Source organism: Polypterus senegalus, chromosome 10, assembly GCF_016835505.1.
Source record: "Polypterus senegalus isolate Bchr_013 chromosome 10, ASM1683550v1, whole genome shotgun sequence".
In the NCBI taxonomy this organism is placed as follows: domain Eukaryota; kingdom Metazoa; phylum Chordata; class Cladistia; order Polypteriformes; family Polypteridae; genus Polypterus; species Polypterus senegalus.
In genome coordinates this window covers 132,889,253-132,958,449 of record NC_053163.1, presented here as the reverse complement: position 1 = coordinate 132,958,449, position 69,197 = coordinate 132,889,253, and the positions used below count along the sequence as shown (strand labels likewise).

The following is a 69,197-nucleotide window of genomic DNA, read 5'->3' as shown; positions in this document are numbered from 1 at the left end:
GAGAAGTTGGACTTCCTGTGCACCCTCTGTAGGGTTCAGGTATCGCCTCATTATACCAGTAGTGACACTGAACATAGCCAAATGTGAAACTAGTGAAAAACAGTCAGAAAAGATGAGGAGGGAAAAATGTTAGCCTTCACCTGTTAAACCATTCCTGTTTTGGGGGTCATCTCATTGTTGCCCCTGTGTTGTTAATTTCATCAACACCAAAGCAGCTGAAACTGATTAACAACCCCCTCTGATACTTAACTGACCAGATCAATAGCCCAGAAGTTTAATTGATTTGATGCTATACTCTCATTAAAAAGTGTTCTTTAATATATTTGAGCAGTATATTTTCTTAATACACAAAATGTGATGTGTCTCTTTGTCTAAACCAATAAAAGTAAAAAGAAAGCTTCAACATTGAAAACAGTTAACGCAGACCCTGAACATACCTGAATGGCAAACCTGAATGGCAAACCTACGCCTTCTAACTTGTTTAAGCTTACATTCATTGAGGTCAGTCCACAGGTGGTCCAGCTATACGCACAGCATTAGTGGGACTCAGGTGCAAAGTGTTTATGGCATCTTATTTGAGGTCCACTCAAGTCCTGAAGTACTAAAAGAATCTAAGTTTCACAATCAAGGTGAAAATGAAGCATCCCATGAGGGTTGGGACCACCTAATTATCACCATCATGATAGTGAACCTGGAGTTGAATGCAAGCTGGGCAAAGGTTCAACTAAAAGAAACCCCATGTGAAAAGCTACTATGGGGTACAAATGTACAAGACACCCTACTGCATAAAAAGAGCTGGAGAATCTTAGTCTTTTCTTACTTTATTATCCTTTTGTGTAGTGTATATTTTAAAATGTTCTGCCATTGATTAAGTCCTTTTCCTGTAATGAATTCCATTTAATTTGAATGCTTTGGCTTTCTTGGTTCATCATTGTGGGTTCAGGGTTTGCTTAAGATTGTTGATAGATATAATATCTATCTATCTATCTATCTATCTATCTATCTATCTATCTATCTATCTATCTATCTATCATATAGTGCCTTTCATATCTATCTATCTATCTATCTATCTATCTATCTATCTATCTATATATCTATCTATCTATCCACAGATAGAGTTGCAGAAAAGGACAGAAATAAAATATGAGACAAATAGAGGAACAACAAAATTGAGAGAGAAATCTTAAAGTACAGGAAACTATGTTGAGGTTGTAAGGACATATAATCAGGAGAGATAAGAAAGAGTGATGTGAATGGAAGGACAGGAGAAGAGAAAGCAAAGGAGGCCAAAGCAGAGGTGAATGGATGAAGTATAAGAAGATGTGAAGGAAAAGGGGTGGACTGGTGAGGCGGTGTTGGACTGAGTTGTATGGAGAAAGGCACATCGACCACACATAGAACTGGGTAAACATGAAGAAGAAGAAGAAGAATTATTTGGAGAATAACGTAGAGGATATTTTTGCATATTTTGGTTCATTAGGACTAACCTCTAGTATATTTAACTTATTTTGAGTAAGTTAAACTCTTCACTGTTTTATGGAATCAGAACTTCCCTGGGGCCACCTACATTTGTTTCTAAGAATTGCACTTCTAAAAATAGGGGCAGGTAATACAATGTGTATTTAATCTGTGGAGAATTAAAGTTCAAAGTTTATGCCAACGTGTTAAGCAGTCATGTCATTACTGACTGAACTCTGGACATTTTAGTGACTCATCTCCCTACTATTGTGTTGCACATTGCAACCTTATTGCTTCCGCCTCCAAGGTCCATTATGCTGCAAGACTTTGCTTACATCATTAACAAGATAGTAGTAGGTGTATACCATTCATTTAGAGATATTTGCTATCTCTGAAGTGTTCCTATATAAGTGAGTGAAGGACCCTGTGTCTGCTTTGTGTCTGAGGGTACATCACATATGGCCACAACCTTATATCAGAGATTCCAAAACGCTTTTAAGCTAAGTACTCCTAAAATATTGTACTATCTAGTCAGGACCCCATGCAATTTAAACCCAGTGCTGCAAAGTGGAGCATGATCTTAGATCTCGGTTACTGCTAGCAGTAGTCGCACAGCATGATTCTGGAAAATAGTACAGCTGTTAATGTTCTAGCAGACTGCTGGTGCAAGTGAGGTCAAATGGCACAGGCCAGAGGCTCTCGATCTTGTGAATTATTGTACCACCCACAGCTGGTTTGTAGTTCTGCCATTTTAGTACAGTCACCCCTTGATATCTGGGGGGAATTGGCTCCAGGACCACTTACAGATATGAAAATCTGCACACGCTCAAGCCTCTTATCTAATATGCAGTAGTGTTTGCACATCCTCCCTTATGCTTTAAATCATCCCTGGATTACTTATAATAGCACCAGCAGCACTGACACCTCCACAAATTTAAGCTTCTTTCTGCTTTATTGTACAAATGTTTGATTCGTTCTCATTGAGTTTATGGCCCACTTCTGAAAGTGACATGCCACTTACCGAAAAATGTTTATTTTCTCATTGAGAGAACGCTCTTTACACTCCCTCTTAGCTTTTGAGGGGTTGCTCTGCCCACTTGATTACCTTTTAAGAGCCACTTTTTCCCTGAAACAAAGGTTGCACACAACACAAATAGCAAATGAACGCGATGTGAGGTGTACAATGCTCAAAGATACGAGTGTCGGAGAGAGACTGAGGGTCTGTGAGGCCACAGCAGGGCATGCCTACACGTCACTTCATTTGTGTGGATTCAGCATAGTGCTCTGTGCTTGGCAAATTCAAGTTTTGCTGTTTGGAACTTTCTAGAATTTTTTTAATATTTTAAATTTTAGTTTTCACAGATCCATGGTGGCTGAAATCACGGATATGGAGGATTGACTATACTGCACTTTCCCAAGGCACAACTAAAGATGATATATATCTTCGACCCCAACCAAATGTTGCCAAATTTACCCCTGGGGACAAAAACATATCTATCTATCTATCTATCTGTCTATCTATTGTGGCGGGTGGCCAGGCCCCATACCCGGTCCGAAACGTTCCTTTGACACTGGATCCGGGGGAACATTCATGGGCTACATCCTATGTTCCCTGGAGCACTTAGTGGCAGCCCCCCTGGGTTGCATCGGGGCCACAACGGTGGAACACTGGAGCTCGTCCTTGTTGGGCTCCATGGCCACTGCCAGGAGGAGTTGCATGGCTTAATGAGCCCATGTAGGCTGGACTGCAGCCACACCCGGAAGTGCAGGCTGAAGCAGGTCAACGAGCACCTGGCGCACTTTCGGGTGCTATAAAAGGAGCCTGCAGCAACTACTCTAGGTGCCAGAGTCGGGAAGAGGACGAGGACGAGGACGACGAGAATGACAATGAAGCTGCCTGGGAGGAGTAGAAAAATAAAAACGCTTTTTCATTTGTTTCTACACGTGCCACCATTGTCAGTCTGTGTCGGGTCGACACCTATACAGCGCCTTTGCCATACTATCTATTGGTATATAGTGCCTTTCATATCTATCTATCTATCTATCTATCTATCTATCTATCTATCTATCTATCTATCTATCTATCTATCTATCTATCTATCTATCTATCTATCTATTATAGCAGTAGGGGGCGCTGTTGCTCCCTTGAACCCTCAGGTACCACGCCAAACACAAGGTAAAAGTACAATACTTATTATTTTTATTATAATAATGTGCACTAAGCACCCTCCACTCCACACTACTCATACAATACACAATAACAATACTCTCCTCCTCTCCCAGACACTTAGCCACCCTTCCTCCCAGCTCAGCTCAGTGTCTGAGATTTCCCATGGTCCTTTTATATCTAATGACCCGGAAGTGAATCCACATACAGTCCATGAGATACCTTATCACTTCCGGGTCAGATACAAAGTCCTTTTCTTCACCCCGGAAGCACATCGTTCCTACTGTTCATGTGACCAGGACGTACTTCCTGGTTATAGGGCACGTAGCACTCCCCAAACCTCCCTACAGCAGCTCCTGGTGGTCCCCATGGTATCCAGCAGGGCGGTTTATAAAACCTACAAGGTCCATGAGGTCCTGCTGGAATTCGGGGAACCTCCATGCTGCTGGGAGGGCTCCATCTGGCGGCTTGGAGGTGTGGGCTGGAATATATGGCCGGCCATCCTTCACACTATCTATCTATCTATCTATCTATCTATCTATCTATCTATCTATCTATCTATCTATCTATCTATCTATCTAACAAGGGATCACAGATAGTTTTTGCGTCTTTCCATTTTTCTTATCTTCAAATGCTTTTGTATGTTTTTTTATGAAAGAACAGCAGTGTGGTTTGACATGAAATGGATTTTAGAAAGCCTTGGATTTCTGCATTTCTAATTTACAAAAAGTCTGCAGTAACCTTTGGCTTCGTATCAAAAATAGAAGAAACCATCTTGCAGTTACATTTGACTTCAGGTGAAAGAAAGAGGAAGAGAACTCACAAATATTTTTTGGGGCAAAGTTAAGGATAAGTCAGCTTCATGACTTCTAGGTTTGTCTATTTTTTAGAATAAAAATATTAGCGAGTCTTTATGAAGCAAAAGCTTTCAGTTCTTAACATGAGTGAACACTAAAATAAACAGATCAATTTGTTTGTTTCATTCATTTTGCATTCATATTTGTTCCTCACTATATGCTCTTATTTATTAGTCTGATAATTTCTTAAACTGTTCTTAAAATGATGGTAGACCAAACACAATTTCTAAAGCTAAAACTATTGGTAACATTGGGGGGCTTTGTGTGGGGGGAAGACATTTGCCTGTTAAGATGCTCTCTCTCACACAAAGCCATTGACCTTGGTGTGTTGCTCTTGGGGGCTCTCAATCCTGACATGGATCAATTAAAGGAGATGGTTTCCTCAAACTGCATCTTTGAAATGTCCTGGACTGGGGACACAGAAAAGGAGGACGAGGCTAGATGGGAGAGTATGAGGAGCCAAACAAGCCATAAATCCTATACACCGATCAGCCCCAACATTCAAACTATTGACAGGTCAAGTGAATATCATGGATTACCTTATTACAATGACACCTATCAAGGGGTGGAATATGTTAGGTAGCAAGTAGCCAGTCAATTCTTCAATGTGGTGTTGGAAGCAGAAAAGTGTTCCAAGGAAGGACAACTGGTGAACCTGGAAGAAGGTTGTGGGCCTCACTCATTAATGTGTGCAGGGAGTAAAGGCAGGCTCCCCTGGTCTGATCCCACAGGGGAGCTACTTTAATACAAATTGCTGAAAAACTTAACGCTGAGTGTGAAAGAAAGGTGTCAGAACATACAGTGCATCGAAACTTGCTGCATGTGGGGCTGTGTAGTCATCGACCAGCCAGAGTGTCCATGCTGACCCTTGTCCACCGTCGAAAGCATCTATATTGAGCATGTGAGCACAAGAACATTTACATTTATTTTCTTGGCAGATGCTTTTATCCAAAGCAACTACAAGAGAGATAAACCTAATCGAGTAACATTAGGATAGGGCCTGTTTGTTCAGCAAGTGTAGTCAGACAGGTAACAAATGTTGATTGCTAAAAGAGAACAGATGTAATAACTAATACATTTACAATCATGGGTTATAATCAATTAAAGCAATTAAACTTAATGTAACAACAAATTAACCAACAAGTTAAAATATCACAGAGGAAAGACAGATATTCCCAGATGGGTTTTCAATTGCTTCTTGAATACATGTCAGCAGTACAGATGGAGGTGGGCAGCTCATTCCACCAACTAGGAACTACACAGGAAGAGTCTGGAGTGAGACTTCATACTACACAGAGGTGGCATCAGCAGATGCTGTTCCCTGTCAGATGTTAGTGGACGAGAAGGAGTTTAGGACCTCACTAGTGTCTCCATATACTCAGATGCTGACCCAATGACTACTCTGTAGAAAAGCATCAGGGATTTGAACTTATTGCATGTTGCTACAGGGAGCCAATGTAGTGACCTGAAGAGAGGAGTGACGTGTGCCCATCTTGTCTTGTTAAATACAAGATAGGCCGTTGCATTCTGGACCATCTGCAGCAGCTTGATAGCACTCCTACCAGGAGTGAGTTGCAGTAGAACTGGACCATGGAGCAAATGGAAGAAGTTGGCTTGGTCTGGTGTATCACATTTTTCTGTTAGATCATGTGGATGTCTGGTTGCATTTGCACCATTTACCTGGGGAAGAGATGGCAGCAGGGCTGAGCTATGGGAAGAAGGCAACCTGGTGAAGGCAGAAATGAGGTCCTGGGAAATGCCCTGCTGAGAAATGTTGGGTCCTGGCATTCATGTGGATGTTACTTTGAAACCTACCACCTACCTAAAGATTGTTGTAGATCATGTACATCTCTTCATGGCAATGGAATTCCCGGATGGCAGCGGCCTCTTTCAGCAGGATAAGGCACCCTGCCACACTACAAAAATTGTTCAGGAATGACTCGAGGAACATAGCAGAAAGTTCAAGGTATTAACTTGGCCTCCAAATTCCCCAGATCAAAATCCAATTGAATTTCTATAGCTGTGGTCTCCAACTCTGGTTCTGGGGCTGTGGTGGCTGCAGGTTTTTATTCTAAGCCTTTTAAAATTGATGACCAGTTTTTACTGCTGATTAACTCCTTTTCCATTCATTTTAACTGACTTGTTTTTTAAGATTTGTTCCTCTGAATGTCTTCATGATTCCTCTGAATTGCTTCATTGCTTTCCTTAAATGGCATCCAAATACAAATGAAATGTGCAGCAAGTGAGCCAACAGAAGACCAATTAAGTCAGGGCTTCAAACTCCAACCAGTTTCACTCCAATCAGTTGCTTAATTAGTCACCGAGTCTTGTCATTAATTAAACTCACTCTTTAATTCCATGGCTTGTTGCTGCTCTCATTGTGCAATAGCAGACACTTCTGAAATTGTTGATTTTTCTCTTTTCTAAGAGCACACTGTTAAAATGTTTTGGGCACCTGAGCAGATCAACATTCCTAAATTGTTCATATTTCTTTGTTTTCAGATACTGTATGATGGACACAGTTTGCTGGCAGTGTTCATTTTGTAACTCATTATTGTTTGGCTACTAAGTAAGGAAAAAGAAACAATTAAGGGATCTGAGTCTTCAAAAAGCACGTCAATTAAAATTAATTAAAAAATAGTTAATTAGCAGAAAAAACAGGTCCCTAATTAAGAAAAGGGTTAGAATGAAAACCTACAGCCACTGTGGTCCTCCAGGACCGGAATTGAGGACCCCTGTTCAATGGGATATGCTTGAAAAACAAGTCTAAATTCATGGAGGTTACACCTCGCAGTTTACAGGATTTAAAGGATCTGCTGTAAAGGTCTTGGTGCCACATGTCTCTGGACACCTTCTAAGGTCTGGTGGAATCCTTACTTGGATGGGCCAGAGAGGCTTTGAAGGCAATAAGTGAACCTGCATAATTTTAGGCAGATACATTTAATGTTATGACTCTATATGCAGTATTCAAACTGCTGAAAGCACAATTTAGATGCATACAGATGAGCAAACACAACAAGTGTCATGGAAAACAACTCTTTTGTACCCATTATGTTGGAATGTATTTTGAATATGGAATATTTCATGATGCCCTGAAATGGAGCCACAAAATAGAATACATTTTGTCATTTCTGCACTGTCCCTGCAATGGACTTACTCCCTGTCCAGGATTTGTTCCTGCCTTGTGCCCTGTGCTAGGTGGGATAGGCTCCAGGACAACCCTATTCATGTCAAAGCAGGTTAGAAAATGATTGAAATGGGAAATTTACACATGGTGCGTCCGAAACATCTGCAAATACCCTTAACAGAAAGTCTGTAATGTGTACTTTAATCTCGTCTGAATTGTTTGATTTGTAATTTTAAACTGTGGAGCAGAGAGACATATCAAGGAGCAATGTGCCTTCGGCCCAACCATTATGGAGGACACTGTAGTTCTGTGCATGAGTTTGCTGCCCCATCTTAGGTTGGTTGATGCCTTCTTCTCTGGGTTGCCAGATTGCACCTCTCTGCAGCGGAGAATTGGGGGCGTAAAGTTTACAAGTGAATGGTACTTCCTGCCCCTGGTTTGGCTGTACCCAGTCCGTGCACATACAGTATGTGGTTGTCTTTTCAAACCTAGAAAATGACATTTTTACTGGCTGAATATTCATCTGTTCTAACTTGCCTATCTGTTCCATGGTTGTTTAAATTTAAAAACCACAAATACCTAAAGGTTTATGCTTTCATCGTCTCAAACAGGGGCACCTTGGTAAGAATTGCAAAGAAAGAATAAAATGTCAGATATGCTTTTTACAGCACCCAGATATCCTGTATGTCAAAAAAGAGGATGGAGCAACATCCAGTAAAGCCACGTCCACTGAGGAGGAAACGGAGAAGGGAATCTGTACTCTTACTGGGGCCGGAGGAGAATATGCACTTTATGTGGTCTCTGTTAAGGTAAAATATAAGAAGAGTGAAAAGTACATAGAGACATACGCCATAAACTTGTAATGAAAAACTACAAAGACAGTTAAACCTTCATGGAAGAAGAACACAAGCAGTCCACAAAACTATGAGTAATTATGACGCTGATTCAAAAGTGCTAACCAAATGTTCTGTCTTATCAGATTTACAGGTCGTTGGTTGTATCAATGATAATGCAAACATTGATTTACCAAAAGTCTAAGGTCTCTATTCTAGTGGACAGAGGAAATATTCCACAACAGGAAGACATCAAGAAGTGGGCATATCTTGAGGAGGTCTACCATTTGTAGACTTTAAAGCTGATCTTTTAATAGGTTTCAAAACCCCAAAGGTCTTCGAGCTGTGGCTAATCATACCTAGCAGGGAAAGTGGACCTCATGCTGTGCAGACTGCACTTGGATGGATGGTTGGTGGGCCAGACAAGGAAACAGACGACTTTGCAAAGCACAGTGGTAGCTGCCTGAACATTCAATCAATCGTGTGTCAATAATAGAAACTGAAGAAATGCTGCACTAACAGTACAATTCAGACTTTCCAGAATGCAGTTGTGAGGAGAAAGAAGAAATGTCGCCGGAGGACATCAAGTTCATGTGCATAGCCACAGAATCTGCAAGACTTGGTAGGTGGTCACTATTGCTTAAATCTGCCTTTAAAAGATGAAACTCTTAAAATGGGAAACAATCGCTGCATTGCTGAACAGCTTGTCATTGGGCTCAAAAGAAAACTAAAGCAAAAATTCAGGTTTCCACGCAGACTATAAGCATTATTGAGAAATCCTGAATTACAATGAAGGCAGAGTGTGGGACTTTCCACATCATGGTGTGTATCATCTAAAGAAAAATAAGATTTGAGTGGTCTTTGTATAGCCACCTACCAGGGAACTTCACTTAGAACTTTTACTTAAACTTTTAGATACACATAAAACAACTACTGTATTTATTTTGATTTTTCAGGTTCGGCCAGCAGTCTGTTTGGCAGATCTGAAAGCAAACCCCCACTCTGAGATGCAATGCCATAGTAAATAAGTCTTTTATAAATCAACGTATGAACTGAAAATCAGGTAAGCTGCAACAGTCAGATATGGCAGATAAGATGCTTTATTTCAGGTTGTTTATGCACAGGAACCTAACAAAGACTTTCAACAACACAATGATTTATTTCTGTATTTTAGTTTTTGAAATGTATAATATAAGGAGCTCGTGGTATAGCACTGTGATATGATTTCTCTTCAATGCTGCACGGGGGTGCAGTCATCTATGGCAAAGAGAGAGAAGGACTCTGTATACTTCGGATGAGAACTGTGTAGATCGGAGGACTGCGTGCGATGTGTCACACATGACATTTCATAAATGCAGGAGCAAGTTGCGTCGGCATCGATCTGCATCGCCAGCAGAAGGAGAAGGGCTTGGGGGAACCGAGCAGACAGCGAGATCAGCAGAGAGCGCAGCTCTCGGGACAGTCAGCAAAACCTGCACTGAGGTGGAGGAGAACGAGGAGGAGGAGGAGGAGGGAGAAAGGGGGAGGAGAGTGAAGGGGAAAGTCAAGTAAACTGGGGGAGGGGACCCGACTTTTTCCGGCTTTGCAGGGTCCCATGAAGAGAAGAGCGCTACCTGTCCTCTCCCTCCGTCCACTCTCATCTTCTTGTAGCTCTCAGGACTGCGCCACACGAAACCCCGACACGACCTTGAGGACGGATGCTGCAGTAGACAGGTAAGGGGCTTCGGCTGTTATCTCCCGTGCGCGTGCCAGGTGCGATCTGGGAGTTGAATTCTGCTTGCGTTTGATGTGTTTCTTAGCGTGGCGTTTTCATGTTCACAACTATGTGAGTCTGTACCACGCAGCTCTGTAATATAAGTGTACGTTAAAAAAAAAAACACCCTCCTTTTTGCAGGAGTGTGCATGTGAAGTGCACCGCTTTGTGGGTGACTGAAATCACTGGTGTGTGTGTGTGTTTGCCATGTATAGTGCAGCTCCGGCATCTGGCGTCTCTGAGGGATGTTTGCGTGTCAGTTTATGTGCGGTGCAGATCCGGCGCACGTAAGTGCGTGTGTCATTTATACGTTCACACGTGCGTCTCACTTTATCAGAAGCGCACCTGACACACAGAGAGCTTCGGCGTGACTAGAAATGTAGAGCTACACTCGAAATGGACACTGGCCACAGTCTTGTGCCAGAAGATGCCCGTGACAGACAGACTTCCACGGGTATTCATTACTTGCTTGGGTACAGGGCAGCACCTGGCAAACGCATGATAAGTGAAAAGCTCCAGTTCGGTAGTACAAGTGGCTGCATGTTAGTAATCTCATTGCTCCAAAGGGCACCAGATTCGAGGCACTTGAGACTTTTGGATTGTGTGGGTTCAGACCAGCCAGGCGTAAGTGAGAGGGCATTTCTAATGGACAGGCGCCCCCTTCCAATGTTGGCTCCTGCCCTAAGATCGATGACGCCCGGCTAGGCTCCAATTCGCCGCAACCCTGAAAATGCAATGTATGTACCAGTAAGACTTTTGGTGTGTGCGTGCATGTCAGGTGCGATCGTGTCGACGTGTGTAAGTCTGTGTGCAGGTGCCGCTTTGCGCGAATTTCCTTGCGTGCCAAATGTTTCATCTGCTTGTGCGCTTGTGCACATTGAAATCTGCGGCGGCTCTGCGGGGCAGCCTTCAAAAAGCGTCGTGCTGGAATGCAGGTGGAGAGCTCCGCTCATGCTGCGCGTTTCTGGTGGATCCTCATGCACCAGTCTGTCAGAGCCAGAGCCGCAGACGCAGCCGCAGCCTTATCTTGTGCGTTCCTGTTTGTGATCTTTCCTCAGATGCTGCACCACAAGTTCTGAAATACATTTAAACCTTCTGCTGGCCTCTTGCTGCAGTGCAGAACTGTTTGCATCTTCACTGACGCCTTTGCACGGGATTGGCAGGAATTTTAAGGTTTGAGGTATTTTATTTCTTAATGACTTGTTCCCACCAACTTATTTCTTTGTTAACCACTTTTCCCATATAGTCCTATGGGAAGTCTAATTCACAGTGGAAGACATCACTGACAGCACAGCCTCTTTAGAGGTGAACTGAAGTAAAGCTGTCTTATGTTGCCTTACAAATATAAGCATGACACCAGTGATGGGGTGCTGGGTGGGCAGCATCTGGGATTGAGCCACTGTGTGGGAAAAACTAGTAAGCAATGCCAAAGCTTAAGAGTCTCCTAACACTGATTAGGCCTTACACAAGAACAGCAAGTAGCATGGATGTCTGCAATAGGATTGTGAATGGATAGACACAAAAAAACGTACAAAGAGGAACAGCATATAAGCTGTGGTTGCTTTCCCAGCAGAAAAATGACATTAGGCCAGTGTAGGCAAGCACATTGGCTCTGTGTGGGCAGCCTACATTGGCCCAAATAAGAATTGCTCATCAGGGCAGCATTGCCACCAAAACACTGGCCCAATGTGGGCAAACAGACAGGGAGACCACATTTAGTCTTGAACCTGAAAAACATCCATACCTTACTACTCCATCCATCCATTTTCTAGAAGGACTTAATCAGGGCACCTTGTGCCTGTCCCAGAAAGCAATGGGCACAGGCAAGAGCAAACCTTGGGGAGGGCATCAGGCCACCAGAGTGAACACACTCTCTTTCTCTCACACACACACAGCATAGGGCCAGTTTAGCACCACCAGTCCACCTAACATACATGATTTGGGCAGTGGGAGGAAGCAAACACAGACACAGGGAAAACATGTAGACTCCACACACAAGTTTCATTGAGGCAGCAATGCTATCACTACACCACCCCTTACTGGTCCTTTCCTTTATTGAAGTGTTAAATTGACGTGGCTTTAAATTATTTATTCTTACAAAGCACAAAATGCCTTTGAATTAATTGGTACTGGTCCAGCTTTATTTATATGTTTGTTTGTTTATTTATTTATGTAGTGTTACAACTATAAACATGAAAGCATTATCAATAATACATAAAAAAATATATTTTTTTAGAAGTTCTTCAAATTGTTATTTATACTTCTACCATCAAAAGCTGAAACGTACTGAAAATACTAATTCAGTGTGTTATGTACTCTGTGACAACATTAAAAAAATGAAAACTATGGGGTACAAGCCATTACTGGGTCAATGAGGGGTTTACTGAGCTTGGGCTGCCAGAGTTTAACCCACGTTGGGCCACTAGGGAACTTTGCTCAGGGGCTCCTTTTCAGCAGCCCCTACATTGGCCCAGGACAGTATTGGGTGTTCCCAAGCCCACACTGCCCATAGGCTACCCACAGGGGGGCACTGTGTACGTATTTGCTGGATCATTCCAAAAGATGGCTTATCAAAAACCTGTTTAGTAATAAAATATATTTAATTTTTCATTCCAAAAGATATATACAGGTAAATTAAATCAAAGAAAAATCAAATCAAATATATATAATGTAATAAGAGTGCTATATAGCGCCCGACCTGACACAGATTCACACAGGAGGCACGGGTAAAATAAAATAAACTATTTATTTTTCTTCAGCTGGAGGGCACGTCTTTCTCGTAATCCCTCCAGCCACAACACAGTCCCAAGCACAGTAAAGTAACACCAAGCACTCTTCTTCTGTCTTTCACCACCACTCCTCCTCAGCAAGCTTTGTCCTCCTCCCACCTGAGTGGTTGTTGCTGGCACCTTTTATAGCCCACCCAGAAGTGCTCCAGGTGCTTGATCACCTGTTTCTGATTGCACTTCCAGGCGGGTCTGCAAAGTTGTCCATTCCGGCTCAGGGACCCATGCAGCACCCCCTGGCGGCAACCCCAGATCCCAAAAGGGCTGTGGAGAACTCCATCTCCAATGGAGCCCTGCGGGAAACTGAGGGACCATAGTCAGCCAGGGAGGCTGCCACTTAGCATCCCGGGGGCGGTAATGAGAAGCCCATGGTTGCTCCACCAGAACATTTGCAGAAGGGGTGTTCCGGCCAGGCGTGGGACCCGTTACTATATATATATACACTCACCTAAAGGATTATTAGGAACACCTGTTCAGTTTCTCATTAATGCAATTATCTAATCAACCAATCACATGGCAGTTGCTTCAGTGCATTTAGGGGTGTGGTCCTGGTCAAGACAATCTCCTGAACTCCAAACTGAATGTCAGAATGGGAAAGAAAGGTGATTTAAGCAATTTTGAGCGTGGCATAGTTGTTGGTGCCAGACGGGCCGGTCTGAGTATTTCACAATCTGCTCAGTTACTGGGATTTTCACGCACAACCATTTCTAGGGTTTACAAAGAATGGTGTGAAAAGGGAAAAACATCCAGTATGCGGCAGTCCTGTGGGCGAAAATGCCTTGTTGACACTAGAGGTCAGAGGAGAATGGGCCGACTGATTCAAGCTGATAGAAGAGCAACTTTGACTGAAATAACCACTCGTTACAACCGAGGTATGCAGCAAAGCATTTGTGAAGCCACAACACGCACAACCTTGAAGTGGATGGGCTACAACAGCAGAAGACCCCACCGGGTACCACTCATCTCCACTACAAATAGGAAAAAGAGGCTACAATTTGCACGAGCTCACCAAAATTGGACAGTTGAAGACTGGAAAAATGTTGCCTGGTCTGATGAGTCTCGATTTCTGTTGAGACATTCAAATGGTAGAGTCAGAATTTGGCGTAAACAGAATGAGAACATGGATCCATCATGCCTTGTTACCACTGTGCAGGCTGGTGGTGGTGGTGTAATGGTGTGGGGGATGTTTTCTTGGCACACTTTAGGCCCCTTAGTGCCAATTGGGCATCGTTTAAATGCCACGGGCTACCTGAGCATTGTTTCTGACCATGTCCATCCCTTCATGACCACCATGTACCCATCCTCTGATGGCTACTTCCAGCAGGATAATGCACCATGTCACAAAGCTCGAATGATTTCAAATTGGTTTCTTGAACATGACAATGAGTTCACTGTACTAAAATGTCCCCCACAGTCACCAGATCTCAACCCAATAGATCATCTTTGGGATGTGGTGGAACGGGAGCTTCGTGCCCTGGATGTGCATCCCACAAATCTCCATCAACTGCAAGATGCTATCCTATCAATATGGGCCAACATTTCTAAAGAATGCTTTCAGCACCTTGTTGAATCAATGCCAGAATTAAGGCAGTTCTGAAGGCAAAAGGGAGTCAAACACCGTATTAGTATGGCGTTCCTAATAATCCTTTAGGTGAGTGTGTATATATATATATATATATATATATATATATATATATATATATATATATATATACTGCAGTGGGCTGGCACACTGCCCAGGGTTTGTTTCCTGCCTTGGATAATGGATGGATGTATATATATATATATATATATATATATATATATATAAATTGAATTGAATATTTAATATATAAATATTTATTCAATCCCCATAATGGGAAGCAAAGGCGCATACACCCAATGAGCCCCAATTACGGCAAAGCACATGTCACGTACTATTTGTGTTATTTATTTGAACATTAGAACATTTATTAGTACTTTAACATGTACTATATAACATGTCTGTGATCTGCTTGTGACTGAGAGGATGTGGCAGATGTTTGCCAACTGGCCAGTCAACCACACATGTTACCTGGTAGGTAACCACCTAAACACTCAGATTGTGATCAGCTTTATTCATGTAATACCCAGATCTACATTCTGTCAAGGCATCGCTTAAGCTGCCAAGGTTCAATCCCCATAAAGGGAAGCAAAGGTGTGTACACCTGATGAGCCCCAAGTAGGGCGAAACACATGTCATGTACTCTTTGTATTGTTTGGCAGGTACTGTATCACACTCATATTTATATACATAAATATTAGGTCAATAAGCTGTCGCAGTAGGGGGCAGTAGTGCTCCCTTGAACCCTCAGGTACCACGCCAAACACCTGGTAAAAGTGCTACAATTATTCTTTTTATTATAACAATGTGCACTAAGCACCCTCCACTCCACACTATTCATAAACCACAATAACAATAACAAATCAATAATAATCACAATCCTCCACTCCCAGACGCGTTGGCCTCCTACCACCCAGCTCAGCTCATTGTCTGGGAGTTCCCTCAGTCCTTTTATATTCCCAGACCCGGAAGTGTTCCCAGTCCATGTGATCTTGTATCACTTCCGGGTCAGGTAAAAAGTACTTTTCTTCATCCCGGAAGTCCGTTGCTCTTCCTATGACGAACTTCCGGGTTATAGTGTACAAATAAGTCTTTGGTCCTCCCTGCAGCTCCCTCTTGCGGCCCCTGTGGTATCCAGCAGGGCTGAGGATAAAAACTGCATAGTCCATGACTCCCTGCTGGTCTTAGGGCACCTCCATACTGCAGGGAGGACTCCATCTGGCGGCTTGGGGGACTTGGCCGGGATAAACTGCCGGGCACAGTCCACAAAGCTTAAGATGCATCATGGGTAAATTAATGTAAGGAATTATTAAGGAAAAGATTGAGCAACACATGTGGGGAACAGGAGTTTTACTGAACTGTCAGCATGAGTTCAGATGGGGAGGTCGTGTTTTACCAACATGCAGGAATTCTATGAAGAAGCAACAAAAGGATAAAGTCAGAGTGGATCGCATAATATTATTTATCTTGACTTTCAGAAAGTGTCTGATAAAGTTCCATATGAGAAGTTGGGCAACAGAAGTGGGAGTTCAGGGTCCTGAGATGAGTACAGAATTGGCTCAGAGGGTGATGGTGCGAGGAACCTGAACAGAACTGACTGAGGTTAAGAGTGGTGAGCCCCAGGGGTCCATGCTAAGGTAGCTAATATTTTTAATATATAAATGATATGGACAGGAATATAAGTAACAAGCTGGTACAGTTTACTGAGGATACCAACATGGGTGGAACTGCAGACAATGCTGTACTGAACTGTTACAGAGGGACTTGGACAGCATACAAGCTTGGGCAGATTTATGACAGATGAAATTTAATGTCAGTAAATGTAAATTATTACATGAAGGAAGTACAAATTGTATTTTTGAATACTCAATGGGAGTTCTGATACTTGAAAGTACACCTGATGAGAAGAACCCATGCAGGAGTCCATAGTGGACTTGTCACCTTCTACATCCAGCCAGTGTACAGCAGCTGTCAAGAAAGCTTCTAGGATGTCAGGTTATGTATAGTCTGATGTGTAGAGCACACGTCAAGTGAGGTTAAGCTGAAGCTTTATAACACACTTGTGAGGTCTCACCTGGAGTACTGTGAGCAGGTTTGGTGTCCACATTACAAAAAAAGACATAGAAGAGCAAGAGAAATTTCAGAAAAGAACAACTGGGCTGATTAGGACTGAGTGGTGAGATTGGAGGAAAAAATGAAGGAGCTGCATCTTTTCAGTTTAAGTAAACTAAGAGGGGATGTGAGTGAAGTGTTTACAATTAGTGAAATTATGAAAGGAATTAGTACAGTGGATCCCAGCTGTTACTTTAAAATGAAATCTGCAGCATGAAAATGGGGACACTGTTGGAAACTTGCAAAGGGCCAATTTTTACACAAATGTCAGAAATGTTTTCTTTACACGGAGAACCAGAGACATATAGAAAAATTACCATGCAGATCTCAACTTACTTTTATTTTGTAAAACCATAGCAAAATTAAATCCATAAGCTTGTTGGCCTGAATGGCCTGTTCTCATAATAGTTCTAATGTCCTAAAGAGAAGGAATGTGCAATGTCAAAGCCTAAAATTACTCTTAACAGCCTTCAGAGCACAGTGTTCCAAATTTTAAAAGCAAGGAGAGTAAGATCCTTCAACTATCGCTTTTAGAAAAAAAGAGGGAAATATTTTAAAATGTGTTGGCTGGGATTGGCTCCAGCCGACCCCCGTGACCCTGTGTTCGGATTCAGCGGGTTGGAAAATGGATGGATGGATGGATGTTATAATGGCATCAAATTATTTTCATGAGGTATTTTCAGATGTTAATGTAAAATTAATAAAAAATGAAATAAAAATATTTTAAAAATAAATTTTAAAAGAAAAAAAATCATCAGCAGGTTAAGTTTTTTGCCTCTCAGAACTTTGATCAGGTTATAAACTTACCTGTGGTTCAGAGGAATTGCGGCCAACTCAGTAACTAAATGATGTTTGTATCACTTACCACACGACCTTGCTAAACTATTTTGTCAACAGCAGTTGTCTGCTCAAGTGTGAAGTGTAGCAAATGTCTCTGTCAGTACCTCAAAGAACGATTATATTTTCAAAAAGGATTTCTCATTGTGCGAACAGGTAAGTTGGTGTCAACCAAATGCAAACACCTGAGACGTGAACTGAAACGTTTTTCACACGTGATCTACAGCCCATAAGGTGTTTAATGCAAATATTTTTATTGAGCAGCACATTTCAACTTCACGCTTTTGAATTCTATATAAGCGCAATGAAAGCCAGCAGCGCACCATAACTGACCTCGGGCCACATCTGCACCCCGGTGTTTCAGTTTGTGCTGATAGATGAGCTGCTGTGCACGTCTGTCGGTCCAAGTCACAATTATATTGAATATGCCGTCACTTGAGAACACACGGACATTCTGTAATGTATCGTCTGCGTTCTAGAGGTCATGGAACCACTTCTTTGAAAGCTGACGACCTCTCGTTACGCCACGCACATATAGAAGTGGCATCAAAGTTTAGCGTTTTGCAGAATCCTCGCCTTCGCATGCTTCATTAACACTGGCACTAACTGTAACGCCTTCACTGTGCATTTCTGAAGAGCTGCCACTAGTAAGCGCGGCAGTTCATTTTCAGCTCTCCGCTGCAGCAGCCGCTGTGTTGACAGCTGCCCTCCGCCGCAGCAGCCGCTGTGTAGACAACCGCCCTCCGCGTCATCTGCAGTTCACTGGAGACGCGTAACTCTGGGACAACGCATGCGTGCGACCAGCGGTGGCTCATTTATCTCAGTGACGACGGTAAAAAAGGTGAAAGAGGACTCGATAGATCAGAGTAATGGAGAGAATATTCCTTTGAAAAGCAAAGGACAAATATTTGTTCATGCATTTGCCGCAGTAGCTCACGGAGCGTTAAAGCAGTACATAAGTCCAGCCATGGATCCCAGCATGATAAAGGTATCTGATAAAGACCTTATTTTTTCACTGTAGCAGAAGGCTACAGATTCTGACTTTTAGGACTTTACTTTTCTGACATCCTGCGCATTTTTAGACACATTTGAATAAAATGCAAAAGAATCTATATGTGGTCAGGTCTATTTGTCTATCTCTTCTTCCATCTGTCTGTAGGAAAGAACTTGGCTCCCCATGGCCCGATTTCATTGGTGTACTTATTCGTTAAGAAATTGGTCAGGAAAGTTCAGACAGAGGGTTTTTAAGTAATCAGCAGAAGTTGGGACACCTGTACAAATTGTTGGCTTCAACTTGCAAGGTTTAATTTACTTTAATTGTCACATAACATCTGTAGGTTGTAACCCATTAGTTGTTCCCTGAAGAAGACCCATTTGTAATATTTCTTTTTTCGGTTTGTGCTAACCTAAACTGTAAATTTAAACCTCTGGCAGTTTACTGCTTACCTTTTCACCATTTTAGGTCATTTATTGTGTTTCAACTGATTAAATTCAATAAAAACTGGAAAAACTGAGATAAAACTTTTGACTGTAGTGTATATCGAATAGAGCTCAGTATACAAATGATTGAAATTTTAAAATGTCCAGTTAAAAACATTGCCTGATTGTCTCATATCATTAATCTAAAAACTGCAATATTCTGTGTGACCTCAATTATGGATTAGTTTGCTATTTCAGATTTGCCATGGGAGAGGGTGTTCCATGTTCAAGTTCAAATTTATTGCCATGTCTAAATGGTACAATGAAATTCTTACTTGCGAGACCCCTCAGAAGAGTAGCTGTCCCTGATTACTATAAGCTGATCCCCAGTGTAGGTTACTGAAATGCTGATGGGATTTCTGCATCAAATCAGCGCACTTGCATGATTGAGGGTGGAATTCAACATAGATGTTGACTTTGCAATGCACACCTCTTTGAAAATGTTTATTTTTAGGAAATATGAACATTGTGAGGAACCAGCTGGCATTCCTGCTGTGGTGAATCCTGCTCTCTTGCCTGGCCGGGATGCCACGAGAAAGAAAGGCCAGTTGGGGATTGGTGATATTCTGCATCTGTGTCACTACATGGACACAGAAAGACACAGCAGCTACACCAGGGTTGGCATCTCCCAGCAACCACGGAGGGACACTCAGGTTGGGCTTGGGTACCTGGAATATCTAGACAGTATTTGAGTGCCTGCTATGGGTGGAGTGTCCCCCCTGTGCACTGGGTGGCAGCATCTGTTCTGGTGAGCCCCAGTATATATACCCACAGAGCAGCATGGGAGTTGTGGTCCCAAGGGCCTGCTCTGCCAAGTTCTGTGGGTCCCGCATGGGGAGCTATTAGACACTGATGACAAAAAGAGTGCTGGGGTCCTCCTTGTCGCAAGAGTGCTTCCTGGTGGCAATAGGTTAAGATCTTGAAGTACTCCAAGGTCCAGAGTTAAAAGAGAGCCCTCCACTTGGAAGAGATAGCTGGAGTCAGGGAAGAGTTGGACAAGGCTTGTTGAGAAGAGTGGAAGGAGGAAGGAAATACACAGGGAAGAGAAACTGTGGACTGTACTTCTGTATATTGTGAAGCCTGTAGAGTGGTATTTCCATATTAATAAACTGTTATTTGCACCCAGGACTTGGTGTTGTGGAATTGTGTCTAAAGTTTGGGGTACTGCTCTGCCCCCTACTGGCCATAACTTCAATCAGCCATAAATCCCCCACAACCAATAAGTAACAACAGGACATCTATTGGTGCAATTTTGACATCACTTGAGGTGGAACATAATGTAGTCCAACCAATACTATTTTTGAACTTCCTTGCTGCAGGATGGGGAATGGGGTGTGGCCAGATGTAGGCGGGGCTGGATGTCTGAGTGGAACCATTTTGCTTTCACGCTAAACCCTAATAGCACTAACTCTTAATCTTAACGTCTGTGCTAAAAGTGTGCTGATGTAATGGCAAGAATATGATACTGCAGAATTATGGTACAACAGGGAACAGTCTTTACCTTTTATGGTGAAAAATAAATAATAAAATTATTCAGAAATTAAATAAACACAGAATGTCATTACTAGCAAATTGTTTAAATGCACACCCAACGTGATAGCGTCTTTCATCACACAGTGAGGAGGGGTTTGCTGAATATGGGAAATGTCTGTCAATTGGCCCCACCCACTTCAGGCTCCACCCCTCCCCATGCCCCTCAGTGATGATTAGTTGCACTGTCTGGACTCAGTTTTTAACTACAATGTGATATTGTAAAATGTTATTCAAAAACAAACATGTATTTGATGTATTCTATTAATAGACGTAATTACATTCTATTAACAATGTTGTTTTTGAAAAATGACTCATTGTCACAAAAATATTTAATAATATGACATCTGTCTCTTTTGTGAAGTAAACAAACATAAATGAAAAATATTCCAATTTGCAAATGAGTTCCTGAACGCTCTGGAATGTTACGTCATGCGTACATTTTCTAACTTGTTTAGTAGTAGCCAGCCCGCTGAATTTGTTTTGCCTCAAGTTCGGGGAAATCATGGAAAGGTAAGCAAATTTTGCTTTTGGGAAAGAAGAAATTGAACTAGTTTTGTGTGGATTATAATGATACAGTGGTCTTTCAGATTAGATCAGATTAGGTTTGATAAACTTTATAAATCCCAAGGGGAAATGTAGATGCATACAACAGCAGAAACACACACTCGAAAAAAGATACAGACTGACAGGGCAAATAATGCAATCAATCAACTTGTAAATAAATAATACATTTATATTGGTGCAGAAACAACAAATTAAAGTATGAGTATTTAGTTAGGGATGTCAGGAGGAAGCACTGAAGTGTCTGATTACAGTGGGCAGAAAAGACCCCCAAGAGGCACATCTTAGCACACCATGAAAGAATGAAACTGTGACTAAAAGAGGTCCAAGACGGCGCCTAATGGAGAGGATTTTTCATGAAGGCAGCTTTCTGTGTTTCTGGGTTTAACCCTGTGATGGAGCAGACATTCCTGATCAGTCTGTTCAGGGCATTGTGTGAAACTCTAGTTGCTTCCGCAGGAGACCATGACATAGTTTAATTGTAGGTTTAAAGTTGGACAGTTTAACATCTGTGGCAGAGAGACGGGCACTAAGCAAACTCCTGTCAATCATGAAGAATCCACTGCATCCACTGAACAGTGTCATCTCCAGGCAGAGGAGTAGCTTCAGTGACAGACTTTTGTCACTGTCCTGCTCCACTGACAGACTGAGGAGATCGTTCCTCCCCCACACTATGCGACTCTTCAATTCCACCCGGGGGAGTAAATGCGAACATTAATTTTATTTTAATTTTTTTTCATTTTTATTACTATTTAATTTAATATAGTTTCTTTGTATCAGTATACTGCTGCTGGATTATGTGAATTTCCCCTTGGGATTAATAAAGTATCTATCTATCTATCTAACACTGGCGGTTATGTAATGGCAAAAAATGTCAAGCAGATTGCTAGACCCATAAAAAGATTTGAGTCTTCTCAGAAAGTCCAGTCTGCTCTGGTGCCATTGTGATGTCAGACCAGTCCAGTCCACTGTTATTGTAAACCCCCACCTGGCAAGCAGTGTGGCACAGTGGTTAAAGCTTTGGACTTCAAACCCTGAGGCTGTGGGTTCAAATTCTGCCACTGACAGTGTGTGACTCTGAGCTTGTGCTCCAATTGGAAAAAGAAAAGAAATGTAACCAATTGTATCTCAAATGTTGTAAGTTGCTGTGGATGGAAGCCATCTGCCAAATAAATAAATGTAGTTGTAAGTCTTCACCCCTCCACATTCTTCCTCTGACTGGTCTCTGAGGCTCTTTGGCATGCTGGAAGTCCACCACCAACTCTTTTGTCTTGCTGATGTTGAGCTGCAGGTGATTCTCACAGCAGCATCTCAAGACAAAGTCCTTCTCAAGCCTCCTATACTCCAGGTTATCTCCTTTATTAATGCAGCCTATGATGAAGGAGTCATCTGGCAAGCACTGGTATTGTACTGGAAGTCTGTTGTGTAGAGGGTGAACAGGAAGGGAGACAAGACAATTCCCTGAATTGTTTCAGTATTACACACCACCATTTGTGACACACATTTCCTTGAGTCTCACTAACAGCTTTCTCTTGATCAGGTTGTCCATGATTTGAGAGATTGTTGGAGCATCAAGATTCTTAGCCTTGAGGTTTTTCCCCAGTTGAAGAGGCAGAATGGTGTTAAAGCTACTGGAAATGTCAGAGAACACAATCCTGACTGTAGTGGTGGCTTTTAAGTGTCTCTGAGGGTTAGGGAGGTGTCTGCCAGCTATGCTGGACCGATTATTGTGGCCAGAAATGTGACCTGAGCTGTGAGGCAGCAGTGCTCTAACCACTGGACTACCGTGTCTACTTGAGACTTAAAATTAATAGAATTAAATATCAGAATGCTAAAATGTCTTGCTTACAGTAGCAACAGGAACAGTAATCATGAATTCAATGAGGATTGGCCCCCACAAGCCCAGTGCTCATCAGAGTTACAGAAAACCAGAGGAAGTGGAGTAGACAGGGGGCAGGGGAGAGACCCATCTAATCCCTTGAATCAGGACTTGGGGGCTAGAAATCTCTGCTGCTCCTGGACTCATTCAATTTGACCCCGCCTGCAGCACTGAAAGCCCACCCAGACAATAAGCACTCACCCTCATGGTCCAGAACTCCACGCTGTCATCAGCGCACATACACACATGTGTACCAATGTACCCCAGGTAGTCACTTACCATCTGGTTCAGCTGCTAGCAGTGCCCCCCCATGTCTGACTTGGTCGTCGAGGCTGGAAAAAGTCTTTCTGCACATCCCTCAGATTACCACCACCATTACTGCTGCTGCAGCTCTGATGGACACGTGGGGAGGTGACAGGGAGAGTAGAGAGGGTTTGGGCCTCAACCAGCTTTCTGGTAAGGACAGACTTTGGCTGCTACAGCTCCGTGATGTCACATTGTCCTTATATAGTATTATGGGGTGCTGGAAAAAAAAATTCACCTAAGCTGGCTTTTCGATATTTTTTTTAGGGAAAAATTTGATGATTATGGACACTGGTGAAGCCAGAAAATTTGCTGCCAGAAACACCGGCGAAGTCCACTAATCAGCACTCTAGTTTACATTTACATTCATTGAGGTTGGCTCATAGGTGGCACAACTGCATGCACAGCTTCGGTGGGACTCCTGTGTCCCTGCTGCTCACAAATACTTCACTCTTACTCTTGCAGACCATGAGATGGATTTGTGTCTCCTGTCTGGCTGCCCTGCTTGTTCTGCCTGCTGCTGCACGGTTAACTGAAACAGATAAAGGAAGAAAGAAAATTGTACACGTGATGGGTGAGTACAGCCTTCTGCCAGGGAGCAATGTCTTCAAAAACTGTAAAGGGGGATGTTGGATTGTAGGAAACTGCTGGCCAAATGCATCATCTGGCACGTCACTGTCCAGCTCTTTATGCTCAAATCAGACGCGATCAGATGCCTAAAGAAGGCAACGGCTCTGTGGACTGCAAGATAACGTGAGTAAGACGGATGAGGCACCATGGGTCAGAATGATGAAGTCTGACAGAATCAGATTGGTAAGAAATCACAGATGTGGGATACTGAGAGGGGATTCTAAGAAAGTAAAACAGAAGAATTTTGAGAATAATTCAGCAGACTTGTTTCTTTAAGGGGAGAGAATGCTGAAATCTGTCATTGTGCCTGTTTGCTTCAGAAAAAAACCCTTTAGTACCTTAAAGTATTATATATTAATATATACTTAATTCAACTTGTATTGATCAGTTGTATTGAGGGTAAAGCTGGTCTAAAGATGATACAAACCAAGACAAACACACTGGGAGCCCGGACTGTTGAATCAGTTGCTCCGCTCATTGTTGTGGTTTCATTGCATATTTGAAAATGTCTAAATATGCACAAAATCACAATTTCTTTTTATAGCAACAAGTCAACTTGTACCATACTCATCAGCATTCGCCTCTCTCTTAAGATAACGGTAGCGTTTTGGTCAGTGCTGTTGCGGGTAGCACCTGGAGTGGCTCAAGAACCCAATCCTGGCCTGGCAGTCCCTTTCGCTCCCGCAGGTGCTGCAGGCAGAGGCTGAATGTGCAGCAGAGGACTGAGTTTCCTGTCTTTCTAGATTGGATTCTGTCCTCCAGCTCTTGATTGCACTTTTCCCTGCCCCTCTTAACTCCGTCTCAAATAGTGGCTCATGAGGTCAATGCCTGCGGGTTTCAGGTCACGTTTGTAGACATCTTTATAGCGTGTGGTTGGTCATCCCTTCTGGCTCTGTCTAATGGCCATCGCACTACACATAGCATCTTTTTTATTTGGTGCACATGTCCTAGCCATCACAGTTGATGCTGACAGAGGAGGAAATGAATGCTCAGGGAGCCAACCTGCTTCAACACTTTGACATTTGTTACTTTGTCACACCATGTGATGCAGAGGATTTGCTTAAACTAGTGAAGATGAAAGCTTTCCAGGTGGTTCTCCTGCCTGGTGTAGGTTAAGCAGTATTCACTGCCATACAGTAGGGTACTAAGAACACATGCCTTGGCACACCTTAAGTTTGATGTTCGAGGTGAGACGGATGTTATCCCACACTCTCTTACTTAATTTGGCCATCGCACCAGTGGCCTTGTCAAGTGACAAACTGTTGGTAATCGTAGAGTCCAGGTAAGTGAAATTGTCTGTCACTTCAAGCACTGCATTGTCAATGCTGATTGATGGTGGTGCTGGGATGCCCTGACCCAAAGGTGTTTGTTTTCTTGATGCTCTCTTGATAATATAATAGTAATCAAAAATATGCTGATTTGGAAAGCTGTGGCATAATGAAATCAAAATTGAACTAAAATTGCAGGACTCCAGTGAATGATGGGATGAGAGACCGAGTGAGGTAAACCTCAATGGGGAAGACTCTGAACAGCTGATGAGGACGCTGCAGCAGACACGTCAGGAAACCGAGAGCTGACAAGGTTGTTCTTTATGGATGTAAAGCTAGAAAACACTGACAGAAAATTCCAAAGCCTGATGACTTGAAGTTAACACAGTCTGGGAGCAGACAAGATCAGAACCCACCACTCCGTTGGAAGTTCTCACATTTTATTGTTATACCACATTTGAATCACAGTAGATTTCATTTGCTTTTTTTTGACACTGATCAACAGAAAAAGACTCTTTAATGTCAATGTGAAACAGATATAAGCAAAGTGGTATTAATTAATTAGAAATTTAAAAAACAAAATAATTGATCACATCTGCATTCACCCACCTCAAGTCAGAATTTAGCAGAGGCGCCTTTGGCAGCCATGACAGCCTTGAGTCTTTGTGCCCAGCTTTGCACAACTCCACACTGCCATTTTTCTCCATTATTCATACTGTAAATCTTGCATGGTTCAGGTTACTTGCAGTCTGCATAAGGTTGCCCTCCAGGATTTGCACTCATTTTACCCTTACAGGCCATCTGCGGAGAAGCATTCCCAAAGCCTGATGCTGCCACCAGCATGCTTCACAGTGTTGATGGGCTTTTTTTGAAAATGTGAAGTGTTTAACTTACACCAAACACAAAGTTAAAGTCGGATAGCAAGAACCTCAATTTTCTCATTAGACCAAAAATTTTCCATCTAACTTCAAAGTTTCCCATGTGCATCAAAGCCCCCCAGGCAAAGTAGTGTGGCGATGCCCCTTTTTTGATAGCAAAACAGCAACATAAATAGGCATCAGAAACATTGTGGGCTTCTATACTCCTGCGTCCCCTTAGCCAGTGCCCATCGTGTCCATACGTTAAGACGACCCTGGAAAAGTACAGGAAAGTAGAAAGTAGGTTGAAGTGGTATGGACATGTGATGAGGAGAGACAAGGAATATGGGGGCACAAGAATGATGGGAATGGAAGATCAGGGGAAGAGAAGGTGAGGGGGGCCAAAGCAGAGGTGCATGGATAGAATTAAAGAAGATCTGAAGAAAAAGGGCTTGACTGAGGTCGAGCTGCAGTATCGAGCTGTACAGAAAAGGTCGATCAAGCAAATTGACCCCACATAGAAGTGGGAAAAGATGAAGAGGGGCAAGAATATATTGATGAAATGCTCTCTGAGTCTTCATCAAGACTAGCCAGTATAACCTCTTGGATAGATAAAGGGGCAACATACCGTATACCAATTCCTGCGGTGGGCTGGCGCCCTGCCTGGGGTTTGTTACCTGCCTTGCGCCCTGTGTTGGCTTGGATTGGCTCCAGCAGATCCCTGTGACCCTGCAGTTAGGATATAGCGGGCTGGATAATGGATGGATGTACCAATTCCAAACTCCAAACATAAAACATGAAAGAGTAAAAAAAATATAAAACAGAAAAGTAATAAAAAGATTTAAAAAAATATGTATGTTTTCTAGAAAGGCTGAGTATGAACATGAGGCGTGGAGGACTCTACACAATGGCACTTACAGCCAAATGATGGTGACCCATATCATTGTCTCAATCAAGTTACAATACAAAGAATAAAACATTCAAATGGAAAATAGTTAAATACAGTTTTAAATGTGAGTTACAAGGGGTAAATGCTGGAATTAAACGCTTAAGCTCCTGGGGGGCAACAGGACACACCAGTGGCCCACTCTCACAAAATGCTCAGAGTGCTTGCTTGCTGACGTCATGGTGGAAATGCCCTCTCCAAATCAAAATGGCGTCAAACAGGAAGTGAAACAAACAGCCTGCAGGACCAAAAAAGAATAAATAAAGTGTCAATTGGGAACAAGGAGTCATTGTGGCGCTGGGGGCCTCAGAGCGCACACAACAAAATGGACAGCATGAAGGGCTCAACTCGTAGGTGAGCAACTGAAATCAGTGGACATGAAAAAAGAGTTTGATTGAGGAGGACGTTCATGTCTGAGCTGTTTGGTGGAGGTTGATCAAGCACATTGACACCACACAGAAGTATGAAGAGTGTGTCAGACTACATGGGCTATGGTGTAGCTACGGTGTTGGCTCCATGCAGAAATATAATTCAGTCTTCTATCTGCAGAGAGCCAGAAGCAGATAAGAGTAGATTACTAGAAACATAAAGGTGCAGGTCAGATCAGGCTGGGGAGCATGCACTGGTAGAGCGCGTTGCTGTACCCACCACGCAATGAAACAGCTCGGGATCCCAGTAGGCAGCCCCCCAGGCAGACACAAAGTCCAGTGTACAGTCCCACCCTCTTGAAATGACCATCTATCTGCAGCAGCAAGTTGTTACAACCACTTGGGTTCTCAACAATGAGGATCTTCCAAGCTGGATCACCCTCAGGGAATCGCGCCACATGACTGTAGTGCTGTAACTGATGCTCCCTCACAATGCAGGTAATGTTCCTCATTCGGGACTCCATTAGTAACCGCTCATTCGACACAAAGTCAAACCAATGGTACCCAAGGATTCTCCTAAGAGACACAGTACCACAGGAGTCCAGTCTTTGTCTCAGGGCACTGGATAGCATCCATGTCTCGCAACCATATAGCAAAACAGGAAGCACCAGGACTCTAAAGACCTGGACCTTTGTTCTTTTGCAGAGATATCAGGAGTACCATACACCCCTTTCCAATGACCTCATGATCCCCCCATGCTCTCCCAATCTGTTTACAGAAAATTGTGTGGCTTTAGAGTCTTATGTAGGTGAAGATGAAGGATAACATGAGCTGACTGGATCACACTCCATACATGTAAAGCTGCATGGGATGAAGAAAAGGCAGGATCGTACTAATCACCATGGGAAAGCGCTACCTACTGATATCGACTTCATTTAGATGGAATATGAAATAGAGAGAGTAAACTGAATGAACTTGGAAACACTAAATCTGTTGGGAACGCTATGAGATTACTAGCAGTGTGACTTGCAGTTTGCTGAATTCTGATAGATTTTGGACTATAAGTTGTAGGATAGTGAAGACAATACTGTACGAGACTGTCAGAGCTAAAGCAGCAGGCAGTGGTTACTGAAATCAGATTAGATTTTATACGTGTAGGCAAGTAGACATGCAAGACACTCAGGGTAGACTGAATGTGCTGGGCTGACGCCACAGGGAACTGACAGGAGACAGAGTTGGATTACTAGAGGTGTCAAAGTGCGGGAAACTGAAGTCTTTCTAAATAAATAAAGCTGCAGGACACTTGGCTGAGAAGGAGGCAGACAAAACCAGACTACAAGCAATGTAAACATGCACAGTAATGAAATCTATTTGATTTAAACCACAAATGAGTTACACAGTAAGATACTGAGAGCAGACTGCAGAAACGTCAAGCGCTGAAGCTAGGGACAGAGACAGAGAGATCAATGTATGTGTAGAAATGCCATCCACTGCTTGTCACACCTCAACCAGTGCCTTCTGGTCAGCTGCAGGGTCTCGTTGCTGTGGTGCCCTCTTAATACTGGAGCATCTCCAGTAGGGACAGTAGTAGAAACATGTACCTGCCACCCCACTGCTGCTGCTGGAATCGCTCTAGATTTAGACACTGGATAACAACAACAACATTTCTGTCTATAGTACATTTTCACACAAAGGATTAGGCTCAAAGTGCTTTACGACTTGTCAAAGAAGTAGTTACATGCAAAGAAAGAAAAGCAAATTAAATTTAGATTAAAAAACTAAAGGAACACTTTTTAATGAGAATATAGCATCAAGTCAATGAAACTTCTGGGCTATTGATCTGGTCAGTTAAGTGCTTTGGGGTTAATGAAATTAAACAAGTGCACTAGAGGGGTAACAATGAGATGACCCCCGAAACAGGAATGGTTTAACAGGTGGAGGCCACTGACATTTTTCCATCCTCATCTTATCTGACTGTTTCTTCACTAGTTTTGCATTTGGCTACAGTCAGTGTCACTATTGGTAGCATGAGGCGATACCTGGACCCTACAGAGGTCACACAGGTAGTCCAACTTCTCCAGGATGGCACATCAATACATGACATTGCTAGAAGGTTTGCTGTGTCTCCCAGCACAGTCTCAAGAACAACAACAACAACATTTATTTATATAGCACATTTTCATACAAAAAGTAGCTCAAAGTGCTTTACATAATGAAGAATAGAAAAATAAAAGACACAGTAAGAAAATAAAATAAGTCAACATTAATTAACATAGAATAAGAGTAAAGTCCAATGGCCAGGGTGGACAGAAAAAAAAAAAAAACTCCAGATGGCTGGAGAAAAAATAAAATCTGTAGGGATTACAGACCATGAGACCACCCAGTCCCCTCTGGACATTCTACCTAACATAAATGAAACAGTCTTCTTTGGATTTAGGGTTCTCACGGAAGGACTTGATGATGATGGTCACATAGACTTCTGGCTTTTGATCCATCCCTCATTGTTGGAGCATCATAATCCTTTGAGTAGGTGGTGGTGGCTCAGGCCACCACCACAAAGAAAACAGAAAAAGAAACAGAAGACAGAGTGTTTTAAACTGCTCCACTGTATTAGTCTGGCGAATTCCTATTGGCAGGCTATTCCAGATTTTAGAAGCATAACAGCAGAAGGCCGCCTCACCACTTCTTTTAAGTTTTGTTCTTGGAATTCTAAGGAGACACTCATTTGAGGATCTAAGGTTACGATTTAGAATATAAGGTGTCAGACATTCCAATATATAAGATGGAGCGAGATTATTTAAGGCTTTATAAACCATAAGCAGTATTTTAAAGTCAATCCTGAATGACACAGGTTACCAGTGTAGTGACATCAAAACTGGAGAAATGTGCTCGGATTTTCTTTTCCTAGATAGGATTCTAGCAGCGGCATTCTGCACTTGTTGCAAATGAATAATGTCTTTTTGGGTAGTCCTGAGAGGAGTGCGTTACAGTAATCTAGTCGACTGAAAACAAAAGCGTGAACTAATTTCTCAGCATCTTTCAATGATATAAGAGGTCTAACTTTAGCTATGTTTCTTAAGTGAAAAAATGCTGTCCTAGTGATCTGATGAATATGCGATTTAAAATTCAGATTACAGTCAACAGTTACCCCTAAGCTTTTTACCTCCGTCTTGACTTTTAATTCTGATGTATGCAGTTTATTTCTAATAGCCTCATTGTATCCATTATTGCCAATCACTAAGATTTCAGTTTTCTCTTTATTTAACTTCAGAAAGTTACTATTCATCCATTCTGAGATACAAGTCAGACATTGCGTTAGTGAATCAAGAGAATCGGGGTCATCAGGTGAATTATTTTATACAATACCACAGCTCCTCTTGAGGCACCCTGTCATATGCTTTCTCCAGGTCCACAAAGACGCAATGCAACTCCTTCTGACCTTCTCTATACTTTTTAATCAACATCCTCAGAGCAAACATCGCATCTATTGTGCTCTTTCTTGGCATGAAACCGTACTGCTGCTCACTAATCATCACCTCACTTCTTAACCTAGCTTCCACTACTCTTTCCCTTAACTTCATGCTGTGGCTCATCAATTTTATCCCCCTGTAGTTACTACAGCCCTGCACATCCCCCTTATTCTTAAATATCGGTTCCAGCACACTTCTTCTTCACTCCTCAGGCATCCTCTCACTTTCCAAGATTCCATTTAACAATCTGGTTAAAAAGTCCACTGTCATCTCTCCTAAACACCTCCAGGCTTCCAAAGGTATGTCATCTGGACCAACGGTCCTTCCATTTTTCATCCTCTTCATAGCTGCCCTTATTTTCTCCTTGCTAATCCATTGCACTTCCTGATTCACTATCTCCACATCATCCAACCTCTTCTCTCTCTCGTTTTCTTCATTCATCAGCCTCTCAAAGTACTCTTTCCATCTGCTCAACACACTGTCCTCGCTTGTGAGTATGTTTCCATTTTTATCCTTTATCACCCTAACCTGCTGCACATCGTTCCTAGCTTGGTCCCTCTGTCTAGCCAATCGGTCCTTTTTTCCCTCCTTAGTGTCCAACCTCTCATACAACTCATCATACGCCTTTTCTTTAGCCTTTGCCACCTCTCTCTTCACCTTGCGCCTTATCTCCTTGTACTCTTGTCTACTTTCTACATCTCTGACTATCCCAATTCTTCTTTGCCATCCTCTTCCTCTGTATACTCTCCTGTATTTCCCCATTCCACCACCAGGTTTCCTTTTCCTCCTTCCTCTGTCCAGATGTCACGCCAAGCACCCTTCTTGCTGTCACCCTTACTACATCTGCTGTAGTTTCCCAACTGTCTGGTAATTCTTCACTGCCACCCAGTGCCTGTCTCACCTTCTCCCTAAACTCAACCTTGCAGTCTTCCTTTTTCAACATCCAAAATTTGATCCTTGGCTCTGCCCTCACTCTCTTCCTCTACTTGATCTCCAACGTCATCCTACAGACTATCATCCTATGCTGTTTAACTACACTTTCCCCTGCCACCACTTTGCAGTCTTCAATCTCCTTCAGATCAACTCTTCTGCATAGGATGTAATCTACTTGTGTGCATCTTCCTCCACTCTTGTATGTCACCCTATGTTACTCCCTCTTCTTAAAATACGTATCTACCACAGCCAAGTCCATCCGTTTGGCAAAATCCACTATTTCCTGACCCTCTTCATTCCTCTCCTTGACACCATACCTACCCATCACCTCCTCGTCTCCTCTGTTCCCCAACATGCCCATTGAAATCCACTCCAATCACCACTTTCTGTTCCTTGGGTACACTGTTCATCACTTCATCCAACTCACTCCAAAAATCTTCTTTCTCATCCATTGCATACCCAGCTTGCGGGGCATATGCACTAACAACATTCATCATCTCACCTCCAATTTCCAGCATCATAATCATTACTCTTCCCGGCCCCTTTTTTCACCTCCAAAACACTTTTGACGTACTGTTCCTTCAGATTATCCCCTACTCCATTTGTTCTCCTATCCTCACTATGATAGAACAATTTGAATCCACCTCCGATCCACCTGGCCTTACTCCCCTTCCATTTAGTCTCTTGCATGCACAATATATCAGCCTTCCTTCTCTCCATCATATCTGCTAACTATCTCCCCTTACCAGTCATACTGCCAACATTCAAAATTCCTACCCTCAGTTCCACTCTCTTTACCTTCCTCCTCTATTCCTGCCTCTGGACACGTCTCCCCCCTCTTCTTCTCCTTCTTCTTTGGCCAAAAGTAGCCTAATTTCTGCCAGCGGTTGTTGTTAACCCGGGGCTCGACCGATCCGGTATGGAAATTTTTATTGTTGTCTGCATATTGATTTCGCAGAATGTTACACCGGATGCCCTTCCTGATGTAACCTTCCCCATTTATCCGGCCTTGGGACCGGCACAAAGAAACACACTAGTTTGTGCACCCCTGTGGTTGGGTTAAACTAATAATGTATCAATTAAAATAAATTTAATAATAGTTATTTAAGGAATATACACATTTATATTTCTGTGATACAAAAAATTTTGATGGTTGTTTAAATAAAATACTACTTCCAGTTGAGTAATTTTTCTCACATTTCATATCTGCTTGCTTTTTATCATTATAAATATCTATACAATATTTGAATCATCAATCTGTAAATACAACCATAGTTTACTTGAAAATTAGTGAAAGTATTCAGTTAAAGTACCACTTCTGGCCCAAACGTTGATGGGATTCCTTATTTTTGATATAAAGCAGGTGTACAAATCTCATTGACTGAGGTCAAAGTATTTTTGAGTTATCATGTTTACACACAGAGACACCTAATTTTAGAAATGGTATTTTTGGACTCGCGAAGGTCTAAAATGTCAAGATTCGTCAAAATCTTGAGGTCCAACTTTCTCTATACTACGTATACATATTAAAACGAGAGATGTGAGGAGTTTTTTAAAGTGTTCCACAGTATTAGCATATTGTATCTCTCCAGAATTTTAGTGCATAATAGCAAAAGGCTACTTCACCTCTTCTTTCAAATGTGGCTCTTGTACTAGGGTGTTGTACCATGTTAGCCATTATGGATGTAATGAGAAGTCAGGCAAAATGACACCTTTTATTGGCTAATTGAACAGATTATAATATGCAAACTTTTGAGGCAACTCAGGCCCCTTCTTCATGTTACATCTTGTCTGAAGATGAGGCCTGAGTTGTCTTGAAAGCTTGCATATTGTAATCTTTTTAGTTAGCCAATAGAAGATGTCATTTTGCCTGACTTCTCATTAAATTTGGATCTTGGAATTCTAAGCGGACCACCATTAGAGAACCTAAGGTTATGACTTGGCATGTAGGGAGGTAGGCAATCAAAATAAAAGGTGCTTTCTGGAACCATCATGCAGGTGTCTCCTTTGGGAACCAACCTATGGCATTGCTCTGAACAATCACTTTGGCACCTTTAATTTCAGGGTGAGGAATATCTTTTTTTGAACTGCTGACTGTTTATTTTAAATTCTAATTATTTTGCCAAATGAACCAAGGTGATATAAATATACAGGCATTTAATTTCAGGCATTGCAAGCCTTTCTTGTACTTCTTCCTGTATTGAATCAGTAATTCATATATATATTCCAGTTTGTGCCTTTTTCAATAAGTTTATAACTTAGGAATGTGAAATATTGTACTGAGAAGTGCAAATGCCACACAGCCTGTTGTAGTTAATTTACGAGTGTATAACCTAGGAAAGGATGAATACTTTAGAACAAGCAATTACAAAATTAGTTTACAACTTGAGAAAGGATAAAATATGAGTTACTTGAAAAATCAAACACTTTGGTCAGAGTCAATTGACAAGATAGCCAATCAAATGTGTGCAATGTCACACGTCCTGAACCTCACGTGTGCATTTTAACATAAATATGGCTTGTCCAAGGGACCAAAAAAAGTTGCAGAAGCGCAACAGTGAAAGCATCGTCAGAGGTTGCGACACATGTGACCATTTCGTTTCGGCCGCTCACTAAATCAATAGCCACTCAGGGCCACATCCACCCATTGACATGTCTGATTTTCAGCAAGCTTTTCTAAAACTGTTTATATCCAGTGTAAAAGAAAACACAGATAACTATAAAGAGTTGGGGTACCCGTGGGCAAAACCCGTGTAACTGAAATTAAAACACAAGTTGTCAATGTTTTAAAAAAGAAAAGAAAACAACTTTGCAGACGCAAGTCTTAAAATGGACTGCTCCAAGATGGCAGGACTTCTGGTGATAAATACTTCCAGGAGGGGGAGGAGGAGGTGGGTCCAGGTGGGCAGACACCAGAAGTGACATCAAGGATGGTAAAGCTGTCAATCTTAAGGTCTGCAGAGGGAGGAAGAGATAATGTGTTAATAAACTGCGCCATCCAGTGTTCTGGTGGGAAATTACAATCATCTGAACCTTTAGACTGTCCTCAATGTGCACGTGCGTGACACCAGACTTTGCTATCTGTTTAATTTTCTGTTTTATTTTCTTTTATTTGGTATTGTTATACATTAATAAATACCACATTGCTTTTATACAGTATTTTCAATACTTTGTCATTTATCTATGCAGATGATGTTGTCCTGTTTGCTTCATCAGGCCGTGATCTTCAGCTCTCTCTGGATCGGTTCGCAGCTGAGGGCTGGGATGAGAATCAGCACCTCCAAATCCGAGAGCATGGTCCTCAGCCGGAAAAGGGTGGAGTGCCCTCTCAGGGTTGGGGGAGAGATCCTGCCCCAAGTGGAGGAGTTCAAGTATCTCGGGGTCTTGTTCATGAGTGAGGGAAGAATGGAGCGTGAGATCGGCAGGAGGATCGGTGCAGCGTCCGCAGTGATGCGGGCTCTGCATCGGTCTGTCGTGGTGAAAAAGGAGCTGAGCCGTAAGGCAAAGCTCTCAATTTACCAGTCGATCTACGCTCCTACCCTCACCTATGGTCATGAGCTATGGGTAGTGACCGAAAGAACGAGATCGCGAATACAAGCGGCTGAAATGAGTTTCCTCCGCAGGGTGTCTGGGCTTTCCCTTAAAGATAGGGTGAGAAGCTCAGTCATCCGGGAGGGGCTCAGAGTAGAGCCGCTGCTCCTCCGCATCGAGAGGAGTCAGATGAGGTGGCTCGGGCATCTGATCAGGATGCCTCCTGGACGCCTCCCTGGTGAGGTGTTCCGGGCACGTCCAACCGGGAGGAGGCCCCGGGGAAGACCCAGGACATGCTGGAGGGACTATGTCTCCCGGCTGGCCTGGGAACGCCTTGGGATTCTCCCGGAAGAGCTGGAAGAAGTGGCCGGGGAGAGGGAAGTCTGGGCCTCTCTGCTTAAGCTGCTGCCCCCACGACCCGACCTCGGATAAGCGGAAGAAGATGGATGGATGGATGGATGGCTGGAGTGCCAATCCTGCCACCAACCCCCAAGTTTTCCCTGTAAGTTAAGGACCTGCAGGGCTGGATGCAAATTAGTGTCATACCCAGGATGAAGCAATTGCAGGTTAAGAGCCTTGGTCAAGGGCCCAATGGAGTAGAGTCACTTCTGTTGTTTATGGGAGTCAAGCTGGCAACCTTCCGATTGCCAGTGCAGATTCCTAGCCTCAGAGCTACCACTCTAGCCAGTAGTGTCAGACTCCAAATGGTAAGACTTAAAGAACGGTCAGGAGCTAGGATCAGCCTGGTTGTGGTGTCAAATGGCCAACTAAAGTGATGCGCTGCTGAGGTAAACTCACACAAACTCTTACAAACATGCAGGCTTTTACGATTTTATCATACTTGGCCAACATTTCTAATTCTCTGTGAGACTGACAGGTTGGTGTTCAACTCAAACACCCCTTTCACTTGAGGTACCTCTCCAGCAGTGTCTGATTTTACACACATCAGAGTATCCTCCGTGGGTCTAACAACGAGTGTTCAGAGGGGGCATCTCAAGTTGCAGCCATTCAATAACTGAGCATTGAATGCACTGAGCCTTCACACAATCCTTCCAATCTGTAGCACAATCAGAAGGCTTCTTACTTTTGTTCTCTTGTCCCCTCCAGAGGATGAGAGTGGACTAGTGATTGTGCAGACAGCCCCCGGGAAAGTCCTGACACACCGAGGTGGCACCATCATCCTGCCTTGCCGCTACCACCATGAGCCAGAAGACACAGATCCTGGTCGCCTCCGCATCAAATGGACAAAAGTGACAGACTCTCTAACGTTTGAAGATGTCCTTGTCGCTCTGGGTCAGCAGCAACGCACTTTTGGCACTTTCCGAGGGCGGGCTTTCCTGCAGGGATCTGATCCCGGTGACGCCTCTATTGTCATTCACAATGTGACACTGCAAGACTATGGGCGATATGAATGTGAAGTCACCAATGACATGGAGGATGACACTGGATTTGTGAATCTCGATCTGGAAGGTCAGGAACAAAGCTCACTGCATCCTTAATTTTTGTTAATTTGTTCTTTTCTTCCGCCCGTGCACTAACCACATGCACTTTCTATTATTCCCTGCAGGTGTTGTGTTTCCATACCACCCTCGCCTGGGGCGCTACAAGCTCAACTTCTATGATGCAGAAAAGGTCTGTAAGGACCAGGATGCTATCTTGGCATCTTATGATCAGCTTCATGCAGCCTGGATGGAGGGACTGGACTGGTGTAATGCAGGCTGGCTGGAAGATGGATCTGTCCAGTACCCCATATCCAAGCCACGAGAGGAGTGTGGTAAAAAGGAAGCTCCAGCAGGCGTGCGCAACTATGGTTACAGGCACAAAGAAGATGAACTCTACGATGCCTTCTGCTTCACCTCCAACTTGAACGGTAAGATGGTCCTTCCAAAGAGAATTTCTAAAGCCATGATCTTGGCTAGGGTTCAAATCCAGGAGGCCAGAGCCTTAAGGTAGTATTGCTCTTTGCCAAGTGGTCTCAAATGTTAAATATTATCTGACAGGATCTCTTGTCCACTCTCTGATGTGCTGCTTGTTCCAGGGTGACCCTTTAATGCATTCTCCCTTGACTAACATATTGAGAGAACTTCTTCTATTCCTCTCAAACAAAACTCCCTTTATCTCTTCTGCATCTGGATGAATTGGTCCTCAGACCACTTTGTACAGTTGACAAGGTGACACAGTGGTTAGTGCTGCTGCCGCACAGTGGTACTCTTTTTGGTATGAATCCTGTGTCCAGGTGTTGATTTCCCTTTGTTTGTTCTCCCAGTATTTGCTCAGGTTTTTCCTCAAGATTTCTCCATTTGCAGCCCAAACTCTAAGACCTGCAGCAGACTCTGGACAAACCAGCATATTAATTTTGTTAGACCTCAGTGCAGCATTTGACACTGTCAGACATTCTACTGTCCAGAATGGAGAACATGCTGGGTATCTCTGGCACTGCCCTCCAGTGCTTCAAGTCCTATCTGACTGATAGGCAAGAGTTTGTTAGTCTTGGCAACAACAGATCCAACTCAGTTCTATTTCAATGTCAAAAGTGTAACTCCTTCAGAGTTTTCTCACCTCACAACTTGCCTCAGTGAAATTAAAACCTGGATGGAGCAGAACTCTTTAAAATTAAATTGCGACAAAACTGAACTCCTGCAAATTGCACTAAAGCGCTACTTAAGAAAATGAGTTCCTTTTCAGTCACTCTTGACGGCGATCTCATCAGACCTTCTTCTGATGCAAGGAATCTTGGTGTCATTTTTGATTCCTCCCTCTCTTATTCCGCTCACATAAACCACATTAGGAAACTTTCTTACTTTCACCTCCGTAACGTATACCATGTTCGCTCATTCCTCTCCTTTTCTAATGCTGATAAACTTGTCCATGCTTTTATCACATCCCGCATCGATTATTGTAACTCGTTGCTGGCAGGTGCCCCTTCTAATCTTATATCACAGCTTCAAGAATGGCTTTGGCAAATCTGCATCTTTTGTTTTTATCCTTTTTTTTGCAATTCAGAAGATCTTTAGCACCTCATTAGGTATCTCTTTTCTGTTGTCGATATTGATCAGCTTACCTGCTCTACATTGACTTGGATGCTCTTTCATTATGTAATGATTGACATGCTCCCCAGGACTCCTTTGTTTAACTCTCTACTGCCCTAGTCATTTGTTCTTTCTTCTACTGTCCCTTGTCTGATACATGCCTGACACTGTTTTTTTCTTCACTGTATTCCATGTTAGGCATTTCTCTTCTCTTCACTTTCAGACAACTAGGATGTTTCCACTGCTATTGTCTTTTGTAACTTATGCTGAGTTACCATATATACTCGCGTTTAAGTTCTCCCATGGATAAGTCAGAGCTTGATTTTGCCGTATAATTTCCGTTTTTTTATAATGTCGACCGTAATAAGTTGAAGGCAGAAAACTCACGCTATTGGTCCAAGAGATTATGATATGCTAACTCCCACCAGAGAGAGTAACCACGGAGCACACTGCCTTTTTTTCATTGTATTGTGCCTACGTGACCACACGGTAATACCCAAACTATTCCGAGCGACGTTTGCAGTGTTTTGTGTTTTTGGTATCTCACACCCTCATACACCTTTACCGTAAGAGCATCCCTTATCTACAATGGAGCGTTCGATCAGATCAGAAGAAAATATGAAGGTGGTTTTAAATTTGCCCAGAGGGGACTGGGCGGTTTCTTGGTCTGGAATCCCTACAGATTTTATTTTTTTTCTCCAGCCTTTGGAGTTTTTTTTTGTTTTTTCTGTCCACCCTGGCCATCGGACCTTACTTATTCTATGTAAATTAATGTTGACTTATGTTTATTTTTTATTGTGTCTTCTATTTTTCTATTCTTCATTTTGTAAAGCACTTTGAGCTACATATTTTTTGTATGAATATGTGCTATATAAATAAATGTTGATTGATTGATTGAAATTAAAAGTCATTCAAATGGTTAAAGAAATTGGTAATTGTGCTGTTGCAACAAAATTTGATGTTTGAGGAACTGGTGGGAGATTGGAGGAAGCAAGAAGATGTAGAAAAAAAATGTGTCGTATTTTTGAATGGTCAGGGTCTGATTTTTATGGGTTTCAAGACCCGACTTATACGCGAGTATATACGGTATATGTTTTCCACACCATTATTTCAGTATCACTCTCCTGATCTTATATGAGCCACACCAGTTTTTGTTTACTGTTTTTTGGTCTGAATGGTGTTCAGGTTCATGTCTGTTCACTATCTAACCATTTAGATCAGTGTTTCCCAGACTCGGTCCTGGGGACCCCCTGTGGCTGCAGGTTTTTGTTCCAACCACATTCCTAATCAGTGACAACACCTCATAACACTGAGCTCATTTTATTAGCTGGTATTTTTTTTTTTTCTTTTATTCGACATTCAGAAAAGCACATCAGCATGATTTTTACATTTATAAGACATTTAGAAATATTTCTGCTTTTGCTAATTTAAATGCTTGACTCTCTTTTGTTGATTTCATTATACTTTGCCCTTTCTTTGTGCAGTTTTTCCCCCTTCATTGTATCTTATTAATGACAATTTAAAATGAGCAGAGCAGACACCCAGGCAAACAACACTAAATAATCAAAGGCTGCAGCTACTTTAGAGTCAGACCCACTAATTAGTAAATAATGGATTAATTAAACAATTAGAACACCTGGAAAAGTAGAATAAAAATCATGATGAAAATATTGTTAAAAAGAAAAAATATACAAAAACATTACAGGTATTCCTATATAACTGCTTGGTACATTTTAATATTTTGTTTAGCAAACTTAGTTTACTAATTTCTATATTGTTCCCTAAACACATCCATCCATCCATTTTCTAACCCGCTGAATCCGAATACAGGGTCACGGGGGTCTGCTGGAGCCAATCCCAGCCAACACAGGGCACAAGGCAGGAACCAATCCCAGGCAGGGTGCCAACCCACCACAGGACACACACTAGGGCCAATTTAGAATCACCAATCCACCTAACCTGCATGTCTTTGGAGTGTGGGAGGAAACCCACGCAGACACAGGGAGAACATGCAAACTCCACACAGGGAGGACCTGGGAAGCGAACCCAGGTCTCCTAACTGCGAGGCAGCAGCACTACCACTGCGCCACCGTGCCACCCTCCCTAAACACAGAACTTAGGAAATAACAGTTCACTTAATTAGCCCTGGAGCCCAATTAAAAACAGAAGGTGGTTGGAACAAAAACCTGCAGCCACAGGGGGTCCCCAGGACCGAGTCTGGGAAGCACTGACTTAGATGTTTCTCAGTACCTCTTGTGTTCACTCCAATCAACTCAGATGTTCCTCAGAAGCTCTTTGATTACCTCTCTTCTGACTTAGGTGATCGTCAGTTTTCCTTTGGTCTTCCGCCCATTTTGATTTTATCCTTTGCTCCATATTCTCTTCACCGTGTTTCATATTCGATATTCCTTCATTTAATACTTTGATTTTACCCACAGCCTTCTTGTTCACTCTGTGGCCTCAGGTGTTCCTCACTAACTCTTCTTTCCTTCTCCTGTGACTTAGTCATGTACTCCATGCCACTTTGCCAGCTTTCCACTGATCTAAAAACTCCTCAAGACCTCATGTGTTAATTTTGCACTCATTTAGCAGCTCTCTGGTGAGCTAACTCTCTTCTCTCTTAGACATTTGCTAGTCTTTCTTTTATTGTCTCCCCATTGATTTAGATGCTCCATGTTCAATGCATTTTATTTTAGGTGATTCTTAGTTGTCTCTTTTTCAATGATGTGCATGTGTCCCACTTTCTCATTTTATTCACCTTACTGACTTAGATGTTCCTGAAAGCACCTCTGCTTGGTTATCTTTGGTCCTGGATGGTGTTCATGTTCATTTTTGTTTAAAATTGAATGATTCCAACATTCCTCGTATTAGTTTTAGGCCCACTGTTTATTGATGTAACTGCTCCTCAGTACCTCTTCTCTTCACACTCTTCTTCCGGCTTGGGTGTTGCTCAGTTTTCTTTTTGTCTTCTTTTTCTATTGACTTTGATGTCCCTTGCCCCAGTTTTGTTCATTGTCTTCTTTCTAAGGGCCTCATTTGTCCATTTTGAAAGTCTTGTGTATTTCCAGTGTCATCGCTTCTCTGCTCTACTCAGATTCATTTGCTTCACCTCACTATCTGATCACTCGTCTGACTGTATCAGTTCTCCCTTTGTCTGCATTTGATGTATCTTTGTCATGTTCTGTCAACTCTCCTGAGCCAGATGTTCTTCATGACATCTTGTGCCCACCCTCTTTTGACTTAGATGGTCTTTAGTTTCACACATCGTCTCTATCAGCACTTTAAATATTCCTCAGTACCCTTTTGAATTAACCCTTCAGTACGTTAGTTGTTTGTTAATTTCCCTTCCCTTGTCCACTGGGGTGGGGTTCAGATTCATTTTTGTTCATTATCATTCTTTGATAGCTCTGTTGTTTTTGAATGAGTTAGATTCATGATTTTCACATTCCTCATTTTAATTTTTGTCTGCTATTAACTGATTGCTCCTCAGTGCCTCCCTGTTCCTGCTCAAGTTACCTTTACTTTCATCAGTTTTCCTTTTATCTGTTTTCCTTTAACTTTGATGACCATCACTTCAATTTTGTTCACCGTGTTCTTTCTTTGTGCCACTTTTATTCTTTCTGAATGACTTTTGTGTATCCAATAATCATTTTATTATCTCGACTCTACTGAGATTGCCTTTCTTCATATCATGATTTGATCTCTTTTCTGACTTAGATGTTCATCAGTGTTCCTTTTATTTGCTCTCAGATGACTTGCAGACATTGCTTTGTATGTGATTTTCCTCAGGGTCTCTGCTGTTCACTTTTGAATAACTTAGATGTGGCTCCTTTCTCCATTTATCACACTATTGATCGTACATCTTTTTACTGCCTTTTTAACGTAGTCAGTATTCAGAAACACTTTTGTTCATGCTCTAATGATTTTGGAGTCCCTCAGTGCCTCTTTAGTTTCATTCCCATCCCATGGCTAGCAAGTGGGTGTCATTAAACCTCAAACAAGATGGATGCAACCAAATGCCCAAAATGGTGGTACCCATAAAAATAATGTGAAAAAAAAGGCATTGTGATGATGTTATGAAGAAATCTTCAGAAAACAAGCAGAGTCTTCAGAAAGGCAGTCAGAATTTAGACTTTACAGCATAGAAAACAACTGCAGAGCACATAAAGCCTGTCTCAGTTCTTGAAGTGAGCCCTGAGTGTACTGTGAGCCCCGAATATATTACAGGTCTTGTCATCTCACATTAGTTTCCCATCATCTTCTGTACAGGGTTTCTCAGCACCTTTTCCCATAACAATCATCTGGTGTTGCAGATGTTCTCATAACAATACCCTTGTCCCCGTAGACATCCCCATAATAATCTTCTTCCCAACCCTTCTTCTCACAACAACCACTTTGGCTCGAAGGACAGATTTGCCAACCGGAGGTGAGCATCACCTGACTACTCCTCGCATCATTCTCATAGCCTAATCCAGAGCTGTTAAGATTGATGGCCTTTCAGTTGTTAATCAATTCTTAGCAATTCAATGATTAACAATTAAGTTGAGATCAGAAGGACCCATGTATGAAAACTGGACTGTCTAATTAATAATTCATTAAATGATTGCTTGTTGCACTAGCATCCTGTAAGGCTAAAGCTAACACAATAGGTGACTGTGCTAGTGAGCGGCAGAGCACAGCTTCACTGATAAGGGCCAAGCTGCAGAAAGAAGGAAAAAAGACAAGCCTTTAACAATCGATACTTTAAGCTAACTGATAAGTGCCACTGTATCTTTTTGTTATCATTACTAGCTACATAAAGAAGCACTGGCATATAAACTTAAAAACTAATTCAAAACATATATATATATATATATATATATATATATATATGCATGCTAATATACAGTAAAAGCCCACAAACGCTGACAGCAGTGCTGTTAAGTCATGGCTTGCAGCTGCCCAGTGGTCTGACAGAGGCCAAGCTACTGCTCGCATCACGGGCACATGTTCAGGAAAATGTCCCCTAACTTTTGACAATCAACTCTTAAGCCACTATAATGCTTAAACTAACTAATACCATAATAAATTGTGTTTTAATTTTATTGCCTAAAGTATTAAGGAGCCCTAATGCTTCTAAATGCCATTTGAGTGCTTATAAACTGTTCAAAAAAATTAAAGGAACACTTTGAAAACACATCAGATCTCAATGGGAAAAAAATTTTCCTGGATATCTATACTGATATGGACTGGGTAATGTGTTAGGAATGAAAGAATGCCACATCGTTTGATGGAAATGAAAATGATCAACCTACAGAGGGTTGAATTCAAAGACACACTGAATATCAAAGTGAAAAAATGATGCGGCATTTTGCCAAAATTTCATTGCAGCAACTCCAAATTGTTCTCAGTATGGCCCCCATGTGCTTGTATGCATGCCTGACAATGCCAGAGGGGGATGCTCCTAATGAGATGGTGGGTGGTGTCCTTGGGGATCTTCTCCCAGATCTGAAAAGGGCATCACTGAGCTCCTGGGCAGTCTGACCTAGAATAGGCTTCACCTTAGTCAGTCTGTCCTACACAGGAATACAAAGGCTTTTGTCTTCAAAATACTTTAACTCTTTTAGGGCTAATTGTTTTTTTTTCTTTTGTCTCAGGCCTGAATACAAGGATACAATGCAATGGTTTCACACATAAATTAACATAACATACTTACTTTTGACAAATTTCATTCTGCTTTATGTTCCATGGGCCTCTACAGTATGTAAAATCACATACTTATTAAATGCCTGTTTGTCTCATCACTCATAAGCTGAAAGGCTCTTTCTGGAGGAAAACAGATTGGAGTAGTTGGATTTGAACCCACAACCTCAGGGTTTGAAGTTCAAAGACATAGCCACCACACCATTTGCCCTTTTAAAAGTTTTGTGAAAAGGAGTAACTTTGACCTCTCGTATCCTATTATCCCTTCGGGGTCAGTTGGTATGTTATGCACAAAGTGGCCCACTAGGCTGACACCACTACCTGAACCCGACACAGACAGGCGTGGGACACGAGTTCAAAGCACACACAATTTTTAGTTTTTCTCTTTTACCTTGTGGGAAACGCCTTCCCTCGTTTCCCACAAGTACAACACAATCTCACAAGTGCAATGCACCAATTATTCTCTTCCTTCTCTCCTTCTTTTCTCCTCCATGTCTCCAGTCAAGCTTTGTCTTCTTCCTCCCAACTCTGGCTCCTTGAGTAGTGGCTGCTAGTTTCTTTTATACAGCACCCGGCAGTGCTCCAGGTGCTTGATGACCTTGTTTCTGGCAGCACTTCCGGGTGTGGAGGAAGTACTACCCATGAGGGCTCAGCAGCTCCTGCTGCAGCACCCCCTGGAGGCGCCTGTGGATCCCAACAGGGCTGCCCCAAGCTAAAACTGCCATGAAGCCCTGCGGGAGTCCGAGGCACCACAGCAACCCAGGGGGGCTGCCATCTAGAGTCCCGGGGGAGGTAACGCTCTGGCCACACTTGCTCCCTCAGTCCTTTCAGCGTGGAGGCATCCCAGCCACACACTACAACAGCTTCAAGTCCTTCTGATCATTTTTGCTGAAGACATATATTGGTTTTCTGCTTATCATAAGGCTATCATTTCCTGGACGTGGGGTGTTTGGAGGGACAAAAATAGAGAAGAATGCCATAAAGTTTCTTGCCTTGCATAACTAGACATCAATATCGAATCCAACAATATATCAAACATGTGGGTTTTCTTGTACCGGTGATTTAGGAGGCACTGGGCGAAAATGAAACTGAAGTGATTTCAAAGCATTCATAAATAATTCTTATGAGCACTATTGTTTGTAGGGCTGTTTTTTCTGCCCAGAATCAAAGATGTAAAGCCGCTGGTTCCAGTGTTTACCATAGAGCTCTAACGTGAAATGGCCTGTGATGCCCTTACATGTCATGTGCTTCACGAGTGCTCCGCTGGTGATAGGCCCCCATCACAATGAATTCAAATAAACAGGTTGGGACAATGCAATGTGATGTTACACTGACATGAAACTGAAGTTGCCATATCAGATACTGAGCTCTTCTGCAGTCATTGCTTCAGATGTCATTGAGGTCAAGTCAGTGTGCATCTCAACTGATGTGCTGCAGGATACATTTAAGACAAATTTGGGGAGTGGGGCACTGGAGGACTGCTGAGACTTTAAAGGTGTGGTGAGACCCTGCGATGGAGTCTAGGCACCAGCTGTAAGAATCTGAGCCCATGTTGTGGGAATGCATCAAAGTGTGTTTACCTGACGTTGACAGGTATAGATAAGCCATTGAACCCCATTCATGGTGGAGACTGGGGCTTGCAATTGTTCATCACAAATAAGGAATTCCCAGTAGGTGTGGGTCTTAAGTTTGCACTGACTAAGTTCCTGCCCTTTGTGCACACCGCCTGTCACTACTACTGATTGGATGGTTTAGTGCGAAGACAATTGAGCTTAACTATCTAGAGGAAGTAAAAATTGTAAAAAGATTTCCATACATAATGCTATGGAATGATCATTACCGAGCCTTTAGGGTATGAGAGCAGAGGTCTGATGGGTCTGCCCGACCTTGTATCGCCTAGCTGGTCCTAATCTGGCCCACCCCCTGTCTGATGCCCTCCTCCTTTTTTCTTAAGGCCGACCGCGTGAGTCCGGCCCACTCATCCCATATGAGATGGAGTGGTCATGATACATGACTTCATTCTCACAGCATCTGTTAACAAGTCTCCCTGTTCTGACAATATTCCATGTATTTTCAGTGTTTTACATTGTTTTTCAGATGGATGTATTAATTTCAAAGATGGCAGGGGAGAGCGGTGCTAATGAAAGTGTTTTGTCAGGTGCTCCTAAGCATAATCTTGTTGTGATGACATTAGTTAATTTTCGGTACAGTATATGAATAACAATGGTGTATAACGAATGGGGTCTGCTGTAACCTAACCCCATTTTTTTGCCTCGGATCAAAGCTTGAGTATCCATGGCTTCTGTTTCCACGGGGATTTTTCATGAAGGTAACTCTCATGGATAATGAGAATTGATTATAATGACTAAATAGAATAAAATTAACAGAAAAAAAACATTATTAGGTACATAATAACTGAACAGGACAATATTATGAAAATAGAAAATAATGAGGAATAATGAAAAGTGAAGAAAGACAAAAAGGGCAGGAGGAGGAGGCCTGACCTGATCCTAACATTAACAAGTGAATGTTCTTAACCAGAAAAATGAGAACAAGAAAGAACTTACAAAATCTAAAATAAGAACAAAAAAACAATAGACAATACCACAACGCAGAAGTACTGCCTAGTGATGATTGTGGCCATATGAAGGTCCAGGAGTGGCTCCTTTGCTGCTGAGTCAGGGGGCCCAGCCCCCTTAGGCTTTCATGAAGAAGACAAGGAACATCTAAACAAGAACTAATAGGTAGGCAAACAACATAATAAAATAAAATATAGCTAATAAACAAAATAGTTTTCATTCAGAAGAAATTGTAAAAAAACAGAATTTATAAAGTTATTTTCAAAAGATAACCAACAACAACCAGAGGAGACTTGAGTCAGGGATGAAGCCCTAGCTGTCCCATAACAGTGTACAGGCTGGCCCTGTATGCCATTAGGTTGTCGTTATTTGTGACTCTTTGTTACACTTTTAGTTCTCCCTTTGGTGTTAAATTTCCTGTAACATTCTCACACTTTGGTCTGTTGGCTCTTAATTAGGTTTATGGCTGACTTATAAGTGCACCCACATTCCACACTGTAAGGGTTATATTTAATCCAGGGTTCCTTTTTTGGCATATGCTTATATTTATGTCTTTTTATTAATTTTCAATTCTATCATTTATGCTATTATTGTTCTTTATCTTCATTTGCATAATAATGTATTTGATGTTAATTTAGTTTCTATGTGTGCTGTTATGTTCCCTTGTGTTCTTTGTATTTTGTGGGTGGTTCTCCAAGAGGCGGGGCCACTCTTAATTCATCACTGAGGGACCGCCCTCTAGCCAATAAAGGCAGGCAGGGAATCGAAGTCCCTTGCAGTTAATTTAAATGCCCTCTGGTGTAGGTGGTTTTGTCATTCCTGTGAGTATTATGGTCTTTATGTACTCTCGAGTTACATTTTTTTGCTAAATTTTTGCTTATGTTTATTGGATTACACTTGGATTACGCTGTTGGAACTTGTTCACCTTTTTATTGCCATTCAGGCAAGTTCTTTTGTGTCCTTTTTGCCTTTTGAACTTTTTATGACATTTTCTATCTATCTATCTATCTATCTATCTATCTATCTATCTATCTATCTATCTATCTATCTATCTATCTATCTATCTATCTATCTATCTATCGTAAATAAAGCCTTCTTTTGTACAGATTCCTTTATGCTGTACTCTTTACAAATCAGGGGTTGATGGATGTCCTCTCCTTTGTGGGGCATTTGGACTGTTTTTTTGGGACAATTCTCATATTTTTAAAAATATTGACGCCAAAGTGCCATTTGGCCAGGTGTAGGCCGAAGCCAGCCTTTCCAGTGGTCGCTTGACTGTGGGGAGGCGAGCTTTATCTGGATAGGCTTGGCTGGATACTGGCCTGTTTTCAGCTCCATTTTCGAGGCCTCACACCTGTCCATTGTTGTGTGCTCTAAGGCCTTTGAGTCTCCCAGTTAAAATTTTGAAGCAGAAATGACTCACCTTTTTAAAATTTCATTTAATTAAAAAGCCAAAAGTAGCCAAATGTTGCTGTGGATTGTGCTTCAGGGAGCCATTGCCTTGGGTTTGAATCCAACACCCACTTGTGGTTTGTGTGGAGTTTGTGTGTTGTTTTCATATCTTTCCATGTTCTCCTCATGTGTTTGTATTTTTTCCTTTCACATTAGTCTCCTGTATGTGTGTGTGTACCCCAGGGGCCCCACAAAAGACTGCCATCCTGCCTTGCATTTAATGCTCTGGCTTGTTGTGTCTTTTATTAAATTAATGAGCACATTAGCAGATCTCATGTTTAGTTTGTGAACAACTAGCTCACCACATTTTTTGTTGCCTTCCTACCCTCCAGGAAAGGTGTACTTCCTGAAGACCTATAGGAAGATGAACCTTGCTGAGGCGATGGCCATGTGCCAGAAGGACGGCTCTGAGATAGCTAAAGTAGGGCAGCTTTATGCGGCCTGGAAGCTCCAACTCCTGGACAGATGTGAAGCAGGGTGGGTCCAAGATGGCAGCATCCGTTACCCAATTGTTAACCCCCGTGCTCGATGTGGTGGGCCTGAGCCAGGGGTCCGTATGCTTGGGTTCCCAGATAAGAAATACCGACTGTATGGGGTTTACTGCTTTAGAAAGAACAATGACACAGGCCAGGACTTTGGGAGTGAAATCACCAGGAAAGTGCAGCCCGGTGTCAAATCTGCCAAGACTCATTATACCAGTGACAGGCTTGAACCCTCGAATATTTGATGGGATGAGCCATACTGGTTTGGGAAGGTTTTTTGCTTGAGGAATGAGATCTTCAGGGCTCAGAGGGAGTTCTTTTGTTGAAGCTCTGTCTTTTTCTAATTATAACAATAGCTTGCTGGGCAGCCTGGATTACAATATTAGCTTAGAATTTAGCATGCTCAAGGAGTATTAGCTTATACTCCATAAAATAAAGATTAATTAGTAGAGGAGCAGCACATACAGAGCTGAAGCCCCTCAATTGTAAGACAAGGGTGAGGATAAAGTGAGCTCCTCTATCCGTGTGTCCTTAAAGTAATGTTCCAGGAAAATGAATTGAACCTTAGTCCTTCTAGGGTGGGCTCTGGGCCCCCATCACAATGAATTCGAATGAGCGGGTTGGGACAATGCAGTGTGGTGTTACAATAAAACGAAACTTAAGATGCCGTATCTGATAGCGAGGTCTTCTGCAGTCATTGCTTCAGATGTCATTGCAGTCAAGTCAGTGTGCCTCTCAACTGATGTGCTGCAGGATCAGGCAGGACTGACATTTAAGACAAAGTTGGGGAACGGGACACTGGAGGACTGACAAGACTTTAAAGGTGTGGTGAGAGCCTGTGATGGAGTCTAGGCACCAGCTGTAAGAATCTGAGCCCACAGGATGGGACAAAGCTGGACTGATGACTGTAAGACGTGGTACACAATGGATGTGTGCATTGGGGAGACTGAAGATGAGTGACCTGGCTGGAGGGTGCAGCCCCTCAAAGTTATGGTGGAACTCCAGAAATCTGATGAGAAATCACTTGGGTGGCAGTGCTCAACTGTGTTAAGATGGAGTCTGAGTGGCAACTGCAAACTGTGGTGAGAACGTACCAGGGTAGCTCGGGTCAACCATTGTGTGGCTGAGGCAGAGTGTGTGTGGTGATAACCAAGACTGAGAGTCACCTGTAGATTGTGGTGATCCTGAGTCAGGGTACCATCTGTAAATTGTGGTGAGACTGAACTGGAGTGCCATCTGCACATTGACTCCAGGTGTGGGTGCCATCTGTAAATTGTGGTGAGACTAAGTCAGTGTGGTAACAGTAAACTATTGTGATTCTGAGTGTAAATACCAACTCTAAACTGTGGTGAGACTCTGGATTGGGCCTGGGTAGGCCTCTGCCCACACACTATTTTTTTGCCATTTTAATGAATATGCTGTGATCTGTAGTACTAGGGTGTTGTTCCATGTTAGCCATTATGAATGTAGTGAAAAGTCAAGCAAAAATGACACCTTTCATTGGCTAACTAAAAACATTACAATATGCAAGCTTTCGAGGCAACTCAGGCCCCTTCTTCAGGCCATTTTCCTTGACTTTTCACTGCTGTGATCTGGGGAGTCCCAAATACAACAATACAAAATACTTAAAAGGTTTCCCACCAGAGGGGGAAAACACAGTCAAAATACCCTGACTAGAAACCCAAAGGGGCGAGACTAATCTTGATAAAATGAAACGGTTTATTTTCACAAAATGGCAGTGCAAGCACCAAGCTCCGCAAACACAAATGAGATGCCTGAGGCGGCAATAGCAGACACTGGAAACAAGTAAAAAAAAAAAAACAGAATCCCAAGGCAATGATTGAAACAGACCAGAGGTTCAAAAATGACAGTTATCACGGTCCCATAGGAAATCCAGAGGTGAGGTCAAAAACAAAGCCCAGATTCAAAAATACAGGGAATCACAAAACAATAGCAAAAGCAAAAGGCGCTTTAACGCTCCACTCCAAACTCATTCAATGAAATATGGGAGGCCATCCTTTAAATAACACAACAGCTTCAAGAACAGCTTAACAACGGTCAAAAAAAGCACATCTCAGTTTCTATTGTGAGAGGAGACATTGTCCAGTCTGCAGTGGTCCACAGCTGGTATTTCAAGGCCCTATTTTGTCCTTTAAGGGACGGCTTTCTTACTGTCACTCGCCCCGTCAAAACTGCAGCACAAAGGCTCCTGTTCACAGTAGAAAGTGAGACTCGCTTTTGCTTGAAGCTGTTGTGCTGTGAGGCTCAACAATCAACTGATTAAATTTGTATAAAAACTGTAAAAACTGAAATGGTCCAAAACTTTTGACTGGTAATTATGGTGAAACTCCGTTTAAGTGCCACCTGTAAACTGTTGTGAGGCTGAACTGGAGTACTGCCCCCCATAAGCTATTGTAACCGGCCTCCACTGCATGTGCCATACTGCTGCGCTCTGGCATTGATACCGGTTAACACTCAAAGCGTCTGCATTGTGATTTGTATGTTCCGTGCAAAGGAGTAATGCAACTACAATGGAGTCCTTAATATCTTGTTTTTTTTTTTTTTATTAACAGACTGAACTGAAATATTAAAACAGAGAACATTAAAAAAGAAATGACTGTTACCCCGCTGCAATTCCTCCTCCTCTCACAGTAATATTCTGGGACTGCGATACTAAATTAAAACGTACATATTTATGCAACGCTCAGTATGCAAATACAAGAAAAAAAAAAGAGATAACTGTTACAGCGCTGCAGTTAAACATGTGGAAAGGCCATTGAACGCTCACATTAACATAAAATTAATAGAAAAACGTTCAAAATACTTCAAAACAACATCTATGAATTGTTGTACACTACAAATATCATATTACTATTACTGTCACATGCAAAAAAAATGGAACTCAAGCAATTTAAAATACTTTAATTAACTGTACTGGAGTTTGCATGTTCTCCCCGTGTCTGCGTGGGTTTCCTCCGGGTGCTCCGGTTTCCTCCCACAGTCCAAAGACATGCAGGTTAGGTGGATTGGCGATCCTAAATTGTCCTTAGTGTGTGCTTGGTGTGTGTGTGTGTGTGCGCCCTGCAGTGGGCTGGCACCCTGCCCTGGGTTTGTTTCCTGCCTAGTGCCCTGTGTTGGCTGGGATTGACTCCAGCAGACCCCCGTGACCCTGTAGTTAGGATATAGTGGGTTGGACAATGACTGACTGACTGACCAATTAACTGTACTATACAGAGAATAACCGCGTGCTTACCTCCTCTCACAGTAACACACAGAACACTGAGAGAGGCTCACACTGATGATGTAACGTTAACACAATAAACAAAGCAGGGAAATATAACAGGATCAAAACAGGAAAACATACAACGTAATGAATGTTATCAGGATCTGGTGAAGCTCCAAATAACTAAACTTACTATTTTAGACACCTGATGGGACTGAGTAGGAATTCCACCTATAAAATGTGGTCATACAGAGCCTGAGGACCACCTGAAGTGAAACTGACCTCTGATGGCACTCCAATGTTATGGACAGATTGACTTTGAGTGCCATCTGTAAACTGTGGTGAGGCTCAACTGGAGTGGCTGTGGTGATGTTCAGCCAGACTGCCACCAAGAAGTTGTGGTGATGCTCAACTGGAGTACCAGCTGTAAGCTATATTGATAAAGACTCTGGATACCCCTTGTAAATTGTGATGAGATGGAGCTGGTGTGGCATCTGTAAAGTATGGTCAGAATGAATTGGTGCCACCTGTAAATTGTCATGATATCAACTGGATGCCAACTTTAAAATAGAGTGCCATATGTATTGACTGATCATTAGAGACTGTTACTACTACTTGTAAACTATGGTGGAAATGATCTGAGGTGGAACCCATAAACTATGGCGAGAATGAATAAGAGTGCTGCACCTGTAAAGTGTGGTGATGCTGAGCTGAAGCGAGTATCTTGATGCTTAGCTAGGTTGCTACCAGTAAACTTTGGTGAGAATAACCCAGAATTAAACTGGTAAAGTGTAGTGATGCAGGTTCTGGGTACCGTCTGTAAGCTGTAGTGAGACTGAAATAGGGGGCATAGACTATGGTATCAGTTTGAATCTGTAGACTGTGGTGAGACTGAGTTTGGGTGGCGTCCATATGAGTCCCACTTGTAAAGTGTGCTGATACGGAGCCAGGGTACCACTTTTAAATGTTACTGTGGTGAAACTGAGCCCTGGGCACCCTTAAGCTGTAGTGAGCCTGAGTGTGAGTGCATCTCTAAAATATGGTAAAAATGAGCTGGGGTGCCACCCAAAGGCTATGGTGAGACTTAAGATGACTGCCACCAGTAAGCTGTGGGGAGACTGACCTGGACTATCATCTGTGAACTGTGGTGTGAGGAGTCTATGTGATTATGGTTAGCCAGGTTTGTGACCAGAAAACTCTGGTGAGGCCAGACCAGAGTGCCACTGGTAAAGTGTGGTGATGCAGAGTCTGGATACCACCTTGTAAGACTGAGCAGGGGTGGCACCCAAAACTATGGTGAGACTGATTTTGACTGCCAACTGTAATCTGTGATGAGACAGAGGTGAAGTGGGTACAGCGATGCCGTGCCAGATTACCACCAGTAAACTTTGGTGCGGCCAAACTTCAGGCCAGCTGTAAACTATGGGGATACTGAGCTGTGATGGTACCCACAGATTATGATAAAACAGAATGTGAAAGCCAGCTGGAAATGGTGGTGAACCAGAGAGGAGTTGGCACCTGAAAACTGTGGTTGATACTCAGCCATAGTGCCATCTTGTCAGATAGCCAGCTGATAAACTTGACACGACAGCTTCTGAGGGCTGCAGTGGTGAGGCAGGACCTTGGTGCCAGGGGTGCACTATGGTGAAATTGAATTTGGGTGGCAGTTTTGCTGAGATGCAGCCTGGGTGCCAGCATTCCTTGTCGCTCCCTCTGTTCCTTTGGCTCCGGCGGCCTTTTAATCAGTTGTCGAAATGCACAAGCAGCCGTGTTCACATCTTGGGGAGGCGTGTGGCAGGATGTTAAAGCTCAAAGCGGCTGGCATTTTTGCAAGTGTCTGCTTTAAATCTTCTGACACTTTTTATGGTTAAAGTGGTTTGCAAGCAAATCCTTCCAAACTGGAGCAGCTACAAGGATATTCTGGGGATAAACAACTTGTCTGCAGCAGCACCAGAGAATGTTTGGGTCTGTGAAAGAGAGGATGACTCATTGCCAGCGTTTATTCTCTTGGTTGTCAAGACAACAGTTAGCAGGGGTCCAGGCGACTTTGGAAGTGGTAGAAATACATCCTATTGCATCTTTTGATCCAAATCTCAAGAAAGAAAGTCACTGAGGTGAAGCCTGTCCTGGTCAAGGCGGACGAGTCTCTCCATGTGCGTGGAGTCAGCCGGTTTTTAACTGTGATGCTTAGGTGGGGAGTCCACAGGTGGGCTTCACCTATGGGTGAACAGGTGCTGAGGAGCACATGGTCAGTACTATAGACAGAGTCTCTTACGTTTAAAGTGACCACAGCAGGGTCACTCTTCATTTTCATCAGTACTTATTATGGATGATTCTGCAAAGGCAGGCCTCTGCTTCTTCAGGTTCATCCTCGGGCAGTTCAGTGCCCCCTCAGTGGGTCAATTGATCGCTCAGCCTCTCCACGCACCGTGGCTGTGCACAGCAAGTCTGCAGATGCTTTGAGATGTCCATACAGCAGGATGGTCTCTCGAATGCACATTCTCTCCTGCTTATTAAATTTGTCATGTGGTGACTCTGCTGGTGGCCATCATGTGCGTAGTGTCTGCAGGGGAACTCTGCTTATATTTCATGTTTGGTGACTCCTCAGGGAACAGCAGCCACCGTTGTTCTTGTAAAGAATTCCACACATGTGTCACTCCCTACAGTGCACTCCATGAAGCTCCTAACCACATCTGAATGATGTGAACCGACAGAAAGAAAAGAGAAAGAGTGCAAGTAATGAGCACGCTGAGCCAGCTGTGGCCATTTATCCACTTTTTAAACCCAGAGCTAATCTTAGCAGCAATGGCTGCAAGGCAGGAACTGGTCCTGGATGGGCTTGTGGCCTACCACAGGCACATTGATGGACACATCCTAGGTAGATAAGCCATTTAGTCTAACATGTAAATGTGGTGGATGTGGGAGAAAACCGAAACCAGAAAATAAGCACGGGAATGAGATCTATGTCCACAACGCTACACAGACCTGAACTGAATCAGGGAGTCAGCATTGCTAACAACTGTGCTCCTGAGCAGCAGGAATGGAAAAAGAAGAAGACCATCAAGAGGTCTGGTTTTGTGTCCAGTGACAAAGCTGGGCCGTTTGGTGTAGTGTAGTGTAGTGGGAAGGCTGGTGAATCACAAACCACAGGGCTGTTGGGTCACACCCTTAATTCTATATACCATCTGATGAAATCAAAAAAACTAAAAAACATATACAGTATCCTTCTATATAAAAGCGGTCCGGATTGTCCTTCCGTCCCGTGAGTGCTACGCAGGCGCGGAGTTTCACACACGCCCCGTCCATTTTGCAATGCACGATGGGATTTGTAGTTTCGTTTTCCAGGTAAAAGTTGATTTTCTACTCCAGACTGTGCGATATCTTCTTCTTCTTTCTTACTATATAAAAGCGGTCGGGATTGTCCTTCCGTCCCGTGAGTGGAAAGCGTAGCGGTATTCCGCTTATCACAGACTTACTACTTGCAGCTTGCGGTACGAAGCGACATGATGTGAGCAGAGTTCTGGTGCTCCCATTGTTCCCTTGCTTTTGTGCGTGATGCGCTGGAAAAATAGACAAAATTATGTCTCTGGGAATAATTAATGTTGATGGAGTACAAATGCCTCACCGCGTAGTAAATATCAGGGGGTTCAAAAGGGCGACCTCAATATAGAAAAAAAGTTTACATTTTATCACAAAAATAACAGAAACTACGAGTATTAAAGTAATACCGCTCAAATGCAATATAACTAAATTAATGAGTTTGTATAAAATATCAAATTGATCTACATATTGAATTGCCTTAAGAAGTGGTCAACTTAAAAGTCGGTCGCCTTAAAAGGCACGTCAGCCTAGTATATGTTATAGCCTGTAGGGGGTGTAGAAGATCTCCAAACCCCAGACACAACTCCACACGCTCAGTTCCAGGCTCAAAAGGCCATTTATTTTAAGAGAAATACCATACTGAGGCTTTTCTCCACCAAAATCAGCACACTTCCCATCACAATTCCAATTCCAACCGTCCTCTACTCCTCCCAGACAAGCTTTGTCCACCTCCTCCTGACTCCAACAAGGCACCTACCTTCATGCTGAACCCAGGAGTACTGACAGAACATCCCACCAAAGGATGCACGTCCGGAGCAGGCAGAACCAACAGGTCAGTCCAAACTGAAGTCTGATCACTGGCACCTACAAACAACTGCCCTTGGCAGGCAGGGTCCCCAAGTTCTTCCATTATGTCTTCTCTCTGAATGGCAAAGGGAATAGGAACCACCCCGGCCAAGATGTGCATCCACCCACATCTTCTTTCTGTAATGGTTTCCCAACCACTTTTCCATCCCAGTTGGGATACCAGTCTATCCTAAATGTCTGTCACAATGTAATTCAAATATAAGTTGCTAGGCGTTCTACCCACCCTTTTCTGATAGAGCCTCCCATTTTTGTCAACTCCTCTTGTAATGGCTTGTTGAACTGATCACTCTTATATTTTTGTTTGCCTGGGAAAATAGGGTAGTGGTCGCATTGGCCTGGTTTAGCAACTCTAGCCTATTCATGTCAGGATTTTGGTTTTCCGGCATACTTGTTGATTTATCATTATTTTCACTCGTTCATTGCCCAACACACGAAGCTATCAGTCATTAGCATTACAGCTGTGAACCTCATTCATGTGGCCCAAATCGGTGCAAGAAAGATGCTAACAGGCTGCTGTTACAGAACAGAATAGGACACCAATTGTCTTTTTTAGACCCCTATGTAGTATTTTTATTATTATTTTTGAACCTTATCTTTAAACCTTTCTTCCTAACCCTGGCACACAGACACATAAACACATTTAGCCTCATATTTTCTGCCATATCACTTTCTTACATTTTCTCCAAATTTTGTGCCTCCAGTGACTGAATGCATGGAGAGTGTGGCCCCCTAGTGGTTACAAAGACTTTGACAGACTGAGCAAAAAAAATGTTAATAATATGTATATGTACAATAAATCTTAATGAAACTGTCTGTGTGTCTGTGTATCTGTGTGTCCTTTAAGTTGCTATGTCTCTTTCATTCAAACAGATGGCGCATCACAAGCATTAATATGACTCTCATACCAAATGGCACATAACAGAGACATATGCATTATTTTTGTCATTCCAACAGACACAAACATCAAATGCATTTTATTACTACAAATGTGTATGATGCACCATCTGTTGGAATTATAATTACAAAGCATATTTTTACTACATGCATTACAAAAAACATTCCAATAGATGGTGCACTGCAAACACTAACGCTGAGGTCTACATTGATTACTTAGATGTCAACCCACCTTAGACATATAGTACAGCTTGTTGTAAGTCATATTACTATTTGAACATCTGAACAATTCCAACAAAAACTCACCAATCTCTTTTGCCTAATTTTTCCAAAACACCATTGACTTCAATAAATAAATCAACTTTGTCAATAAAGCATGTGTACAGAAGGACTGGTGCCCCCTACTGGTAAAGAGACACACCTAACATTTGTTCTGTGTCTGCCATGCACCACAAGTCACTGAATGCAGAACCAATGAGGACAGTTCTTGAGGACAGTTTGCCCACATGGTGGTACGGGCACAATGTTATACCTGCATTGAGTTCACTTTGTAATGGTAAATTATTCAAAGAATAAAACAATTAAATACAAAAAATATGTCTGGAAACAATGGCAAGCTGACCTGAGGAAAGGCAGCTGCCAAATGTACACTGATGACAAAGTGTACACAAACCTGCAGGCTGGTGCCCCCTACTGGTGAGGAGACAAACAAAGTATGAACTCTCTTGTACCTTGCTGCTTCAGTGACTGATTACAGGGTTGCTAGATAGCCCAGCCGTAGAGGCCCTCTACTGGTTAAGCATTGTACATCAACATTATTAGTGCTTTGGACTCCCAGTGTAACACAGAGACAGTAAAACAAAATAAAAAAATGTCATGTTGGGCAAAAGCATGTGTCAAATATACATTCACTGAGCAAATTATTAAGGACTCCTGTGCACCTGCTTATCCATGCAATTATCTAATCAGCCAATCACGTGGCAGCAGTGCAATGCTGTAAAGTCAGGAGCATCAGTTACTGTTCACATCCAGCACCAGAATGAAAACAATTGTGATCTCAGTGGTTTTGCCATGATTTTTGGTACCAGACAGAACTGCTGGAGCTGTTGATCTCCTGGGAATTTCACACAGAACAGTCTCTAGAGTTTACTCATAATGGTGTCAGAAACAAAAAACATTGAGTGAGTGGCAGTTCTGTGGACAGAAATGCCATGTTGATGAGACAGGTCAGAGGAGAATGGGCAGACTGGTGTGAGCAGAGAGAAAGTGTGTGGTAACTCAGATAACCACTCAGTATAACTGAGACGGGTAGAAGAGCATCTCAAAATGCACAACATGTTCAGCGTTGATGTAGATGGACTACGGCAGTAGAAATCCACATCAGGTTTCACTTCAGACAGCCAAGAACAGAAAGCTGAGACTGCAGTGGGTACAGACTCTCCAAAACTGGACAGCTGAAGACTGGAAAATGTCACCTGGTCCATGGCACATGGATGATAAGGTCAGAATTTATCAGAATTTTACTCAACCTTCCTTTGTATTGACAGTCTCGGCTGGTGGGTAGTGGTGTAAGGGTGTGGGGAATGTTTTCATGGCACACTTTGGGCCCGTTAATACCAATCAATCATCACTCAGCCTATGTGAGTAAAGCTGCCAGCCATGGGCATCTTCATGGCCACAATTTAACCATTTAATGGCTACTTCCAATATAGCCATGTACCATGTTAGAAAGCAGAACTCAAACTGTTTTCATGAAAATGACAAGAAGTTCAGAGTGTTCTTCAGTGGTCTTCGCAGTCACCAGATCTCAATCCAGTAGAACACCTTTGGGATGTGGTAGAACAAGAGCTGATAAATCTACAGATATTGATCCATGTTCCATTTTTAAGTGTAATTTGCACATCAAGAGACCTCCAATAAGGTCTCTTAGGCTCCTGTCCCGCTAGTTGCCCCCTGTGTGTGGCACTTAATCTCCCTGGCCACTAGTCATAAAAGAAAAGCAGCAGTTATACTAAAAGGCTGTAGCTGAAAAGTACATATGGACATAGAAAGGTGCCATTCTAAAGAGAGCTTGCTCACTTATCCTATTATGCAGCCATTCCCCCCTCCTCCTCTTCTGCATCAGCGGGTGTCTTGAGACAGCAGGAGCATCTTTGTCAGCAGGGAGCATCTGGCGAGATAAATGAGAGCTGACAGGCAGACGGATTGCAAGGCGATTTTTCTGACACGTCTAACACACCTTGACAGAAACAGGAAACCCAATCCATTTGGATGCCATCTGCAGGAAATCAACCTCGATGTGCCAAAAAACTGTCCTCGCTCTGTCCCCTGCAGCACAGAAAGTGATCAGATGCATCACTGGAGCATGGTGGCACCATTTAGGGCTTGACAGAGCAGAAGAAATCTCTTGACAGCAGAGGAAAACTGGTCAAAGAACATACGGCGCGAAGGCAAAGGTGAGCGGCTTGGCATCGTCTTACTGGGAAGACGTGAACAAGTCGGGGGGTCGAGGTCCTTCAAGAAGGGCGTCACCTGGTGTGGGAAATGACTTGATGTAAAGAAAGACCAAGGAGGGGATTATGGACTAAATTACAAACACATCAAACTTTTATTGGGATATGTCAAAAGCACACACATATGTACAACATCACAGAGAGTAGAAACAACGAAAGAAAAAAATCATTTCCAGTCTAAAAGCCAGGAATTCCACATTCTCTTGGAAACTTTGTGTTGTCTTTTATTTTTTTTTTAACCCTGATTTTTTTATTTTTATAAAGCTAGGAGGGAGGAAGTGAAAAGGAAACCAAAGGAACTGCTGAGAAAGGGTGGGCTGCCTGACCAGCCGGAGAGGGCAGGATGGCCAAGGTGGAGCTGGAATTCCTTGCTCACATTCACACTAATGCTGTTTCCTTGTATTAAATTTCTTTGTGTCATGAACAAGGGGAGAGATCAGAGGAGAAGGGTGGGGACATGAATACCAGCCTTCAGATTACAGGGGTCTTGGGGTTGGTTTGGCCTGAAGGGGACAAGGTTACATCTTTATAGGATGGGGTGTCATACTGCAGGTCTAAGGGTCAGATTGGACCTTTGTAAAATGGCCTGCTTCATCAATATTCAAAGCAGGTTACATGTGGTGCACAATGACTATTAACTTGATCAAAGCCCCCGTTAAATATGGACCTCATATAAGGATTGTATATAATTTAGCCAGATTGCATTTACAAGAACCATTAAAGTGCGTCTCCGGTGTCCACTGGCAGTCATCTACTCAGCATGGCCCACTGCAGCTACTAACTCGTAATTAGAGATGAGCGAAACAGGCAACTGGCACACAAAACTGACACTAAGACTTGTTAGTGCAGGTGATTTTGCAAAACACGTCGCTCACTGAAGAGTTTTTGGGTGTTTTATCTCAGGTACAATACGAGGGCTATCACTGTCTTAGCCTCATTCACACTTCTCCTGTTAATCTGTGTTTTTGTCTGCAACTGCGTAAAGAGGTTGATTTGTACCACACTGGAAGAATCAATTTAATTTATACCTCTAGCTCACTACACCACATGAGTGTTCGGTACGTATTTTAAAAAAAAGTGAAATGCTGCATATTTTCCACATGAAGACACAAAAAATTGCAACATGGTGTTGTCTCCCCAAACTCCCCTTTATTGCATAGCAATCAGACAGGGCTTCGGGGACACTGAGAAATTGATTCATGGTTTTATTACTCCTTACTCTCCACCCTTAGCAAGATAAATCTGTTTAGGCTGCAACTGGTGCGAAATGCTGCTGCAGGACTCCTCACTGAGTCTACGTTCTCTGCTCATATCACCCCAATATTCACCTCACTGCATTGGCTACCAGTTAGTTATAGGATCCAGGTTAAAACAGATCAGCTCTGAGTAGTCCGACTCCAGTTTATGTTAAAGACATGCTGGACTTTCATCGTACAGGTAGACCTCTTTGATCATCTGACCAGTACTTAATTCTTATTCTGCACATTAGATTAAAAACAAAAAGGGATAGAGGCTTCACTGGTGTGCCTTCCCTTTGATATTACAGCATCTGATTAGAGCGTCAATTAACTCTTTCAGGCTGATGTTGACTTTTGTCAAAAGGAGGATTTGACGATAATAATCAACTGTAAACTGTGACAAAACCAATGGTTATGTTTTACCTGGAGTCTTGTTGCTAGAAGGAAAGTTAGCTTCATTGGTTTTGACCGAGATATCCTGCACTCCCATGAGTAGCATGGCACAAACAATGACAAAAATGGCCCTGGCACCTGGCGAGAGATCAAAGCGGATGCGTATAAAGTAAAATACTGCAGGGACGACGTTTTGCCTATTCTCTATGAACTGGACTATGACTTGTCGGACTCCGATTTTGATACAAAAAGGCAAATGTGAGGTTCCGGCTTCAGCTGATTGGTCCCCAGCTATTCATTGTGCTGAACAGACCCAAGTAGCTGACATGCCTATGGCGCTGTTCACCTGGGAGGACTGCCATTTAACAATAAGAAGAGGTAGACACCAGATTGCAATGCACTGCGACAGTGACCGCTGCTGCTGCCCCAGCCACGCAAAGACAGCCTGGCAGTAAGCCCGCCGCACCCTGTTCTCCCTGTGTCTATGTGGGTTTCCTATGGCTGCTCCAATTTCCTCCTGCAGTCAGAAGACCTGCAGATATGGTGGACTCGACATATTAAATTGGCCCTGGTGTGTGGTCGGTGTGTGTGTGTGTGTTTGCCCTGAGATGGACTGGCACCCTGTCCAGGGCTCATTCCTGTGTTGTGCCCTGTGTTGCCTGGGATAGGCTCCAGCCATGGCATGGCATGGCCCTGTTCAGGACTAAGCGGGTTAGAAATTGACTGACTGACTCACTTCAATTGCAAAATCACATGTGAAATGAATTTTAGGGGAAAATTTGCAAAACTCTGTGCAAAATGTTCAGCTGTTTCACTCATCACTAATGATGCCCAAGCATTTCTTAAGGACTCTGCTTCCAAGTCAGCGCAGATCAAAAGGATTCTGAATACTGGAAGTATAACGTTGGCCATTCATATGAAGTATTTGGATTAACCTTGTGAAGATCGAAATTTTGCTTTTTTTTTGGGCCTTAATGGCAGATTTTTACACTAATCTAAACAGGTAAAGAGATAAAACATGCCAGCCAGCAGCCAAAACCAAGCACTAAGGTCTGTTCTGCCACAGAGCAGGCAAAAGTTCTTACTTTAAGAAACCATCTCCAATGAAGGAAGAGACTTAAAGACTACTTGAAGAACTTTACTATGAGCACTTTTGTCAAAAGGAGGATTTGACGATAATAATCAACTGTAAACTGTGACAAAACCAATCGTTATGTTTTACCTGGAGTCTTGTTGCTAGAAGGAAAGTTAGCTTCATTGGTTTTGACCGAGATATCCTGCACTCCCATGAGTAGCATGGCACAAACAATGACAAAAATGGCCCTGGCACCTGGCGAGAGATCAAAGCGGATGCGTAAAGTAAAATACTGCAGGGACGACGTTTTGCATTTTCTCTATGACCTGGACTATGACTTGTCGGACTCCGATTTTGATACAAAAAGGCGAATGTGAGGTTCCGGCTTCAGCTGATTGGTCCCCAGCTATTCATTGTGCTGAACAAGCCCAAGTAGCTGACATGCCTATGGCGCTGTTCACCTATGAGGACTGCCATTTAACAATAAGAAGAGGTAGACACCAGATTGCAATGCACTGCGACAGTGACCGCTGCTGCTGCCCCAGCCACGCAAAGACAGCCTGGCAGTAAGCCCGCCGCACATTCTTGGCAAACTCGCAGCCACAGCATGCAACAACAGATGTTTTATGTTGATTTCTGTGTGAATTCATTGCTTTTCAGAAAACTATGTTTTTTGGAAAATATTTTCAGGTCTCAAAGAGTTAAAAACACTTTATTTTAGACAAGCACTTCTTTCTTGTTAGGTTGTTTTTATATTTCTCTGTTATGTATTTTATCTGTTTATTTTAATTTATTGTAAATTTGTTTTATTCTTTTTTTATGCCTTTTTATTTTGTCGTTGAAAAAGCACTTCCCTCGAATAGTGCTCTTTAAATAAATTAAATGAATGAAAATGAATGAATCCAGCTTTATCCTAGTTGAGGATATGCACACTTACGGCAATTATTATTTTTTCACTTAAGATATTTTCTTAAACACTAAATGACAGTCTGGCGCATGCAGAATGAGTGCATGAAGACACTTCCAGACTGGAATTATATGCTGCTCTTCTTGTGTCGTTGGCAAGACATTCATAGGAAGCAAAATACCTTTTATTGCATGATTTTTTTGGTAAAGTGAAATACTGAATTTCACTGCAAATTAAATTCTACATGAATCATTTTTCCTTTCCGGGTCCTCCCTGCGTGGAGTTTGCATGTCTGAGTGGGTTTCCTCCCGCAGTCCAAAGACATGCAGTTTAGGTGCATTGGCAATCCTAAATTGTCCCTAGTGTGTGCTTGGTGTGTGGGCGTGTGTGTGTGCCCTGCCCGGGATTTGTTCCTGCCTTGCGTCCTGTGCTGGCTGGGATTGGCTCCAGCAGACCCCCGTGACCCTGTAGTTAGGGTATAGCAGGTTGCAGAATGACTGACTGAATCATTTTTCTCATTATTACTTGCAGTTAAAATGGAAACTGACCAAATGAGAAAAAGTGAAAGGCTTAAGGCTCTTCCATAAATTTAAATTATTCTAGAATATTCACAGATGCAGCAGTCTCATGAAGGATATGGTAGCTCAACTTCACAGGCACCGCTCACTCACCTTTTAGAGCCCCACAGGTGCCAGGACTGTCCGCCCTTCCACGGCTTAGCTGTTCGCTGCCACAGCCCTACACAATTCATATGTCGTTTCCAGTGACTTGACCGTTGGGTGTGGATAGAAAACACAATGGTGGCATCACAATAACTTTAAAAAGTAATGGTAATCTAGAAATGGAAACAGGGCAGCACGATTTATTATTATTAGTATTATCATTATTTTTGTGACATAGCTGAGTCATGTTGGTTGAGGTTTTCTTGAGAGATGCTGCTGTGTCGTGTGTTAGTTTTAGTAAAAACAATGACTTTCATTGCTAACCATGTAATCTGATAGTGAAGTGATACTGGAAGCCATCATGCTACCACTAGAAAAGGCAGTGGCCTGGACAAACTTCCTCTACTTCAGAACTTTGGATACCTGTGATAACTAATGATAGGGGACATTCATGAAGAAAGGAAAGAAGTGACGACAAAGAATTAGATTTGATCTCTGACTAGCGTTTTGGCTTTGGCTCTTTTGTTAAATGTGTTTCTGTATTCTGTCTATTTAATGAAGATCTTTTGAAACCATCCCAAAAATAGCTCTATTTCTCAATTTATTATCAAATGTAGTAAGTGCCCACATTTCCTTTCATGGTTTGTAGTACTGCATGTAGGAAAACCCCAATGAAATCCACCTAAAAATGATCAATGTTTATGGTAAAGCAGACCAGAGGGGCATTAGGAGAAACTTCCAATCTTTTGCACTTTAAAGGAAGTATTCTATGAAAAGCATGGTTCTGAAAAAACTACCGAAACAGCTGTGTTATTGTTCATTCATTGTGGTATTCCATGCAGGGCACACAAGCAGGGAAGTCTCCATAAAAAGGGGTTGACTGTTCCACAGTGATACAAGCTGTCTCTGGAAATATTACATTGGGCATAGAGGGACACTTCCTTTGTGGGTCATTGTTACATGATGGACTGGCAGAGTCAAAGAGTACTCTTTGAAAGTTTATCTAACAACTTTGGCCTGAGCGACTCCCAACAGAAGACTCAGTGATTTATAACCCTTAATATTATAATGCTGCTCCTCTTTGGCTCCTCCAAGTGATGACACTTGATTACAAGGGAGTATTTAAGCAACAGTTTAGAGGTGACATTAAAACTTCATTCGCCTCTTCTTTAAAATGCTTTCTTATGAAACCTAGGCTAGCAAGCTCTGCTCAGACTTTCCATGGTGCTTGTTTAGTATGGAGCCAGCATCAGATCAAAATCCTGAAACACAGTAAATGTCCTGACCCTAAACCTCAGCAGCAGGCCTTGTTTACCATCAGATCTTCATTTCAGCCCAAAGACAACAGCAACACGTCTCAAAAAAGATTCACATGGATGGAGTGTGGATCAGAGTTAAAGACCAGCTGTGGCACACTAAGGATTCCAATGTAAGTATGCTTTGGATATTTAGGCACTTTAGGATTGTTCTCAATGCAGATGCAATATGGATTTGGGATAACATCAGAACGTTGCACTGGAAAACACGTCAGCTTTCCATTAAATTTGGAATCATATGTTGCCATGAAGATGTCTGCCCCAAGTTTGGCCAGGTAACCCCAAGGAGTTGGGAAAATATGATATGAATAAGAAAATAATATTGATCTCTGATTTTATTCATGGTAGATTTAGTATGGATTTATAAGGACTATTGATGAATTAAGAAATGTGGTGTAAAATTGAATTTGTACTAAAACATAAAGATTTGCAAATACATTTGTGAAACAAATTGTGCCTTGTGACTAGCAAAATTCTCACTACTAGCACATAAATTTTGATGTAATAATAATAATAATAATTCTTTGCATTTATATAGCGCTTTTCTCACTACTCAAAACGCTCAACAATTGCAGGTTAAGGGCCTTGCTCAAGGGCCCAACAGAGCAGAGTCCCTTTTGGCATTTATGGGATTCAAACCGGCAACCTTCCGATTGCCAGTGCAGATCCCTAATCTGCAACCTTTTTGTGGAGGTGGAAAAACATGGGACAGTGTTGTTTTGGTGCAGAGTGTGGGAACTGAAAATGACTAGAGAGCACTTCTAGGCACTTCTCTGCTCCTAAAATCCAATTGGTCTTGATGTATGCCCACTGGCAACTCCTGGCTTGAATCAGCTTGCAGAATTGGGGAACATGAGTGAAGATGGTGTTACCTCTCAACTAAAATGGGTATGCAAGCGGGCAGCATATGAAGCAGATGAGAATGTGTGGAGGAGGAATGAGTCAAAGATCAGGGTGATGTTGGGTTTGGGGGGGAGTCAAGGAGCGAGACAGAGTTTTCAGAAGAGGCATACAATCTTAGGGGTCAAACTTTCTTGCTTTCTACTCCAAAACCTTAAAAAACAACTGAAAAAACATCCTTTTAGTGGGGGAGGTACAGAGGCGTAGTCCCAGGTCCTCCCTGTGTGGAGTTTGCATGTTCTCCCTGCGTCTATGTGGGTTTCCTATGGCTGCTCCAATTTCCTCCTGCAGTCGGAAGACCTGCAGATATGGTGGACTGGACATATTAAATTGGCCCTGGTGTGTGTGTGTGTGTTTGCCCTGAGATGGACTGGCACCCTGTCCAGGGCTCATTCCTGTGTTGTGCCCTGTGTTGCCTGGGATAGGCTCCAGCCATGGCATGGCATGGCCCTGTTCAGGACTAAGCGGGTTAGAAATTGACTGACTGACTCACTTCAATTGCAAAATCACATGTGAAATGAATTTTAGGGGAAAATTTGCAAAACTCTGTGCAAAATGTTCAGCTGTTTCACTCATCACTAATGATGCCCAAGCATTTCTTAAGGACTCTGCTTCCAAGTCAGTGCAGATCAAAAGGATTCTGAATGCTGGAAGTATAATGTTGGCCATTCATATGAAGTATTTGGATTAACCTTGTGAAGATCGAAATTTTGCTTTTTTTTGGGCCTTAATGGCAGATTTTTACACTAATCTAAACAGGTAAAGAGATAAAACATGTTAGCCAGCAGCCAAAACCAAGCACTAAGGTCTTTTCTGCCACAGAGCAGGCAAAAGTTCTTACTTTAAGAAACCATCTCCAATGAAGGAAGAGACTTAAAGACTACTTGAAGAACTTTACTATGAGCACTGCCACCACTTTTTGGCATGAAAGGCACTGTACAGGGCACAGTGAACGCTGGCATCAGTTGGCATGGAGGACAGGCACACACTTTCACATCACAGCGGCCGTGCTTGTCCTGCAATGGTCTGTCTAATGCTTGGTAATGACAGAGAAGAAGTGCCTGGGGCTCTTCATGCAGTATATGGTTGGCCACCTGGGTGTTAGGTCTTATTTTTCAATGTGCCCTTGAGCCGCCAGAGTGAACAGGTGACAGAAGAATCCCAAATAGCGTGGAGTGGTTGAGCTTATAGCAAGGTGAGCATTAAGAAGTGAGCCAGGAATTTGACCACTGAAGTGCACCTTCAAGAGCGTGGCCCCAAAACAGTCCAGCATTACCTCTACCATCCTTACCCCCACCGTTCTCTTTCTCCCCAATCCTTGACCAGGACCCCAGGACTCCCCAAGCTTTTCCACTGATTTTCCTCATCTTGACGGGCACTAATCTAAGAAGAATGACTTTGATGAACCCAAAGCTGAAGGCTGGACTCAAAAGTACAACTGGGGCCTAAGACAGCAAGAAGTCCTGGCCAGAGCAACGAGAAAGGGGGCATTTGGAGAAAAAGTGAAGAATCGTATCAGCAAAGTCTGGGAAATTGAAACCAGGTCCGGATCACGTGTCCAGCTGCTGGACGTAACTGTGACACCTTTGAGTGCGGGTCAGACGATAAAGTGAGAAGAGAATGAAACCTAGTCAGAATAAAATTAAATCAATAAGCAAACCAATGAATAAACCAATCAATCAAACAACCAACCAACCAATCAGAAAGCAGCCTACAATTTCAAGGCTAAGTTTTGTAGGAACTGTGGTCTGAGAGTCAAAGACCGGTGTGTGCGTGTGTGTCTCCTTGAAGCCCGGCAGCAATCTCCTAGCCTCCCAACTGAAAAACCACTTCTCCCAGCATGCACTGGGAGCGTCATAAGACAAGACCACAGGCTCACTTTCTCCTTGTTTTCTTCTGTCTTCTGAGTTTTGATCGTGTTAAATATCTTTATGCTTTTCAGAAATAATTTCTGTTGTCTTCCCTCCAGCGGCCCTCGTCCATGTGCTTCCGGTGCTTCCTCCACTCCCTTCTGGCCTTGTGGTGGTGACGTCTGGACCGATGAGCTCTCCTCGCTGTGCATACATGAGAAAGTGAAAAACAATAAAGAGCAAATAAAGAACAAAACGGGTAAGCAAGCTCTATAGAGGATGAGAAGCCAGGAAAACGGAAAGGAGAAAAAGGAGAGGCAGTGAGAGAAGCGGAGTTAAGAGATGGTGGCAAAGGTAGGGTGTGGTAGGAGAAAGGGTAGCAAAGCTAAAAGAGAGGCAACAGGAGAGAAAGGTGGACTATGAGAGATGGCATGGAGCAGAGAGTATAGAAGAATGGAAAAGGTGAAGGTCAGGGTGGAAGAAAATGATAACATGAAAATAAGAAAGAGGCACGCAAAAGATTAAGGGGTGTGAAGGAGAAAATGAGGATGAGGCAAAAGTGAGATATGGCAGACTGTGATACAGCAAGTAATAAAGTCTGGGCAGTGAGGGGAGTGAAAGAGAAAAGAGAAGAGGAGATGTTCAAAGAACAACCATGGAAGAATAAAAGCGATCACGGGAGGTAGAGAAAGACAATTACAAGTAATTGAAAAGGTGCAGTGAGTGTAGAGAAGTGTATGGGAGACAGTTGACAGATTTCACATGAGAAGCTGAAGCCTGAAAGTATTGTCATGCTGAACATAAATGACAAAGCTGAAAGGCAAAGCTGGATTTTGAGTATTTGCTTAGTTAGAAAGTACAGCTTTTGATTCCTGTGGAGACCAATCTTGTCTTGGTGAGAAAGAATTAAAACAATACAAACCTTGTGACAAGTACATGCCATTTAGTCCAAGAAGACTGTCCATCCTCTTCATGTAGATTATCTAAATTAACATCAAGTTGAGATTTAAAGATCCCTAAAGCCCTGCTCTTCATAATCAGTCTAAGATTCTTTGCGTGACGAAGAATGTTCAAACATTTCTGCAAAATCTGCTCTTTCCCCTTATTCTTGTTGTAGATTTTATTTTAAATTAACAAGTGGGATCTTCAAGAGTAATTCTTTTCATAATTTAAAATATTAAACTCTTCAATTATGTTCTGTCTTCATCTTGTTTTGGTTAAACAGAGAAGGTTCAACTCCTCATTTTATAGCTCACATCTCTCAGTTCTAAGCAAACCTAGTTGCTATCCTTCGGACCTTCTCTGGGGCTGCTTTGTCCTTTTTGCAATATGTTGACCAAAACTACTCCAGATGAGGCCTCACCAGTACATTATATAATTTAAGCACAACCTCCTTTATCTTGTACTCCACACATAGTGGTAAATAACTGAATATCCTATTAACGTTCTAGATTGCTCCTGTACACGGTCTTGATGAATCCACTAAGACTGTTAGGGTCTTCTCAAAAGGCTGTGTACTTTCTAAGTACTTTCAAGTTTCAGAC

At 42.6% G+C, this 69,197-nt stretch overlaps 2 protein-coding genes across 5 annotated transcripts in view; one reads left to right on the top strand and one right to left on the bottom strand.

The window, feature by feature from the left end:
• The first annotated feature begins 9,720 nt into the window (after positions 1-9,720).
• On the top strand, positions 9,721-49,170 carry hapln4 (hyaluronan and proteoglycan link protein 4). 4 transcript variants are annotated; one of them, XM_039766698.1, is made up of 6 exons: positions 9,721-10,155; positions 11,254-11,368; positions 23,733-23,841; positions 36,378-36,740; positions 36,838-37,140; positions 48,345-49,170. In XM_039766698.1, exons 1-6 carry the CDS (start codon positions 10,037-10,039, stop codon positions 48,737-48,739), a joined length of 1,404 nt encoding a protein of 467 aa, XP_039622632.1. In that variant the 5' UTR covers positions 9,721-10,036; the 3' UTR covers positions 48,740-49,170. The 4 variants fall into 4 exon arrangements, with proteins under 4 accessions (XP_039622632.1, XP_039622634.1, XP_039622633.1 ...); XM_039766701.1 differs by lacking the exon at positions 9,721-10,155 and adding an exon at positions 16,042-16,200 and having other exon boundaries at positions 11,319-11,375; XM_039766700.1 differs by lacking the exon at positions 11,254-11,368 and having other exon boundaries at positions 10,067-10,155.
• A 17,566-nt stretch (positions 49,171-66,736) lies between these two features.
• The window catches only part of ncanb (neurocan b), a 135,175-nt gene continuing 132,714 nt past the window's right edge, over positions 66,737-69,197 (bottom strand). The window contains exon 13 of the mRNA XM_039767704.1: positions 66,737-67,857. Coding sequence (XP_039623638.1) covers positions 67,742-67,857 — 116 coding nt within the window. The 3' untranslated portion in view covers positions 66,737-67,741. The remainder of the gene's footprint in view (positions 67,858-69,197) is intronic.

Bases quoted from the DNA above. Each gene is read 5' to 3' on its own strand.
- hapln4 (XM_039766698.1), top strand. From the start codon at position 10,037: ATGAAGAGAAGAGCGCTACCTGTCCTCTCCCTCCGTCCACTCTCATCT. The intron at 11,369-23,732 runs GTTTGAGGTATT...TTACTCTTGCAG, and splicing joins GGATTGGCAGGAATTTTAAG to ACCATGAGATGGATTTGTGT. The intron at 23,842-36,377 runs GTGAGTACAGCC...TGTCCCCTCCAG, and splicing joins GAAAATTGTACACGTGATGG to AGGATGAGAGTGGACTAGTG.